General features: G+C 42.0%; 1 long non-coding RNA gene across 2 annotated transcripts; it reads left to right on the forward strand.

Moving 5' to 3' along the window:
* Positions 1–18,311: 18,311 nt before the first annotated feature.
* LOC103885604 lies at positions 18,312–58,461 on the forward strand. 2 transcript variants are annotated; one of them, XR_001904002.3, is made up of 4 exons: positions 18,312–18,823; positions 27,149–27,252; positions 57,588–57,702; positions 58,273–58,461. It is a non-coding gene; the product is annotated as an uncharacterized LOC103885604 (long non-coding RNA). The 2 variants fall into 2 exon arrangements; XR_648764.3 differs by lacking the exons at positions 27,149–27,252; positions 57,588–57,702; positions 58,273–58,461 and adding an exon at positions 18,983–19,345 and having other exon boundaries at positions 18,333–18,823.
* Positions 58,462–72,089: the final 13,628 nt, after the last annotated feature.

The following is a 72,089-nucleotide window of genomic DNA, read 5'->3' on the forward strand; positions in this document are numbered from 1 at the left end:
CTGTAGTGAGCTGGACTTTGGCCTTTAGAGCAGGAATTTGCAACCTCTGATGCTGACGGGGCGTGACCAGGCATCTGAAACCAGGGCACGCTCTGCGTTTGCCTCTCCTGCTTTGTCTTCCTCCAAACCTAGTGCTGGGCTGCACAGAAAGCCCGCAGTCACTGAGGTTCTCCCATGCGCTTAATGTGTAATATCAGCCCACTGAGGTGAATAAAACTCACAAAAGTTTACGGTGTGTAAATCACGGTTATGTTCCACCCTGGGCCTCAGCGCAGAAAGGCCTGATTCCCTCTTAAGAGTTGTAAGTGGAAACAGCTTTTCTTCAGTGTCAGAAGAGTTTTAGGATCGTAGCAAACATGTGAGAGGCAAGGCAGGCACAGCACCCTCTCTCTCTTGGGAATGGACGTGAAAGCTTCGATGGGGGCTTCACAGCGGCCCTAAGCGTTTCTCCAGGGATCCAGGGCCACGGGACAGCCGCAGTGGTCAGCATGGCTGGATGACTGGGCAGTTCTAAAATCATGGATAACAGAGGCCAAACCCAGGTCTTCCCAGGGAAGCAGAGTTTTCTTACCTTCCACTGCCTCCTGCCACACCCTTCCCCACCTATCTCAGTAACATTGTTCCTAAACTGACCTATTTTTTTTTTTTTCTTCCACACCATGTTTTCATATAATCAGGTCCCACTGCCAGGATGTCAGACCTTCCTGCTTCCACCTTCTCTGTTCTGCAAATTCTTACCTATAGTTCTGACAGTAGCTGCAGTGGCCTCCCTCCACACCCCACTGCAGAGTTCCCACGGGCCCTGGCTCCTCCTGTAGTTTTACCCTTATCTATGATACTTACTGGTGACACATTTCTCTCCCCTACAGAGGGTAAGCTCTAGAGATCAGAGATTATGTTTTATTCTGAATGATGACAGCTACGATTTAGGGGCAAGGTCAGGAGTCCCAGATACGTCATTGCGAGCCCTCAACACGGGAACTGCTCCCTTTCCTCCCATGTTACCATAAGGCAACAGAGGTTCAAAAGAGCTCAGTGCTTTGTGCAAGGTTTCATTTGGGAGGAAGCAGGGTCGGGAGTTGGGCCTGGACCTTCTGTCTCTGGAATTGAGGCGTTTCACCTTCACTCTGCATTGTTTGCTGTGAATGGGCATCAACCAGGAGTTTGAAATGATTTTAGTGCCCCAAGGTTGCCCTCTCCTCACCCTGGCAACCCTCGACCAAAGAGCATTGTGAAACCTGAAGGAGTCGAGGAGCCTTTTAAAAGCTCTCAGACAGAGACCAGGTATTAAGTCCCCTTGGGAGGATTTTAAAAAGTTCCCAACCAAAAAGCAAATCTTACAAATCATTTGCTCAGCATTTTCTTAAAAAAACCATTTTTTTTCAATGATTAAGTCCATACTACGATCTAAGTTTCAAATACTCCAACAAAAATCCTCTTTATTTACATCCAGTGGAAAGTATTGTCATGATTCACTGTTCAATTCAAAAGGTACATCCCTTACAAATATTTAGAACAGAAAGATTCCCAAAAGAAGTGTCAATACATAATACTATCACCACCATTACTGTAAATAGAATCACCACACTCTAATGCTTGTACTAGTTTAAAGCTAGGATATAAAAGAAAATAGAATTTAAATGATAAAGAATTCTGATCAAATGTTAGCCTTTGGGCTTCTTTTTCATATCTGAGAGCTTGTTGCCAACACCAGCTATTGGAGTGTGATCACCTAACAAAGAATGAGTTTCACTGGAGTGTAACTTTTCTCTAGGTTCCTTCTCAAAAAATGCACCTGGCTTACTAACAAGAGTTCCACATAAATGTGGGCTTCCCCCAGTTTGCTATTACTTTGTTTCTTCATTTGTTAGCTTCTGTATTGTCTGCCTTTCTGCACCAGAGTTTCAGTTCCATAAGAGTGAAAACCTAGCTTGGTTTATAACAGAATTTATGGCATTTAAGAGGGTATCTGGCCAATGGCAGGAACTCAATACATTTATCTATCTTTATTTTGCAGAAGTAAAGTGTCTTGCCCAGGGTCCCAACCACTTTTAATGACAAAGTAATAATTTGCTAATATAATCAACAAATACTTATTTAACATATGCAGCAGACCCCGGGCTAGGCTCTTGGCATGCAATAAGAAGCAGGAATAAGAAGATGAATAGGGTTTCTGCTTTTAGGGAGCAGGCTGTCTACTTATGGGTAGAGAATTGAACTAGCATAGTTCCTTGTTTCTGTGTTAAACAACGCAGGGACCCAGCAAAAACTAACTCGCTGCATGCTACACAAAATAAGTTTGATTCAAGACCCCTGCCTTCCTCTGCCCACCAATCCAGGACAGTATGTCATCAACTCTGCCCAATTTCAATCAGTTCTTTACCTTGCAAAATCTGTCTTAAAATCATCTGTCTCAGGACCTAAAACCCTACAAATATATATATATATATATGTATTTTGAGATGAAGTTTCACTCTTGTCACCCAGGAGTGCAATGGTGCGATCTCAGCTCACTGCAAACTTCGCCTCCCGGGTTCAAGTGATTCTCCTGCCTCAGCCTCCTGAGTAGCTGGGATTACAGGCCTCTGCCACCATGCCCAGATAATTTTTGTATTTTTAGTAGAGACAGGGTTTCACCATATTGGCCAGGCTGGTCTTGAACTTCTGACCTCTGGTGATCCACCCACCTTGGTCTCCCAAAGGCAGGTAGCATGCGCTACCGTGCCTGGCCACAAATATATATATATATTTTAAATTTCCGTTTTCAGTACACTACTGAGACTCTGTTAAGGTTGTCCTGTCCCTTATTGCAGAACTTCTTGTACACTTAGCTTTGTTGATGAACAGGTTTTTCTGGTAGTCTTTTGGGGCTCCCACAGCCGACAGGGCGATAAACAATATTTAAATACACAAATAAATGAGCAAGATCATGTCAGAAATGACTCAGTTCTATGCAGAAGAAGGAGGAGATGACAGAGAGTGACGAGAATGGGGTGGGGGGCACGGTATAGGAAGTATAGCTCTAGTGGCCAGAGAAGGTGTCTTGTAAGCTGAGACTTAAGGGATGGGAAGGTGGGATTCTGGGATAAACTGAAAATTCCCAATAGAGATGCTAGCTTCTTCAGAAGCCTTGAAATGGTCTAGAAGGGCATAATAATAAATATAAAGCCTGTGTGCCTGGAATGCAGCAGACCAGCGGGAGATGTCATGAAGTCAAGCAAAGGCCAGAATGTACAAGGCCTCACAGGCCACGAGAAGGAGTTTGGATTTTATTCCAGGAGCACTGGGAAGCCACGGACATTTGAAGCAGGGAGTAGCTATCAATGAATAATTTAAAAATAGCTGAAAATACGACTTATTCAAATACATAGTAAGAACATGCTAAAGATTTATTTAACTCATTAACAAGGAAAGCAGCAGGATGATAGAGCTGGTTCAAAGAGCATTTGAGGAACTGAGATATATATGGTCCACTGGGAAAGGCATGCTGAAATAAATTTGCTAAGCTAGAAACATAACTATTTCATGTCCTACAGGGCAATAACATCCCAACTTTTGCAGTTATCTTTTCTATTTCAGATAAAAATTGTTTGCATTTGCATTGTGTAGACACTTACATGTTGCCCAGCATCTGAGCTCAACTTCTTCTGTCCAATTCTTCTTCTTTCTCTTCCTTTACACACATGGTGACCCCAAGAGTACCCTCTAAAGAGACTCATGTAGGTGCATCTCCATTTCAGTCAGGATCACGGAGAACCCAAGCAGCATCATGCATATCCACAACTCAGAAGTTTACAAGTTAATTTGCAACTTCACAGAGCTTGAGCCTTAATAATAGCAAATAGCAAATCAAACAAAGGTACATCCCCTGGATAATTAATGTTTTGTTGTCATTAAGTTAAATAATTGAATGAACTCCTTAGACAGCCAACTTTTTGCATCGTTTTCATGTTTTGGATACTTTTTTTTTTTTTTTTTTTTGAGACGGAGTCTTGCTCTGTCGACCAGGCTGGAGTGCAGTGGTGGAATCTCAGCTCACTGCAAGCTCCACCTCCTGGGTTCAAGCGATTCTCCTGCTTCAGCCTCCCCCAGCAGCTGGATTACAGGTGGGTGCACCACGCCCAGCTTTTTTTTTTATTTTTTTTTTATTTTTAGTAGAGATGCGGTTTCACCATGTTGCCCAGGCTGGTCTCGAACTCCTGACCTCAAATGATCTGCTTACTTCTGCCCCCAAAGTGCTGGGATTACAGGCATGAGCCACTGTGCTCAGCCTCATTTTTCTAAATTGGAAAATGGAAGCTCTGAGAAATGCTGGAGTCACAGTTCTGGGAAGTGGCAACTCCAGAGTTCTGTCTCCTACATAGCCTTATTCCTCTGATGGTAACAGCCCTCAAGGTTCTTTCCTTGCCAGAACTGCCCCTTGTGCCATTGGGGTGGCAAGGAAAGATGCCAGCTAATTCTTCCAGACCCCCAGGTGACTTCTTGACAGAACATGCAATACATATGCATGCAATTCAAATTTAATCAATCCATTCTGTAGGATTACCTCTTCAGGTATGCAAAGATACATGCACAAAGTTGTTAGTTGCAGCATTGTTACTAATAGCAAAAAGTTGTATGCATTCTAAACATCTATTCAGAGGACAGTGGTTATAAAAATGGTAGTTTCTCTATTCTACAGAAACTGAAGTAGTTGTTAAAAACAGAATGTAAAGCATTTGTTATGTGTGCTGATGAGGAAAGGTGCTCACATTAAATGAATCAAGAAGATTCCAGACGGATTATGATTGTCATCCCAGTTTACAAAACCTCAAATCTAATCCTGGTGTGTTTGTATGACAGAAGCCTCTAGAAGGACACACAGCAAAACATGATGATTATTTCTGAGTAATGGAAGAAGACAGGAATGTTCACTTTTAATTTATGTAACTGTATTTTTTCAAAATTTCACAATGAGCACAAACAATGTCTTTAAAAAATTGAGGTGAAATCCACATAACATAAGAGTCATGACTTTAACAATTTTAAAACATACAATTCAGTGGTTTTCAGTGCATTCACAAAGTTGTGCAACTATCATCACTATTTAATTATAGTACATATTTTTCAACCTAAAATGAAACCCCAAACCAATGAGCAGTCACTTCTTATTTCCTTCTTCCCCTGGCCACCACTAATCTCCTTTCTGTCTCTATGGTCTTGTCTATTTTGGACATTTCATATAAATGAAAACATATAAAATGTGGCCTTGGCTGGATGTGGTGGCTGGCGCCTGTAATCCCGACACTTTGGGAGGCCAAGGTGGGAGAATTGCTTGAGCTCAGGAGTTAGAGACCAGCCTGGGCAACACATAGAGACCTTGTCTTTACTAAAAACCAAAAAAATTAGCTGGGCACAGTGGCATGCGTTACTCAGGAGGCTGAGGTGGGAGTATCACTTAAGCCTGGGAGAATGGGACTGTGGTGAGCTATGATTATACCACTGCACTCCAGCCTGGGTGACAGAGCAAGACCCTGCCTGAAAAACCAAACGTGGCCTTTAGTGTCTGGCTTCTCTCACTTAGCATCATGTTTTTGAGGGTCTTCTGTGTTGTAGCATGTGTCAGTACTTCATTCCTTTTTTATGACTGAATAATATTCCTTTGTGTGGATAGACCACATTTTGCCTCTCTGTTCATCAGCTGATGGACATTTGAGTTGTTTCCACATTTTGGCTATTATAAATAAGGCTTCTGTGAACACTTGTATAGAATGTTAAAGACTTGTTTTGTTTGAACACCTGATTTCAATGATCACGGGTATATGGCTGTTTATGAGGAACCACCCTAGCTTTACCACAGCAGCTATGGCAAGTAAAAGTCCCACCAGTTATGAACAAGGGTCTTGATTTCTCCATGTTCTGACCAACTTTTTTTTTTTTTTTTATTTGACAAAATCGGAGGGTGGAGGGTGTGGAGTGATCTCTGGAGGGTATGATGTGATATCTTATTGTCGTTTAGATTTTTGTTTCTTTAATGACCATTGATGTTGTACGTTTTTTCACATGCTTGTTGGCCATTTGTATATCTTCTTTGGAGAAATTTCTATTCACTGCTTTGCCCATTTTTAAATCATCTTGTCTTTTTGTTGTTGAGTTGTGAGAGTTCTTCATATATTCTGCATACCAAACCCCTATCATATGTATTATTTGACAATATTTTCTCCCATTCTGTGGGCCATGCTGTCACTTTGTTGATAGTGTTCTTAATGCATGAAAATTCTTAATTTCAATGAAGTCCAGTTTGCCTATTTTTTTTAATTGTTTGTGCTTTTGGCATTATATCTAATAATTCATTGCCAAATTCAAGGCCAAGAAGATTTACCCTATATTTTCTTCTAGGAGTTTTACAGTTTTAGCTCTTCCATTTAGATCTTTGATTTATTGTGAGTTGATTTTTTCTTTTTCTTTTTTGAGATGGAGTGTCACTCTGTCACCCAAGCTGGAGTACAGTGGCGTGATCTCAGCTCACTGAACCTCTGCCTCCCGGGTTCAAGTGATTCTCCTGCCTCAGCCTGAGTAGCTGGGATTACAGGAGTGTGCTACCACACCCTGCTAATTTTTGTATTTTTAGTAGAGACAGGGTTTCACCATATTGGCCAGGCTGGTCTCAAACTCCTGACCTCGTGATCCGCCTGCCTCGGCCTCCAACGTGCTGGGATTACAGGCGTGAGCCACCACCCCTGGCCATTTTTGTACATGCTATGAGTGGGTATGCAGTTGTCCCAGCACCATCTTTTGAGAAGATAATTCTTTCTCCTTGAATGGGCTTGAGCCCCTTGTCAAAAGCCAATTGACCATAAAACTGAGGTTTCATTTTAGGATTTTCAGTTCTATTCTGTTGACCTGTGTGTGTGTCCTTATGCCAGTACCACATTAATGCTGCCTTATAGTAAGTTCTGATATAAGGAAGTGCGAGTTTTCCTACATTCATCTTGTTCAAGATTGTTTTAGATAACCAAACTCCCTTGCAATTCCATATGAATTTGAGAATTGACTTTTCCATTTTATGGCATAAAGGCCTCTGAAATTTTAAAAGAGGTTGCATTACTTTAGGGAGTATTGCCATCTTAAAAATATTATCTTCCAATACAAGAACATGGGATATCTTTGTATTTATTTAGGTCTTTAATTTCTTTGAGCAGTGTTCTGTAGTTTTAGGTATAGAATTCTTACACCTCCTTGGTTAAATTTGTTTCTAAATATTTTATTCTTTTAGATGCTATTGTAAATAAAATTGCTTTCTTAATTTCATTTTCAAATTGTCATCACTAGTGTACAGAAATACAACCGGTTATTGTGTGTTGATCTTTTATTCTGCAACTTTGCTAAATTCTTTGTTTATGAGATATGAGAATTTCTTTTTATGTGTATTCTTTGGTATTTTCTATATATAAGATTGTAGCTTTAGTAAATAGAGATAGTTTTACTTCTTTTTGTCCAACCTGGATACCTTTTATTTCTTTTTATTGCTAATTGCCGTGGCTCAAATTTCCAGTACTAGGTCGAAGAGAAGTGGCAAGTGTGGACATCTATGTTTTGTTTCTGATCTTATGGGGGAAACTTTCAGTCTTTCACCATAAAGTATGTTTTCTGTGGGTTTTTCATAGATACCCTTTATCAGGTTGAGGAAATTCTCTTCTATTCCTAGTTTATTGACTGTTTTCATGATGAAAGGGTGTCAGATGTTGTTAAATGGTCTTTAATCAACTGAGATGATCCTGTGTAGTTTTTTTCCTTCATTCTATTAATATGGTGTATTTTAATGATTGATCATCCTATGTTGAACTACTACTGAGATAAGTCCCTACCTTGTCATAGTGTATAATCTTTAGTATGCTTCTGGGATTCAGTTTGCTAGAATTTTGTTGAGGATTTTTGCATCTCTCTCTCTCTAGTAACTTCCCTGCTTTCATTGCTGATTTTCATAATTTGAGTGCTCTTTTTTTTCTGTCTTGCTAAAGGTTTGTGAATTTTGTTTTGTGGTCTTTTCAGAGTACCAACTTTTGGGTTCATTATCTCTATTTTTATATTCTCTTTTATTTCTCTCTGCTGTAATCATTACTTTTCTTTTCTGTTTGATTTGCGTTTATTTTCTTTTCTTTTTCTAGTTCTTTAACATGGAAAGTTAGGCTACTAAGTTGAAATCTTTTGGCCAGGTGTGGTGGCTCACGCCTGTAATCTCAGCACTTTGGGAGGCCAAGGCAAGAGAATCACCAGGTCAGGAGTTCAAGACCAGCCTGGCCAACATGGTGAAACCCCAACTCTACTAAAAATACAAAAAATTAGCTGGGTGTGGTGACAGGCACCTGTAATCCCAGTTACTCAGGAGGCTGAGGCAGGAGAATTGCTTGAACCTGGGAGGCAGTGGTTGCAGTGAGCCAAGATCGTACCACTGCACTCCAGCCTGGCAACATTGCCAGACTCCGTCTCAAAAAAAAAAAAAAAAAAGAAACCTTTCCTCTTTTCAAGTGTAGGCATTTATAGCTATAAATTTCTTTCTGTGCATTGTTTTCACTGCATCCCATAATATTTGAAGTGTTTTGTTTTCATTTTTATTATTCTTAAAGGAGTTCCTATTTTCCCTTACGATTTACTTTTGGTCTGTTGGTTGTATAAGAGTGTGTTGTTTAATTGCTACATATTTTTGAATTTACCATCCAGATTTATTTCTAATCTCATTTCATAGTGATCAGATAATATACTTCATATGACTGCAAAATGTTAAATTTATTGAGATTTCTTTTGTGGCCTAACATAATTTATTCTGAAGAATATTCCCTGTGTATTTTAGAAGAATGTGTGCTTAGCATTTGTTGGAGGAAGTGTTTATATATGTCTGTTAGGTCTAGTTGGTTGATAGTGTTTTTCAAGTCTTTTATTTCCTTGTTTATTTTATCTGTTTTTCCATTCATTATTAAAAGTCGGGGTGTTGAAGTGTCCAACTATTATTGTTGAACTGTCTATTTCTCCCATTCAATTCTGTCAGTGTTTACTGGATATATTTTGGAGGTTCTGTTTTTAAGTGTGTACATGTTTATAATTTTTATATATACTTCACAGATTGGCTTTTTTATTATTATAATGTCCTTTTTGTCTCATAACAATTTTTGTCTCTGTCTGATACTAATATAGCCATTCTAGGTCTCTTTTACTTGTTTTCATGGAATGTATTTTTCTGTCCTTTCACTCTAAACCTATTAGTGTCATTAGTATTAAAATGAGTGTTTTATAGGAAGCAAATAGTTGGATCACATTTTTTAAAAAGTCAATTCTTGCTAATCGATGCAATCTATGCAGTCTCTAAGCTTGATGGGAAAATTTAATCCATTTACATTTAGAATAATTACTGATAGGAAGGTAGTTTTTTCACTTTGCTATTTGCTTTCTACATGTCGTATACTTTTTGTTTTTCAATTACTCCACTGCTACCTTCCTTTGTGTTCGATGGCTATTTTCTAGTTTGTGATTTTGATTTCCTTCTTGTTTAGTTCTTGTGTATACTTTTAGTTATTGTCTTAGTGGTTACCCTGGAGATTACAGTTAACACCTTCATTTACTACAATATAGTTTGAATTAATACCAAATTATTTTCAGTAATATGCAAAACTTTGCTTCTGTATAGCTCTGACCCCTCCACCTTATGTTGTTATTGTCACAAATTGCATGTATATACATTATGGTCCCATCAATATAGATTTATCATGAGTGTTTTATGAAGTTTTCTTTTAAAGTTTTCTTTTAAATCTTATAGAAAAATGAGTTACAAATCAAAAATACATTAATATTAAATTTTATATTTATCTCCATAGTTACTTTTACCAGCTGTATTTATGTTTATGCCCTTTCATATCAGCATGAAGGCTAAATTTTATATTTATCTCCATAGTTACTTTTACCAGCTTTATTTATATGTTTATGCCCTTTCATATCAGCATGAAGGACTCTTTTTATCATTACTAGTAGAGTAGGTCTACTAGTGACAATCAATTTTTGTTTATTGGGTTTATATGGAAGTATCTTCACTTCTTTATTTTAATTTTTTTCTTTTTCTTTCCTTTTTCTTTTGAGACAGAATCTCACTCTGTCACCCAGCTGGAGTGCAGTGGTATGATCTCGGCTTACTGCAACCTCTGCTTTTTGGGTTCAAGCAATTTTTATGCCTCAGCCTGCCAAGTAGCTGGGATTACAGGCATGCACCACCACACCCGGCTAATTTTGTTATATTTTTAGTAGAGACAGGGTTTCACCATATTGGCCAGGCTGGTCTTGAACTCCTGACCTCAAGTGATCCATCTGCCTGGGCCTCCCAAAGTGCTGGGATTACAGGCATGAGCCTCCCAAAGTGCTGGGATTATAGGTGTGAGCCACCATGCTTGGCCTGCTTTCATTTTTAATAGAATGATTTTGCCAGTTATAAAATTTTTGTTTCACAAGGCTTTTTTTAGGAGGGAGTTTGTTTGTTTAATTTTTCTTGAAGCACTTTAAATATGTCATTCCACTGTCTTCTGGCTTCCGTGGTTTCTGGTAAAAAAAAAAAAAAAACAAACAAACAAAAAACTCAGCTGCTGGCCGGGCACGGTGGCTCACGCCTGTAATCCCAGCACTTTGGGAGGCCGAGGCTGGTGGATCATGGGGTCAGGAGTTCAAGACCAGACTGGCCAAGATGGTGAAACCTCATCTTGACTAAAAATACAAAAAAAAATTAGCTGGGAACGGTGGCAGGCACCTGTAATCCCAGCTACTCGGGAGGTTGAGGCAGAAGAATTGCTTGAACTTGGAGTGCAGAGGTTGCAGTGAGCCGAGATCATGCCACTGCACTCCAGCCTGGGCAACATCGTGAGATTCTGTCTCAAAAAAAAAAAAAAAAAAAAACAGCTGCTAATCTTACCAAGGCTCCCTGTACTTTATGATGAATCACTTCTCTTTTGTTGCATTCAGAATTTTCTGTTTGTTTTTGGCTTCAAAAGTTTGGTTAGAATGTGTCTCAGCGATATCTTTGAGTTTATACTTCTTGGGATGCTTTGAGCTTCCTGGATGTGTAGATTCATGTCTTTCATAAATTTTGGTGAAGTTTTGATCATTATTTCTTTAACTGTTCTTTCTTTCCCTTTATCTTTCTTCTTTTGTTCTGGGATTCCTGTTGTACATACATTGCTATGCTTGTCCCACAGGTCTCTAAAACACTGTTCATTTTTCTTTATTATTTTTTTCTCTTTGCTCCTCCAGTGGGATAATTTCAATTAACCTATCTTATGGTTTGCTGAGTCTTTCTTCTGACTACTCAAATCTGCTGTTGAATTCCTCAAAGTGAATTTATCATTTGAGTAAGTGTCCTTTTCAACTCAAGAATTTCTATTTGGTTCCTTTTTATAATTTGTATATAATCATTAATATCATCTGTCTGATGAGACACCATCATCATGGTTTCCTGTAGTTCTTTGTACTTAATTTGAGCATATTTAAAATAATCAACTTGAAGTCCTTGTCTAGTTAGGTCCACTATCCGTACTTCCAAGGGGCAGTTTCTATTAATTTCCTTTTTATTTTCCTTTGCCTGGGCCATACATTCTTGTTTCTTCGCATCTTTTATAATTTTTTGTTGAACACTTGACATTTTGACTACTTTAATGTGGCAACTCTGGAAATCAGAGTATCCATTTTCCTGAGGGTTTCTTGTTTCTGCTTGTTGTTGCTGTCTGTTTGTTTAGCAAATTTTCTTATTTAACTTTGTAAAGTCTGTAGTCTTTGTTGTGTGTGGCCACTGAAGTCTCTGTTGCACTAACTTAGTGGTCAGCTAATGATTCAATAGGGATTTCTTTAAATGTCCAGAAGAAAAAATCCAGAATTCTCAGTATTCATTGACAGGGTGTGTGTGTTTGTGCGTGTGTGTGTGTGTGTGTTGGTGCTTGCTTTTTTAACACTCAGCAAGGCAGTTGGCAACTCTACCTTAGCTTTCATTTCTTGTTTGTGAAGAGTCTGAAAGCCGGTCAGTGGTGAGAGCTCAGAGCGTTCTCTGGTCTTTTCTATGCATCCAGCTCTGGGCATACTTGTGGCTGGAAAAAGAAATTATCTGAGGAATAAGGATTTTGAAACACTCCTGCACATTGCTTGTAGGTCCCAACCAGGATATTGACATCAATTCAGTCAAGATGTAGGTCAGTTCCATCAATACAAGGATCCCTTGTGTTGCCCTTGTATAGCTATACCTGTCTCCTCCAAAATCCTTCAGCCCAACCCTAGGTAACCACCAATCTGTTCTCTATTTCTGTAATGTTGTCATTCCAAGAGTGTTATAAAAATGGAATCATATGGTATGTGACCATTTGGGATTGGCTGTCTTCACTTAGCATGATTTCCTGGAGATTCATCTAAGCTGTGTATATCAGCAATTTGTTCCTTTTTATTGATGAGGAGAATTTCAGCATATATAACTTTCATAGTTAAAACATGCAGGAAAACCTTATTTTCTTAAAACCACATAAGTTCACCTTTACAATGTTTTAGAAGCTTGACCACTAGCTAAGGGTTATGGTAACATATAGATAAGGGATAGTGCCTGTCCTTAGATTGCATAATTATGGACTAGAGGTAGAGACAGATACAGGAAAAAATAGCTACAAGGCTACAAGGTGATAAGTTCCTTAGTTCTTAGATAAACAATGTTCTTTGGAAGCCCAGAGGAAGAAGACATAGTTTTACTGGGGTGAGGGAAGTAGACAAAGGCCAAGGGGTAGTAGTATTTTCCAAGTGAACAATGATTTCCAAAATAAAAAAGACCATGTTTGCCAAGGCAGTTTGAAGTGATGACTGAAGGGCCAGGGCTGGAGTACTCTTAGGACATTTAAAAACCTTTGTTCCACTTTATATTAATGTGTAATCTTGGGCAACTTACTAAACAATGTTAAGCCTCAATTCCTTCTGCATGTATAAAATGAGGATGATGGTTTGACATGCATCCCAGGATTAAATGAGATGGGAGGACTAAATATATACGATAGGCCTAGCACATAGTATGCCCTTCATAAAGGTGATCTGCAATTATTATCATTATTACTTTTAGTTTATTGTTGCCCCACCGTCTACTATTCTGGCCTCTTGACTTCTTTATTAGTGATTTTGGACTGCTATAACATAATACCGTAGACTGGGTGGCTTAAACAACAAAAGCTTATTTCTCACACTCTTACAGACTAGAAGTCTAAGATTAAGGCACCAGCAGATCTGGTGTCTCATGACAGCCCTCTTCCTGGTTTGCAGATGGTCAGCTTCTCTTTGTATTCTCACTTGGTGGAGAGCAGAGAAGGAGAGCAAGTTCTCACATCTCTCTCTCTCTTTTTTTTCTTTTTTGAGATGGAGTTTTGCTCTTGTTGTCCAGGCTGGAGTGCAATGGGGGCAATCTCGGCTCACTGCAACCTCCGCCTCCTGGGTTCAAGTGATTCTCTTGTCTCGGACTCCTAAGTAGCTGGGATTACAGGCGTATGCCACCACACCTGGCTAATTTTTGTATTTTTTGTAGAGATGGGGTTTCACCATGTTGGTCAGGCTGGTCTTGAACTCCTGACCTCAGGTGATCTGCCCACCTCAGCCTCCCAAAGTGCTGAGATTACAGGTGTGAGCCACCACACCCAGCCCCTCACATCTCTTCTTATAAGAGCACTGTCTTCGTTCATTTTGTCTTGCTATGACAGATACCACAGACTGGATAATTTATGTGGAACTGAGATTTATTTCTAACAGTTCTGGAGGCTGGAAAGTCCAAGAGTAAGGGGCTGCCTCTGATGGGTGATTTCTTGCGGTGTCATCTCATGGCAGAAGGCAGAAGGGCCAGAGAGTACTCACACATGAGAGAGCAGAAGGGGTCACATTCATCCTTTCATTAGGAACTCACTCCTGAGATAACAGCATTAATACACGTACAAGGACAGAGCCCTCATGATCCAGTCACCTCTAAAAGGTTCCACCTCTTAAAGTTTCCAACACATAAACTTTGGGGGAAGTTTTAAACCATAGCAGGCACGAATCCCATTTATGAGGGTTTCATCCTTGTTAGGGTCTCCTTTCCTAATACTATCACATTGGGGCTGGGATTTCAACATGTGACTTTGCAGGAGGGATGCAAACGTGCTGTCCAAAACAACTTCCTTGTATCAGGAGGCTTGAAGAATTATCAAGACTTCTTGCCTGAAATTTCTCCAAGGTTCAGTGTTTAAGGTCACATTTTTCTGCCGTAACCATCCCACAGTGGCGTTTTTGCTTGGTCTTACAACTCTCGTTTCTCTTGGTGAGTTGCACAAGTGGATGTGGGCATCAGAGGATGACCCTGAAGAAATGCCCGTGATGGAGTGGCTCCTAATAAGGGATGACATCTGTGGTTGAGATGAGAGGACTTGTCATACAACTTTGTGTTGAGTGTTGTCAGGAAGCCTTTCCAGCATCTACACACACTGGGTGTTTCCTGGACCTCTCTGGATCTGCGCTACCTAACTGCTGCACAACTACATCCATAACTCCCCATGACTTGTAATCATGGCTGCCCTCAAAAAAGGTCAAGGGCAGCTGGGCTCGGTGGCTCACGCCTGTAATCCTAGCACTTTGGGAGGCTGAGACGGGTGGATTGCCTGAGCTCAGGAGTTTGAGACCAGCCTGGGAAACACGGTGAAACCCCGTTTCTACTAAAATACAAAAAATTAGCCGGGCGTGGTGGCACGCGTGTGTAGTCCCAGCTCCTCAGGAGGCTGAGGCAGGAGAATTGCTAGAACACAGGAGGCAGAGGCTGCGGTGAACCGAGATTGCGCCACTGCACTCTAGCCTGGGCGACAGAGTGAGACTCCGTCTCAAAAAAAAAAAAAAAAAAAAAAAAAGAAGAAGTCAAGGGCAAAGCCAAGGCAGCACCAACTCTCTGCTGTCATGAAAACAGGAACCTGGATTTCTAGTGTCCATGGTCTTCCTGGCTCTCAGTCATTTCTGTCTGAGTGCATTGGCTAAGAACAGGGCTGGGGAAGCTACTGCCATAGGCCTAACTGGACCCACCACCAGCTTTTGAATGGTCCATGAGCCAAGAACGGGGTTTACATTTTTCAACTGTTGGGAAAAAAATCAAAACAAGAATAATTTTTCATAATACCAAAAATTGATATGAAATTGTGTAATTTAGTTTCCATATAAAGTTTTACTGCTGGGCTCACTCATTTTCACAATATTGATAGCCACTTCTGTGCTACAACAGCAGAGTTGGAGCAGTTGAGACAGAGACTGGCATGCAAAGCCTAAAACATTTACTATTGGGCTCTTTGCAGAAAGAGTCTGCTAAGCTCTGGTTTACAGCATGAGCCCTGGAGCCAGACTAGCCTAGGTTTGAGTGCTGTCTAGCTGCACCTTGAGCGAGTGACTTACCTCACTGAGCCTCACCATCCTCGTCTGTACAGGAGGAATGAGAGAATGGCATGAGTCTCCTAGGGCTGTCATGAGGATTAAGGAAGATAGCACAGTGCTGGAACATAATCAGGACCTGGTAAGTCGTCATTGCTAGTGTAATGACAATGACAATTTTCTTTTTTTTTTTTTTTTTTTGAGACAGAGTCTCGCTGTGTCGCCCAGGTTGGAATGCAGTGGTACAATCTCAGCTCACTGCAACCTCCACTTCCTGGGTTCAAGCAATTCTCCTGCCTCAGCCTCCCGAGCAGCTGGGACTACAGGCACATGCCACCATGCCTGGCCAATTTTTGTATTTTTAGTAGAGATGGGGTTTCACCATATTAGCCAGGCTGGTCTCAAACTCCTGACCTTGTGGTCTGCCCACCTTGGCCTCCCAAAGTGCTGGGATTACAGGCATGAGCCACTGCGTCCAGCCAACAATTATTATTTTAACTGTGTGATAGGTACCACGGACACACACAACAATGAAACACCATCTGTACCCTTGAGTTGCCCACAGTCTTGGTAGGGAGGCAACAAAAATGTAAGACAGTTATAACACAGTGGGTTAAATATCAAGAGAGGAGGAAACCTGGCCAGGCATGGTGGTTCACGCCTGTAATCCTAGCACTTTGGGAGGCCAAGGCAGGTGCATCACTTGAGGTCAGGAGTTCGAGACCAGCCTGGCCAGCATGGTGAAATCCCATCTCTACTAAAAATACAAAAATCAGCTGGGTGTGGTGGTAGGCGCCTGCAATCTCAGCTACTCAGGAGGCTGAGGCAGGAGAATCGTTTGAGCCCAGGAGGCAGAGGTTGCAGTGAGCCAAGATCGCCCCATTGCACTCTAGCCTGGGCAACAGGAGCAAAACTCCATCTCAAAAATTAAAAAAAAAAAAAAAAGAGAGAGAAGAAGAAACCTAACTGTAGGGAGAGATGGATGGATGCATTAAAGGTGACAAAGGGGTGGGAGGGAAGCCTGATGGGTTGGAATAAATGTTGAACATTCTTGAAGAACAATTTCTGTATTCTAGGCACTGGCTAAATGCTTTCCATGAATCTTTCTTATTTAGTCCTTATAATAATTCAGTGATTCTCAACCAGGGGGAGGAGGAAGGAGGTTTGACCCCCAGGGAATATTTGGCAATGTCTGGAAACCTTTTTGGTTGTCACGCTGGAGGTGGGGCTGCTACTGGCATCCAGTGCGTGAAGGCCAGTGACGCTGCTAGCACCCCGCAACGCACAGGACAGCCCCACAACAAACAGCTGTCCTGCCCAAAATGTCCACAGTTCTGGGGTTGAGAAGCTTGGTGATAACCCTGAAGAACTGTTCCTGTCTGCAGTTTACTGAGATGTAGAGTCTAACTTGCTTCCCCCAAGGTCCCAGAGCTTCGCAGCCATGCCACAAACACGATTCTCACAGCGTCCTTTGGCCAGCCAAGGAGGAGATCTGAATGGTTTCAGTGGGGAAGTAACAGGGACAGATTTCTGCTTTACAAAAGATTATTCTGGCATCTCAAGTGGAGGAAGGACTAGAGGCCTGAGCTGGAGGCTGGGACCTGGAAGCAAGTTAGAGTAAGGTGCGGTGGGGTGAGCCCAGGGGCGGGGTCTATTGCCAAAGGGCAGGGTTTTCCACGCTTTCAGATTGAGAAGATCAGGGATGCTTGTTAAAGTAGACACCCCGCCCTCTCCAGCCCTGCAGAAGCAGCATTTCATCTCAGGATGAAACAGCACTTGTATTTCAGTGAGTGGCCCACATTGATTTTTTAAAAAACTTTTATTTAAGGTTCAGGGGTACGTGTGCAGGTTTGTTATATAGGTAAGTTGCATGTCGTGAGAGTTTGATGTACAGATTATTTCATCATGCAGGTAATTAGCATAGTACCAGATAAGTGCCATCAGTTAAAATTGGCAGATACTGTAGTGTCTACTGGGTAGGTTGAGAGAGATCTATACGTTTTGTTCTTTTTTTTTTTTTTTTTTTTTTTGAGACAGAGTCTCGCTCTGTCACCAGGCTGGAGTGCAATGGCATGATCTTGGCTCACTGCAATCTCCACCTTTCAGGTTCAAGCGATTCCCCTGCCTTAGCCTCCCTAGTAGCTGGGACTACAGGCGTGGGTCACTACACCCAGCTAATTTTTAATATGTTAGTAGAGACGGGGTTTCACCTGTTGGCCAGGATGGTCTCGATCTCTTGACCTCGTGATCTGCCCGCCTCGGCCTCCCAAAGTGCTGGGATTACAGGGGTGAGACACCGTGCCTGGCTGAGACCTAGACATTTAAAAAATTATTTATTTATTTAATTTTTATTTTAAGTTCAGGGGTACACGTGCAGATTTGTTATATAGGTAAGCTTGTGTCATGGGGGTTTGTTGTATAGATTATTTAGTCACCAGGTGTTAAGCCTAGTACCCATCGGTTATTTTACTTGATCCTCTCCCCTCTCCTACCCTTCACACTCTGATCTGCCCCAGTGTCTGTTAGGCCCCTGCATGTGTCCATGTGTTCTCATAATTTAGCTCCTACTTATAAGTGAGAACATGTGGCATTTGGTTTTCTGTTCCTGCCTTAGTTTTCTAAGGATAACAACCTCCAGCTTCATACATGTTCCTGCAAAGGACATGATTTTGTTCTTTTTTATGGCTGCATAGTATTCCATCGTGTATATGGTGTATTTTCTTTATCCAGTCTACCACTGATAGGCATTTAGATTGGTTCCATATCTTTGCTCTTGTGACTAGTGCTGCAGTGAACATACACATGCATGTGTCTTTATAACAGAATGATTTATATTCCTTTGGATATATACCCAGTAATAGGATTCCTGGATCAAATGGTATTTCTGTTTTTATGTCTTTGAGGAATCGCCACACTGTCTTCCACAACAGCTGAACTAGTTTACACTCCCACCAACAGTGTATAAGTTCCTTTTTCTCCACAACCTCGCCAGCAGAGAGGTCTATATACTTAAGCTGAGCTGAGGGGGCTGAGACTGAGAGCATTTTACATAGTTTTTCCAGGAGCTGGAGACATAGACATGAAATAACAGACAAGAACTAAGTAAAACATATAGTGTGTAAGGTAATGACAAATGCCTTGGAGAAAAATAAAGCAAGGAAGACAGATAGAAGTGAGGGGGTTTTCATTTCAAATAGGGAGGTAGAAAAGGTCTGTGATATATTCATGTGCAGAAAAAGAGCGTCTTCATGAGAGCTGCTTTAGAGCTGCATCAGAACCCTACTCTGTAGTCAAGGAGAAACTCTTTATGACCTATCAGCCATTCAGCTGACAAACCATTTAAGGAACTGGCCATTCTGTGAACGGGCTTGCAGTGGAGAGTAAGGGAGGAGAAGCAGGTCAACACCAGAGGGAGGTTAGTTCAGCCTTGCACCTGCTGAGTGGGTGGCGTCCCCAGCAATGGGATGAGACCAGGGGAGCGTTCCCAGGCATCTTTGATGGATGAAGGGAGATAGAAGTTCATGCCCATTGTCCTGACCCAGTTATCAAAGCGTCCCTCTCTCACTCTCCACAGTGTCTGAGTTGGGATGTCAGATTGGTGTTGACTCTCAAGATGCCACCTGGAGCATTAGGGCCTGTGAACAGGGGCTTACAAAGGGTAAATAACTCTCTGGAAGGAAATGGACAGGCCTGCAGAATAAACTCTCTTTTCCAAATGAAGACCAGCCCTTGGCCACTGTCCCGGTACCCAGGGACAGCAAAAGAAGACAGCCTGTGAACAGCCCAGTGTCTGGCCTGGAAAACACGTATTTCCACGCCATTTTAAACGGGCAGTTGCTGAATTCATCACTCTGTGTTTCAACAATAGGTACTTAGTTAATTAAGTGGTTAGAGCCAATCCCTGATGGAATTATATTTGTCTTTGCAATGCAGAAAACATGCGATAATGTGTTGAAGTGGGGCGGCGGCTCCTCCTCGCAGAAACCCTCCCCAGTCCCCCACCCCAGGCAGGTTTCCCTTCCCTCCCCTTCCCGCAGGCCCCGGGCTGGTTTGGGGCTCTAGTCTGAGCGCCTCCTCCGGGACGCTCCACATGGCTGGCACCGGCGCGCCCCCGCGCGGCCGCCTGCTAGAAGCTCACTCTCCGCGGAGGCGAAATCTGGTTTTGATTCAATTCGATTAAGTTCAGGGGCTGGGAGGGAGCCTTGGTCCCGGGCCCTGCAGGGACTATAAACAAGAACTTTTAGGCTCGTGGGGTGGGGGACGGGGGCACGTGGAGACAGATAAATACAAACATGGGGTTAAGAGTTAACGATTGGAGCCAGACTGTCTAAGTTACTCCCGTGGCCACTACTAGGGACTTGGATGACTTTGGGCAAGTCATTAAACTTCTAAACAACGGTAGTGTGGACCTCCCCGGGATGCTGCCAGCCTCAGACAGACAGCATTCAAAGTTGTCCCAACAGAGGTTTGGAAGCACAGAACATGCTCAGAAAGTGTTCCTTATTAATATGTATTATTATTATAATCAATCACCAGTGGTCTTTGTATGACATTTAAAAGATTCCAGAACGCACTCTCCCTTCTGTTACTCCATCCCTTACTACTAATATTAAACTTAATGTCTTTGTAAAAGTACGAGGGAGAGAAGAAAAAGCGTATTAACACGTATGTCTACAACTAAATTATCTCCAGCTGCTACCACACTTGTTTCCCCTTTTACCTAACCCAGACCCAGGAGGAATTGAGGGTACATTAGGCCATATAATTGACATTTAAGTTCATCATATATAAAACAAATCCATATTAACTACGCTGTTTCCCTCTGTATTTTGCCGGTGGTGTGGATCGTAAAATAGGCTGGCCTCACGTCCATACCAGCGACTTCACTAAAGCACCTGGGGAAAATACAACTTATTGTAAAGCGGGGCCCGGAAGCATAAATAAGCAAACAAATGGTAATTTGATTTGAGCATAAAGTTCATCCATACGGAGCAGGGTTTCTCCACCTTGGCATTATCGACATTTTGGACTAGATAATTCTCTGTTGTGGTGGGGGTTGTTCTGCCGGCCTCTACCCACCCGATACCAGTCGCGATGCTGCCCCCACCTCTCCCCCGCCCTGCCCCCCGCTGACCCCTTAGTTGTGATCACCCAAAATGTCTCCAGACATCGACAAATGTCTCCTGGGGGACAGCATTGCCCCGAGTGAGAACCTCTAATATAGCGTGTGGTTTTTTGTGTGAGGCCATCTAGTTACAGCCAACAAAACGAAGCGTCCGGCTTGCACAATTCTAAGACCGTGGTTCTGGAATGGTATGTAGGCCCCTCCTCCCACAAAAACAGGCCCGGCTCTGGTGTGGGAAAGGTCCCTAGGCCCCCTACTGAGTTGGAATTTGAAGCAAAGGAAGTGGGAATTGAAAACTGTTCCCAGGACCCACAGTTCTGCTGCCTGTAGAAATCCCCGGACAGTCCTTGGAATCTTACTAGAACGTGGTGAGTTTAGTAAAAGATGCCTAGGTTACTCACCGTAAAGGGGTCATTATAATATTGAATGAAAATTGATTTTGTTTAAGTACCACAAAATCTCACCATCCTTGCAAACTGTAGCTTTTATTTTAGGCAGAGTTCTTGTGGTTCTTATATATCAGGGGTTGGCAAACTACAGCTCATGGGCCCAATCTGATTGGCCGCCTATTTTTGTAAATAAAGCTTTATTGGCACACAGCCACATCCACCCATTTACATTACCACTGTGGCCGCTTTCACTCCGCTGTTGCAGATTTGTGACAGACACTAGAATATTTACTGTCTAGTCCTTTACTGAAAAATGTGCCCACTGCTATTACATACAATGTCCACAAAACTTCAGTGGTCTTATGCTCTTTTGATATGGCATACAGTGAATTTTATATCATTTGGGCGGTAGTTTACAGACTTTCCTGCTGACAAAATTCCTTAGCAGCCATATCCTCACCTGATTATAGAAATGGCTGCAGAAGGGAAGTAGTCATATTTTTCTCAAGGATCAGAAGAGATCACTAAGGCAAAGAAGGGTGGCATGACTGGCCCAAAGTCACGGTCAGTAAAAATCAGAGCTGAGACTCATGATCTCGTCCCTTGTACCATCATCACACTTCATGGATTTCTACCTGTGCTGAGCTGTGAGTTGGTCATGTGTATGCTGTGATATGCAGATTCTCTTACAGCTATTTTTTCCCCTAAACATTCAGCTCTTTAGTAACCCGTGCAGATAAAAAACACACTTTTGGTTTGATTGTTCGTTTGTATTCCTAGGATGGTGGCCTCGTTTAGAAATTTCCCCAAACTAAGGTGACTTGAGTATTCTCTCCTAGTGAATCAAGACAGATATATAATTTGCCCATTGTTTTGTAAATATGAACACCAAGTAAGTCACACCAACCCAGAAGGAATAAACTATGCTAATAGCATCTGAAAGCTAGATGGGATATACAGGCCTTCCACAGCAGATTTATTGGTGAAGTTATTTGTTTTTGCCCTGGGGCAAAATTAACTCAAGACGGGATATTAGATATTTAGACCAGCATTAAAGTGTTGGTTGGGGGGAAAAAGAAGAAAACTTGATTCTGTGTTTACATTTGGGAAACACTGTTTTAATGAAAAATGAAAAGGTTTCTGCTGCGGAACTTTTCAGAGCCTTTAATACATTAATACGCTTGTAACTTTCCACGGGGGCCAAGGTGTGCAGCACTTTGCAACTTCTCTTGATAGTGGGCCCCCTTCTTTCCAGAAATATCCATTAGGGTCATTCCGTGGATATTTTTGAGGGTCTGTGCAGTGCTCCCCACACAGTGCAGCCCTATCTATGTGGGGCATCCCATGTACTCCTTATGGGAACTGTCAAGAAGGGGCCATTATTATCCCCACTTCATAGATGGAGAGTCAGGTTCAGGCTCCTCAGCAACCTGGGGTGGTTCCAGGATTCCGCTGCAGGCCATCTGCCCCAAGCCTGCATTCCCAGCTACTGTGTCACCCCACTGCTTGGCTGGATCTCCCTTGTTAATCAAATTGATTAGCCCATTCAGCTTCATAAAGGAATCTGGAGGTAAAATGGTTTAATTTTCTCATTGAATTTCTCAGCATCTTGACGAAGAAACTGACCTCCTTTGTGAGCTTTGGTGTTCTAATACAGCTTGAATTGACTAGCATATAGCAATTGTCTTTCTGGCCACAGCAATGCCTGATAATGATGTCTACTCAGGCTGGTGGCCCTGGCTCTTTGTTCTAAACCTTGAGTTGACCCTGCATGAACTCACAGGAACGGAGGTGCCGCTGAAGCCTCTCTTATCCTATGCCGCACCCAGTCTTTCAGTGAACTGGATCTGGCCCCCAGGGGAACGCCTTATATATTTATTAGTTAGGACTCTTGGTTGCGAGTGTTAGAAACTCAGCTCAAACTCGGATGAAGCTGGAAACCATCATTCTCAGCAAACTAACAAAGGAACAGAAAACTAAACACTGCATGTTCTCACTCATAAGTGGGAGTTGAACAATGAGAACACATGGACACAGGGAGGGGAACATCACACACCAGGTACTGTCGGGGGGTGAGGGGCAAGGAGAGGGAGAGCATTAGGACAAACACCTAATGCACCCGGGGTTTAAAACCTAGATGACAGGTTGATGGGTGCAGCAAACCACCATGGCACATGTATACCTATGTAACAAACCTGCACATTCTGCACATGTATCCCAGAACTTAAAGAAAAAAAAAATAAAAGAAAGAAACTCAACTCAAACTCTTCAGTAAAAAGAGAACTTTACTGGTACATAAATCCAAGGAAGGGGTGAAGAACTGGGCCTCAGGAAGGATAGCTGCTCAGCTGGACTCAGGAACAACCAGAACCAGGACACGGCATGTTCTGAAACACTGTTTCTGCCTTGTTTCTTGGCTTTTCTCTATAAGCAACTTTATTTTGTCTTACTATAGACTGCCTCTTTTGAGGTAAGATACATGGTGACATGGTCTGAGATTTTTAATGCCACCTTTTCGGCCACCAGAGGGTAACTGATTTGCATGTGGTTTCATCCCAAGACCAAGCCTCAGGGAAGGGACCCATTGGCACAGCGGGGTTGGGTGACCACCATGGGATCCACCAACTATGACCAGAGTGGGAGAATGTAGCTATAGGAGAGAGGAAGTTTCTAGAACGGCAGAGAGTCCCACCTATTCATGGAAGCAAATGACAGCCAAATGGGTCAGTCAATTAAATTCTAACCCTGGTTTTTACTTTACCTATGAAAGTTTACCATTTAGGTTAAACAATTCCTGTTTTACTGAAGTTAAACGCTGTCTTTCTCATTAAACAGAACAGTAAAGGGAAGTGGTTAAGTGGGGTATTTAAGGATATAATAGCATCACCTCCGAGAACTCTTGTGAGGATTAAATGCCGTAATACAGGAAAAGTGCCCAGCACACAGTAAGAACTCAATCCATGCTAGCTGTTGTTATTATAAACAAAGGGAATCCTTCAGAAGGCATTTATGAAAAGCCATTCACATGTGTGTCCTTTCTCCTTAGTTTCCTGGGGGTGGAAGTCTGCAGCGCAGCCAGCCTCAGTGATAGCTGGCAAGAGTTGGGTGTCTGGTTGGGGTACGGGTCTTGTTACTGCGTGTGCTTCTCTGGGGAATGGGCAACAAAAGTGAAGCCTCAGTGGTGTCCACGGCAGGATCGGATTCTCTGCCCATCCTCTAAAACCTCCACCCCATGCTGACATTAAAGTGAATTCGTTTCCTGAGACAACCTAATTTCCTCTGAAAAGGTCTAATTTTCCCAGGAAGTGGTTCATTTCATCCAAACCCAAAATGATTTCAGCTGTCTGATGGAATAGGTGTTCCTTGTTCTTCGCCCCGACGTCTACATCTCTGTCACTTCCTGGAAATGCAGACAGACAACTGTACAGAGCATTGCGATCCTGTCCCAGGATTTTCCAGACCGTAAAGGAAATGTGGATATTAGACCGGCTGTGCCCTTGAGCAACACCCAGTACCTAAAATCACTGGGTTTCCAAGAGGGACTACGTGGAGGAGGCATATGGTTTTTATAACTGACAAGACATTCTGATTCATTAGAACCACTGAAATTGTGTGCGAGGGAAAGCTGCACAAAAGAAGACCCCTTAGCTCATAGCTGTCACCAGGCTAGTGGGTTGGAGCCTTCAACAAATCACCTCGCCTCTCGGGCTTAGTCCTCTCATCTCTAAAATGGAAATGAATGGGTTTTGAGGTGTAAATGAGACAAAGACTGGGAAATGGCGCCCATCGCACATTGCCTGACTCACAGGGAGCACTCCGCCTCCTCTGGGAGCACAGTAGAAGCAGAGAGGGAATCACCCACCCTCTGCCAACTGCTATCAGTCGGCAGTCAAATTGTTCTCTAAGCACCACTTTTCTTTAATCAGGCTATTCTTCACTGGGGCTGTTTTAATTAAGGGTCTGCTGTCAACACAAAACATATGTTCTGAAGTCTTGCTTTGGTTACTAATGATGCCCGGGATGATTAAGTCTGGAAGGAATTTCCAGCCCCGACTTGCTTGGCCTCTTCTCCCTCCCCCCAGTCCCTCAAGCCCCCATTTCGCTCACATCTCAGCTTTCACCCACTTACACAGTCCCTGGCACTGTTACCCTTTTGGAAACTGACCTAGAAAAGCAATCTGTTCCAATCAATATGCATGGTGTAATATCCCAAAACACGCTTCTGACCATCTCTCATTCCTGCTGATAATTGTTCCATTGAGATCCAGGCTAATAATTTGTTATTTTTCAAACTACATTATTCAAAAAAAGTTACATACACACACACACAACGTATACCATATATATGTATAAACACACACACTGACATGTACTTATATGTGTATAAACACACCACATATACTTTATATATGCATACACACACTACACATACTGTATATATGTATACATGCACTATATACACTGTATATATATACACATACCACATATATGTGTGTATATACACATACATACTATGTATGTATACACACACACCACATATATACATGTATACACACACCACATATGTATGTATACACACACACCATATATACTATATATGTATACACACACCACAAATACTATGTATACATACCACTTATATGTGCATACATGCACACCACATATACTATATATGTCTACACACATATATACTCTGTGTACACACACAACACATATAAACATGTATACACACACCACATATGTATGTATACACACACACCACAGGTACTATATATGTATACACATACTATATATGCACACATGCACACCACATATATTATATATGTGTATACACACCATATATACTATGTATGTATACACACACCACATATATACATGTGCACACACATCACATATGTATGCATACACACACCGCATATATTATGTATACACACACCACATATATACATGTGTACACACATCACATATGTATACACACATCACATATACTATATATGTATACACATACTATATACGCATACATGCTCATCACATATACTATGTGTATACACACACACCATATGTACCATATATGTATACACACACCACATATACTATATATGTATAAATATACCCCATATACTATATATGTGTGTATACACATCACATATATATTTGTATACACACACTACATATACTATATATATGTATACACATACAGTGAACTGGAGAAGGGGCAGAGTGGTTGCCTATTGACTTAGCTCAGTTGTTTCTGAATTGTCACAGGTGTGGCAGACGACCTCTTACACTGGTCTCCACCTGTGGGTATTTATACTCTGTAATCCCTTTCCCTTGAGTGTGGGCAGGATCCAGTGACTTGTTTCTAACCAATAGAATGCAGCAAAAATGATGATGTCATTTCCAAGATTAGGTTATAAAAGACCCTGCCTTCTGTCTCACTGGGACTGTCTCCTGGCCTCTTGATAGTGTGCTCTGATAAAGCCAGCTGCATTGTGGAGGGGCCTGCCTGGCCAGGCACTAAGAGGGGCTGCAGCCTAATAGCCACTTGAAACCCTGAAAGTGAGTCCACCCCAGTTAAGCCTTGAGACAACCCCAGTCCTAGCTGACACCTTGATTGCAGCTGAGTAAGACACCCTGAGTTGGAGGACTGAGGAGCTGTCCCCAGATTCCTGACCCGCAGAAACTGGGAGATAGTAAATGTGTGCTGTGTTAGGCTCTAAGTGTGTAGTCATTTGCTGTGCAGGCAGCAACACACAACTAATACCCCTAAGCAATTCAGCCTGGTCCGAAATTTACAAACTCCTGAGATTATGCGCCTGGTAAAGTGGAATAAGAGACTCTTGTGAAGAGGAAGATAGGGCCTAGCTCAGAGTGCTGGTGTATGAGTTGAAATAGCATTTGCTCAGTGACAGCCCGGGCTTGGCTTATAGCAGGTTTCACATAGCATTAGCTATTATCACTGATTCCTCAAGGCCTGTTTTGTCTATTTCCCTCTCTGGAGACTTTTCTCAGTCCCTTTGCCTCCCTCACTAGGGAGAGCTCATCACTCACTGTACCAGGAACTCACACTGAACCTATTGGAACCTTGCCACTCTATGCTATAGTCTTTTTATTTTATGCGAACCCCCTTCCCTCCACTATACTGTGAAAGTCATCATTGTGTCTATAGCACCTATAGACCTATAGTCAAATTTTAAAAATCACCTTTTCTACCTTTCTATTCCAGGCAAATATGGTACCATGTTGAGACGCCTGGGGATGCAAATGAAAGAGCTTTTCTGAAGACTTTGTTGCCTTCAAAGGTAAGGAGAACCGTCTCAACCATCACAGGTGAGTTAAGCGCAAATAAAACTCATTATTGAAGGAAACAGCAGGAGTTCAGAAAAGTCATGTAGAAGAAGTGGGGCTTTGATTGTGAAATTCTTTGGTCCTCAAAGGCCAGAAATGTTAAACTTCCTCTTCATTTTGCTCACGAAGAGATGGGAGTAGGTGTCAGGAGCTCTTGGAGATAGTCTGGCACGGGTAGGTACCAGTGTGTCCATTTTACAGATGAGGAAATGGAGGCAATTAAAGAAAAAAACAGGTCGGCCACATAGCTAAGTATAGGTCCAAAAGTGACTTTATTTTAAATGCTCATTTGCCTGACTAACCCTGAGTCTGGGAATGCCTCCAAAATGTCTAGTTGATGTATCACTTTTTATGTGGGACACCTATTCATTGTAGGTTTCTTCCAAAACAACCCTCGGTGCTGTTGCAGAAATCACAGGCTGTGACGCCTGCAGCATTCTCTCAGCCACCTACACATTCCTTCCAGAGCACGTATACTTTTGCCCCAAGATATAAGCCTTGGGTCTGGGGGGTGGCGGTGCAGAGAGCTACCTGTCCTTCAGCTGCCCAAGACCGTACTTCTGCTTGTAAGTTTCCCTTAATAAATCACCCCAGGCCAACAAACTGGATTAGTCTGCCTCATTCTTTGGTTTCTCCGCACCTTTGGAATTTGGGGGTCATTTTGGATACAAGGCCCTTTCACGGAAAGGCCAGTTAGTATGGGAAAGAGGGGGTAGAGCTGGGACTCAACCTTAAGGCTGCTTGTTGCAGGAGGTCACGCTCCTAGAGTCACCGTATCATTAAAGGTACCCTGCAGTTCTGGGTGGATATATCTGCAAACTAGAGGGCCACTCATTTAAGAGAAATACCAGGTTTCCCTTCTCCTCCCCTGGGCCGAGGAGGAGGAAGAGCAGCATGCACATCTCGTTAAGGCTTCTTCCTTGTTCTTCCCGTCTAAAATTTTATTTGTTTCTTTTCTTTTCTTTTTTTTAATTATAAAAGTCATGAATGCTCATAGAAAAAACCCAGGCATTTTTAACATTTTTATTTTATTTATTATTGAAGCAGGGTCTCACTGTGTCACCCAGGCAGGAGTGCAGTGGTGCAAACACAGCATATTGTAGTTTCGATCTCCAAGGCTTAAGGGATCCTCCTACCTCATTTTAAATTTTTTTATAGAGACAAGGTCTCACTTTGTTGTCCAGGCTTGTCTTGCACTCTTGAGCTCAAGCAATCCTCCCACCTTGGCCTCCCAAAGTGCTGAGTTTACAGGCATGAGCCACCACACCCAGCCAACACATGCATTTTTTAAAAAACAAAACCACAAGAGTTTTACGTGTGCACAGAAAAAAAAAAAAAAGTCTGTTTTGTTGACCAATGTGCCCACAATGCTTAGTTTGGAAGGAATTAGGTAATTAATAAATATTTATTTAACACACAAACGTGTTATTGCCAAGGGGCTAGATTATGGGAGGCATTAATTTTTATTTTATACACTTCTGTATTGTGATTGGTAATTTTATGTGTCAATTTGAGTGGGCTAAGGATGTCCAATGAGCTGGTAAAACATTACTTTTGGGTGTGTCTGTGAAGATGTTTCTGGAAGAAATTAGCACCTGAATCAGTCGACCTGGTAAAGAAGATCTGCCCTCACCAATGTAGGAGGGCATTGCCCACTTCACTGAGGGCCCAAATAGAACAAAAAAGGCAGAGAAAGGGCAAATTCAGTGTCTCTCCTTGAGCTGGGACATCCATCTTCTCCTGCCCGTGGACACTGGAGATGCTGGTTCTCAAGCCTGTGGACTCCAGGACTTACACCAGCCCCCGCTACTCCCTTTCTGTGTTCTCAGGCCTTTGGCATTGGCCTGGGAGTTACACCATTGGCTCTTCTGGTGCCCAGGACTTTAGAGATAGACTAAATTACACCACAAGTTTTCATGGTTCTCCAGCTTACAAATGGCATTTTGTGGGATGATATGGTTTGGTTCTATGTCCCCACCCAAATCTCACCTTGAATTGTAGTTCCCATAATCCCTACGTATAATGGGAGGGACCTGGTGGGAGATAATTTAATCACAGGCGTGCTTCCCTCATGCCATTCTTGTAATAGTGAGTGAGTTCTCATGAAATCTGATTTTTTTTCTTTTCTTTTCTTTTTTTTTTTTTGAGACAAGAATCCTGTTGTCACCAGGCTGGAGTGCAGTGGCGCGATCTTGGCTCACTGCAACCTCTGCCTCCTGGGTTCCAGCGATTTTTTCCGCCTCAGCCTCCCAAGTAGCTGAGACTACAGGCATGTGCTGGCATACCTGGCTAATTTTTGTATTTTTACTAGAGACGGGGTTTCACCATGTTGGCTAGGATGGTCTCCATCTCTTTACCTCATGATCCGCCTGCTTCGGCCTCCCAAAGTGCTGGGATTACAGGCATGAGCAACTGTGCCTGGCCAATCTGATGGTTTTATAAGGGGCTTTTCCCCCTTTGGTTCAGCACTTCTCTATCCTGCAGTCATGAGAAGGACATGTCTGCTTCCCCTTCCACCGGGACTGTAAGTTTCCTGAGGCCTCCCAGCCATGTGGAACTGTGAGTCAGTTAAACCTCTTTCCTTTATAAATTACCCAGTCTTGGGCAGTTTTTTACAGCAATGTGAGAACAGAATAATAGGCGGGATTCCTTGGCCTCTGTAATCACATGAGCTAATTCCCATAATAAATCACCTAATATCTATCATCTAGTTATCAATCCATCCATCCTATTGATTTTGCTGCTCTAGAAAAGCCTGATTAACATATGTATTATTCAAATTTTTAAATAATCATCTGTACGTGTATGTGTATACATATATATATATATATTTTTTTTTTTCTTTTCTTTTCTTTTCTTTTTTTTGAGATGGAGTTTCACTCTTGTTACCCAGGCTGGAGTGCAATGGCATGATCTTGGCCCTCACCACAACCTCTACCTCCCGGGTTCAAGTGATTCTCCTGCCTCAGCCTCCTGAGTAGCTGGGATTACAGGCGCCCACCACCATGCCTGGCTAATTTTTGTATTTGTAGTAGACACAGGTGTTCTCCATGTTGGTCAGGCTGGTCTTGAACTCCCAACCTCAGGTGATATGCCTGCCTCGACCTCCCAAAGTGCTGGGATTACAGGCATGAGCCACTGTGCCCAGCCCCCGATTATACATTTTTATATACAAATAATTCATTGTTATACTTTAGCTGTAAAATTGCAGAAGGTATGGAGTAAATACTTATTTAAAAAATTAAAAAACAAAATTGGCATGTGTATTAGTTTCCTAGAGCACTGTAACAAAGTACAACAAACTGGGCAGCTTAAACAACAGAAACTAATTGTCTCAGAGTTCTGGAAGGCAGAAGTCTGAAATCAAGCTGTTGGTATGGCCACACATCCTCTGGAATCTGTAGGGTAATCTTTACTTGCCTCTTCTAGCTTCTGATGGTTTGTTGGCAATTTTTGGCAATCTTTGGCTGGCAGTTACATAACTCCAATTTCTGCCCTCATGACATCCTCCCTCCTGCATCTGTGTCTTCACATGGCTGTGCTGTCTTCCTATAAAGACACCAATCATACTGGATTAGGGCCCATCCTAAAGACCTCATTTTAACTTGATTACCTGTGTAAAAACCCAGGTTCTGAAGCCCAGAGACAAAAGGACAACACCCAGGTCCATGGTGAGCTTGGATGTAAACCAGGAATTCCTTTCAACTTTCAGGATGTGTCTAGTTGGGAAGAAATAACTGGAGATACAGTAGTTCCCTCTTATCCGCAGTGGATACATTCCAAGACCCCTAATGGATACCTGACACCTTAGATGGTGCCTGTCTTTGTTCATTTTCTGTTACTAGAATAACACAGACTGGAGAATTTATAAAGGACAGAAGTTTATTTGGCTCATGGTTCTGGAGGGTGGGAAGTCCAAAAGCATGGTGCAGGCATTTGGCAAAGATCACCTCATAGCAGGAAGCATCATATGGCAAGTGAGTGCAGGAGACAGAGACAGAGGACTCAAGTCCTTGGATAACTCACCTACTCCCGAGATAATAGCAATCTATTTATGAGGGATCCATTGTCATGATCTAATCACTTCTCAGTTTTTCCCTTTTTGTGGAGAACAAGGTCTCGCTGTGTTGCCCAGACAGGTCTCCAACTTCTTGGCTTAAGTTGTCCTCTCACCTCTGTCTCACTAAGTGTTGGGATTATAGGCATGAGCCGCTATACCTGGCTTCTTTCCAACTGCTTTTTTTTTTTTTTTTTCCTCTCTGAGATAGAGCCTTGCTCTCTTGCCCGGCTGGAGTACAATCGTGCAATCTCACATCACTGCAACTTCCACCTCCCAGGTTCAAGCGATTCTCCTGCCTCAGCCTCCCAAGCAGCCAGGACTACAGGTGTGCATCACCACACCCAGCTAATTTTTGCATTTTTAGTAGAGATGGGTTTCACCATATTGACCAGGATGGTCTTGGTCTCTTGATCTTATGATCTGCCCACCTCAGCCTCCCAAAGTGTTGGGTTTACAGGTGTGAGCCACCATGCCTGGCCCAGCTGTTTTTCTTTCTAATCCCTTCTTTAAGACCCCTCCTCTTAATGCTGTAATGTTGGCAATTTAATTTCTTTTTGAAATTATTTTATTTATTGTTTTCTAATTTAATTTTAATTTTAATCTTTTCCAAAGACAGGGTCTTGCTCTTTTACCCAGGCTGGACTGCAGGGGTGTGATCATAGCTCACTGCAGCCCCAAATTCCTGGGGCTCAAGTGAGCCTCCTGCCTCAGCCTCCTGAGCTACTAGGACTGCAGGGATGTGGCACCATGCCTGGCTAAGTTTTATGTTTTTTTTGTAGAGAGGGGGTCTTACTATATTGCCCAGGTTGGCCAGGAACTCCTGACCTCAAGAAATCCTCCTGCCTCAGCCTCCTAAAGCACTGGGACTGGAGGTATGAGCTACCATGCCCAGCCATGGTAATTACATTTTGATACAAATTTCTTGGACATATTCAAATCATAGTAGTAAGAAACCCTATATATATAGTACTATATATAAATTTCTCTAAATACTTCTATATACATGATATATATGTCTTATTCATATGTACTTATGATAAAGTTTAATTTATAAATCAGGTAGAGTAAGAGATTAACAATAACAATAATTATAACAATGTACTGTCATAAAAGTGTGTGAATGTGGTCTCTTTCCTCTCAAGCTATCTCATCATACTGTACTCATCTATTTTCAGACTGTAATTGACCACTGATAAATATCTGAAACTGCAGAGGGCAAAACTACTGAAAGCAAAACTGTGGTTAAGGGGCGATACCGCCCATTGCCATAGTGGGGTGAATGAATTTTCAGAGTGTGGGGTTAAATCCCATGCTCACTTCTGCTTAGCTGTGTAACACTGGGCCAGCCAGGCCTACCCACGAGTGTCTGTTTTCTTGTGTGTAAAATGGGGAGAATAGCACCCATATTGCAGGGTTATCTTGCAACTCAAGGCAGTTGTAATGTAGCTGGCACATTATAGGCACTGAATAAATGGTAACTATGATTATTGTCATTATTGTGGTTATATTTACTGTCTTAACAGAAGACAATCTTCTTTTTTTTGAGATGGAGTTTCACTCTTGTTGCCCAGGCTAGAGTGCAATGGCGCAATCTCGGCTCACCGCAACCTCTGCCTCCAGGGTTCAAGCGATTCTCTTGCCTCAGCCTCCCTAGTAGCTGGGATTACAGGCATGTGCCATCGTGCTCGGCTAGTTATGTATTTTTAGTAGAGACGGGGTTTCTCCATGTTGGTCAGGCTGGTCTCAAACTCCCGACCTCAGGTGATCCGCCTGCCTCGTCCTCCCAAAGTGCTGAGATTACAGGCATGAGCCACCGCGCCGGGTCGCAAAAGACAAATTTAAATCAATGAAAGAATTTTACTCTAACACTCTTTTTGGGAGTGGCTGAATTCATAATCCGGGACTATATGAAACTAACTTTTCTTGACATTGTTGGAAAAATCAAGCATTCCTGTGAAAGCCAGGGAAACCAGTTTCGTTAACCTATATTAGGCAGGGATATTTGGCTGGTGACAGCCATTCTTGAGTAATGGGCGCTAAATACCACTTCCTTCTAGAGAGCTCTCAGGCAGCTCCCAGGCCTCATGCATTTTGGAAAGCAGTGTCCTTTATGTAATCGGCTGCGAAAAACATATTCCAAAGAGAAACATACGCCCCAGTAGTTACAGGGAGATTTTGCAATGCTGTCTTCTAAGAACAAATAAAGAGACAGATCTGAACCTGAGGGCCAGGCCACTTTGTTTGATGTGTTCAGATTTCATGCGACAAGAGGGAATAACTTCTAACAAAGTTACTTCTAACAAAGCATAAGTAACAGGACCAGGAAACCTCAAATCCCTCTCCTGAGGTGTCCCAGAGGACTCAGAAAAAGTTAAAAGCAAGTTGTGTTCTTCGTATGAAAACACTCATTTAATTGCTTCTGCAATTAATTAGTTCAGTTCTTGCCAAATTGCAGTCAGACACATGCCCACATCAGACTCTCCCCTCCCTGGTCTTGTTAGGTGTTTGGAGAAGGGAGGTTGCCCTGACAGCAAATGCGCCCCTCATTGTTAGTTTCAGTGGCCATGTGAGTGGTTTTTATTGGTTTGTTTTTTTCTGTTTTTAGGAATATGGATGAGGCTGTCAATTTAAAAAGAAAAAGTCAGGCTCTAGCCCTTGATTGGCTGTTGCTGCTCAAGCTGGCTATTTAGTTTTAGAGCTGATTCTCTGCTTCCTTAGATGGTGCATTCACATGAAGCTTAGTTACGTAATACATAAGTTTCTAAAACAGGAGTCATCCCATTTACCAGGTGATGGAGAGGCCCAGGTTGGTCTCAGATGCAATCTCAATAGGCAGTTGCTACTTGGGATGACTTAAGAGGACCAGGGCCTTTATCCACTCCTCTCACCCCACTCATACCACCCGAGCAAGAAAAGTCCTTTTTTTTTTTTTTTTTCTTTTAATTAACTTATCAACATGGTAGCAAAGACCCTTTGGGTTTTCATTCGTTTGGCTTCAGAAATCTTCTCTCTAGGTACAAAATAACTAAGAAGAGATACCGCTATTCCTGTCACCCTCAGACTGTTCACTTCTTTGCTTTTCCACCTCAAGGTCTCCGCACTTGTGGATTTGGTTTCCTGCCCTGCTGGCTTTCAGTCTGGTGCACTCTAAGGAACAGCCTGAGGAGGCACAAGTGGTCCTCTTGCTTCCTTGAGTTGGTCATCCAAGTTTCTGACAGTAACTCTTGCTTCCCTGATTCCCAGAACTGGGTTTCAGCTCCAGGGTCTCCAGATCTGCGCACAGAGTTGGAGTTTTCAAACTAGTCTCTTTGTTTACAGAAGTATGGGCTACAGTATGTCTACCAAAGGGTTTTCCTCAAACGTCACCATCACTGTCTTCATCATTTCTGTCACAATTAATGTTCATCATTATTTGGTGCCAGGTACTATAACACTCGCATTACATAGACAATTACATTCAATACTCATAGCAATCCTGTGCAAGAGGTGCTTTTCCTTTCCTCATTTTGAAGATGAGAAAACAGAGGCTCAGAGAGGTTGCATTACACATCCAAAATCACACAGCAAGTAGGTAGTGAAGCTGATGTGTAAAGCCATGCTCTCTGACTCTAGAACCTTTACCACTCCAATGTACTTTTCATATATTTTTCCACCTTGCCTCCCTGTTCAAAGATCCCTTGATGGGCCTGTCACCTCCAGGATAAAGGGGCAGCTCCCCAGTGTGGCTGTCAATGCCAGTCTGAGCTGATGCAAGCCTTATGTTCCACCCAGGACAGGGATAGGCCTCATGGCCTCCCATGCTTTTCACATTCTGACCATGTCCAAGGCCCAGCGTGCTGGTCATTTCCTCTGAAACACTATTTTCTGAATCTCCCACGACACCCTCTTCCTTCCTGTAACTCTTCCAACCTCAACCTTTATCCCACCCTAGATTTGATAAAAACCATGTTTATTAAACAGGACACATTGTAAAGATTCTAATGGGAGGCACCTCTAGATTTTTTTAAATTAAATTTTAATATTTTTCCAAATAAATATATGCAACTATTATTGCCTTTTAAAAGAGAAATATTGCTAAAAGACAATATTAATCAGCGACTTGGCTCTACATGAATCTTTTTCTCAGAGGCAATTACTTTCATCTTTAAAGCTGTTTCTTCTCCTTTTGAAAACATTTTATAAAACATGTTTATCCAGCTACCTCTTGATTCTCCAATTTTAACCATTTTTTTCTTGACTTTCTATTATGATATGTCAAGATTTTAGCTCTTATATACTCCCATTTCCTTCAACACCCCAAAATAGTTCTATCACAATGTTTGGTTAAATTCACTTTCAATGTTTATATTATTGTGACTATAGTATATATCACATACTGCTAAGACAAATTTGGAATAGAAGTCTATTCCTATCTCTTTATAACTTTTTTAGAGTTATTACTTGCTTTATTATTGCTATTTTTATTTCCTTAATTTTCTTAGGGTCTCTGTATCTTTCAATAGCTCATATTTCCACATGGTCAAACGTGTCTGTTGAACTACCAGTTCTGCATGACACTCCCTGGAGAAAACCCTGTGGACTCTGAGCTCTGCTCTTCAGGATGCAGCAGACCCATCATTGTCATTATCCACAGAATTCCTTTCAGGTATCTCCTTTGCTGGATTAGCCGTTTCCTGGATCTTATATCTTTGTCTCTTTTTAGTTAATTCCCTTGTGTGTTAGTTCGCTCAGGCTGTGAAACAAACACCAACTGTTTGACTTAAACAATATACATTTATTTTTTTTCACAATTCTAGAGGCTGGAAGTCCAAGATCAAGGTGCCAGCAGGTTTGGCTTATGGTGAGACCTCTTTCCTTGGCTTGGAGATGACACCTTCTTTCTGTGTCCTTGCATGGACTCTTCTCTGGGTGAGGGGAGAAAAACACAGAGCTCTGCTGTCTTTTCCTCTTTTTGTAAGGACACCAGTCCTATTAGATTAGGAATCTACCCATATGTCCTCATTTAGCCTTAATTACCTCCTCTAAGGTCCTGTCTCCAAATATAGTCACATTAGGGGTTAAGCTTCAACATGAATTTTAGGAAGACATCAGTCAGTCTATAATACAATTTTTATGGTGTTTACCTGCTAAAGGGTACAAGGAAAGATCACTTTTTGAGATGTTGCTTTATTTTTATCCTATCTTTATACTCAATAGACAATCTGGCTGCCTACAGAATCTCAAGTGAAAAATTACTTTTCTTAAGAAAAAAATAGTTTGGCATTGTGTAGCAAGATTAAAAAGAGCATTTTCTTTTATCCAGCACTTCCACGCCCAAGCATAAACCCTAGAGACAAATTTTTACATATATGTGAGAACACCTGTATAAAAGTATGCATAACTTACTGTGTAAGCAAGGCGGTAAATATGACTCATAGAATGCAAGTATAAAGTACTTTTTATTTTGTCTAACATTGTCTCTTTAAAATTTATTGGCCCTGGATAAAAGCTTGGGCAAGCTTATGGCTTTTCTGGTTATTCTTAGAGACTAGAGAATACTACTGTTACTTTAAATCAGAGAAGAGAGTCATAGTGTAGAAATTACAATGTTTAGTCCAATACATAAGCAATTTTTCAACCTTCACTCAAACATAATACTTTTCCATCCTCCAGGCCAACCCTCCATTTAGTGGTGGTCTGGGGGAGGGAAGGGATTGGGCGTAGGGGGTGCATTTGGTTCCTCCAGCTGCCATATCTTCCAAGGGTCTCCTTGGGCAAAATTCAAAATGATTGCAGACCACCTCTTTGTCTCAAGAGCCACCTTTGGTTCATGAGAACACGAGAAACATTGATACATCCTCTGCCCCTACGCAGAAGAGGCCAGGATGATCCAGTGCAGCGGTCACTCTCCTTACTCATCCATGCATCCATACATGCATCCATCCGTGCATCCATCCATGCATCCATCCATGCATCCATCCATGTATACATCCATGCATCCCCCTGTCCATCCATCCATGCATCCATCCATGCATCCACCCATCTATCCATCCATGCATCCATCCATGTATTCATCCATGCATCCATCCATGCATCCACCCGTCCATCCATCCAACCATCCATCTACCCATCCATCCATCTATCCGTATCTACCATCTATCCATCTAACCATCCATTCCAATGCATCTATCCATCTACTTCCATTCATCCATTATTCATCTATCATCCATCTATCTATCTATCTATCCATTCATCTATCTGTCTATCCATCCGTCTGTCTATCCATCCATTCACACGCCCATCCATCATCTAAATTCATCTATTTCCTACCTATTCCATATCTATCTATCCATCCATCCATCCATCCATCCATCCATCCATCCACCCGTCCATCCATCCAACCATATCCATCTACCCATCCATCCATTCATCCATCCATCCATCCATCCATCCATGCACTCACCGATCTATCCATCCACTCACCTGCCCATGTATTTATTCACCTACCCATTCATCCACCACCCACCCACCCATCCAGCCAGCCAGCCATCCAGTCCCATCCAGGCAACCACCTAACATCCATTCATTCTTCTATGCATCTGTCTTGTCTACCCCAGCATTTCTTGAGCCAGAGGCAGACAGTAGTTCTAAACTGCAGAGATCACAAAGGACTCTTTTGAGATCTCTCATAAAGCTTGAGGTGAGAGACAGGCATCCTCCTTCTGCCACTTAAGGGGATAGTGACGCAGACATCATCACAACATCACTCTTCAAACAAAATCTCCTCCAGAAAGCCTCTTTCTTCCTTCAACTTTTACAAGAAAATGTTTATGTTTTCACATTTGACACAAAGAGGCCACATTTAAATAAACACATTATGTCTTTAGACCACTTTCATTGCAGTTTTGAACCTCAGATATGACAAATTCTCATATCAATGTATCCCTAATTTCTTTTATAATTTATTTTTTTACAAATTATGACATAATAAAACTTGATAAGTGATTACTCATGTAAAATATTTCCTTTAACACTTTATAAGTTAATCAAGTGGATAGCCCAGTAGATTTTAGTTGTTGCTTAAATAGGGAGTTCTCATGATTTTAGTATTATACAAGTTTAGTTGAGCCTACACTCAGAAATAAGTTTAGAAAATAGCACTATAAAAGATGGGGAGTGAGCAGTAAAATAACCCATACAGGATGCTATGCCATAGGAAATTAGATGTTTTCACTGCTTCTGTGGTCTCAAAGTGAGTAAAGGGCTCGAGAGTCATGAAGCTGATTTCTTCCATTGTAAAATCTGTGTATGGCCCTTGCTTTGGTATCTGAAGGTTATCATTCCCTGGTGCCTCAACAGAAACATCCAAGTTGACATCTTATTTATATATGTTTTGATATCAAAAGATTGGAAACAAACTTTATATCCATAAGTAAGAGACTACATAAATAAGTGATGCTATATCCATGGAAACCAACCATCCAATTATGCTAAATCCATGAAGCATCATACAACAATGATAATGAACCAGGGCAACACTGATTAACGTGGATAAACCTTACAAACAAAATTCTAAGGGGACAATTCCATATATTGTACGTATTATAATTTGTATACATTAATATGTGTATCATTCTATATTTTAAAGTGCAAAATAATATTGCTTAGGAATACATGGATATGTAGCGAAGTATAAGGAAATTTGAGGCATCAGATACAGTTAATAATGACAATGATGGCAATATTTGCTTCTAGGAGGTGGGGAGAAGGATAGGACATGGAAAATATATTCAGAGGGTTTCAACTCTCTTGGTAATGTTTTATTTTTTTGAGTTGGAAGATACTTGGTTTTCCATTGTATTATTCTTCACACCTTGTGATTTATCTTTTTTTTTTTTTTTTGAGACAAAGTCTCACTATGTAGCCCAGGCTGGAGTGCAGTGGCGCGATCTCGGCTCACTGCGAGCTCCGCCTCCCAGGTTCACACCGTTCTCCTGCCTCAGCCTCCTGAGTAGCTGGTACGACAGCAGCCTGCCACCACAGTGCCCGGCTACATTTTTTGTATTTTTAGTAGAGATGGAGTTTCACCGTTTTAGCCAGGATGGTCTCGATCTCCTGACGTCGTGATCTGCCCACCTGGGCCTCCCAAAGTGCTGGGATTACAGGCATGAGCCACCGGCACCTTGTGATATATCTTAACTAGTTTAGTTTATGTTTGAAAGAAAATACTTTTTTTCCTTCACAATTTGAAGACTCTCATCCATTCACCAGTTTCCAATGTTGGTGGTAAGTAAGCTAATGCCGTTTTCAGATCTGATTATTTTAGTGAGATCTATTTCCTTCGCCCCGCTTCCCAACTCTGGGAGCTATTAGAAGCATTGCTTTTTGAAACATTCTTTTTTTGGACACTGCTGGGCTCTTTAAGTATGGAACATAGACTCTTATATAGATATTGTTAAAGAGATCACTCAAATTTCCTTTAATCATGGGAAATTTGAGTGATCTCTTTAATAATATCCTCTCTCCTCCATTTTCTCTGCTCATGTTTTCTCTAATTACAGTTATTTGGATGTTGGACTTCCTAGACTAATTCTCTAATTTTTATTTACTTTATTGATTTTTGACCTATTTCTCTTTTCATTCTAAGGGATTTCTTCAAATTTATCCTTCAATCATCTAGTGAATTTTTAAAATTTCTTCTATTACATTTTTAATTTTAAAGGTTAATTTTTCTTAATTTTCTATCTCTACATTGTCATCCCTTCTTATTTCATGGATACACCATCTTTTCATATCTCCTAGAACATTAAATATATCCTTCATAGTTTTAATGTCTTTTCTATTCCTTGCATCGTGTCTGTTTGTTATGAGTTTCTTGTCTCCTCCTTTTTTTCTTCTCCCTCTTCTTGCCCCTTTCCTCCCCTTCTTTTTTCTTTCTTTTCTCCTCCTCCTTCTTCTTTTCCTTCTAGTTTTTGTTTAATTTCCTTCACAGTATAGGTTTTCATCAAATGTCTGCACATGCTTGGCAAACCATTTCTATAGAAGAGAATGTGCTAAAAAGCTGAATGAAGATTTGTGTTTATGAGTTGAATAGGTTTCACTATAGGGCAGCTTTCACTATAGGGCAGGTTTCACTATAGGGCAGCTGTTCTCAAAGTGTGGTCTGTGAACCCCTGAGAGTCACTGGGATCCTTTCAGGGGTCTATGGCGTCAAAACGATCTTGATAATAATATTGAGATGTTATCTTCCCTTTGTGCTGGGTTGAAAATTATAGTGATTATGCAAAAGCAGTGATGGATACGATGGATAATTTCATGTGTCAAATTGGCACAGGGTGCTCAGGAATTTGGTCAAAAATTACTGTGAATGTTTCCATGAGGGTGCTTTAGATTAAGGTTTAAATCTGTGGACTTTAAAAAATTGTAGCAAAATATACATAATATGAAATCTACTCTCAACAAATTTTGAAGTGTACCGTATAATATTGCTAACTGTATGTACATTGCTGTATAGCAGATCTCCAGGACTTTTTCACCTTGAGTGACTGAAACTATGTCTATTAAATAGCAACTCCTATTTCCCCCTCCCCTAACCCCTGGCAACCACTATTTTACTCTCTGCTTCTATGAATTTGACTACATTAAATTACTTCATAAAAGTGGAATCAGGTAGCATTTATCTTACTGTGATGAATGTATTTCATTAAGCATAATCTCCCTAAGTTTCATTCATGTTGTAGCATATGACAGAATTTCTTTCTTTCTTAAGGGTGAATCTTACCCTGCTGTGTGCATGCACACACACACAGACGTACACACACACACATATTCTTTATACATTTATCCATTAATGAACGTTTAGGTTACTTCCACCTCTTGGCTATCGTAAATAATGCTACAAAGAACAGGGGAATACAAACAAGAGGCCCTGTTTTCAGTTATGTTGTATATATGCCCAGAAGTGGGACTGACAGATCATATGGTAGTTCTATTTTTAATTTTTTGAGGACACTCCATACTATTTTCCACAGCGACCGTACCATTTTACATTCCCAACAACAGTGCACAACAATTCTAATTTCTCCATATTTTAACCAACATTTGTCATTTTCTGGTTTGTTTTTGTTTTTGATAATCGGCCATTCTAGCATGTTGCTGTCTAGTATCCTTGAATTTCTTTTTTTTTTAATTTTTTTTTTATTATTATACTTTTAAGTTCTAGGGTACATGTGCACAATGTGCAGGTTTGTTACATATGTATCCATGTGCCATGTTGGTGTGCTGCACTCATTAACTCGTCATTTACATCAGGTATATCTCCTAATGCTATCCCTCCTCCCTCCCCCTATCCCATGACACACCCCAGTGTGTGATGTTCCCCACCCTGTGCCCAGGTGTTCTCATTGTTCAATTCCCACCTATGAGCGAGAACGTGCGGTGTTTGGTTTTCTGTCCTTGCAACAGTTTGCTCAGAATGATGTTTTCCAGCTTCATCCATGTCCCTACAAAGGACATGAACTCATCCTTGTTTATGGCTGCATAGTATTCCATGATGTATATGTGCCACATTTTCTTAATTGAGTCTACCATTGATGGACATTTGGGTTGGTGCCAAGTCTTTGCTATTGTGAATAGTGCCGCAATAAACATACGTATATATGTGTCTTTATAGCAACATGATTTATAATCCTTTGGGTATATACCTAGTAATGGGATAGCTGGGTCAAATGGTATTTCTAGTTCTAGATCCTTGAGGAATTGCCACACTGACTTCCACAATGGGTGAACTAGTTTACACTCTCACCAACAGTGTAAAGTGTTCCTATTTCTCCACATCCTCTCCAGCACCTGTTTTTTCCTGACTTTTTAATGATCGCCATTCTAACTGGGGTGAGATGGTATCTCATTGTGGTTTTGATTTGCATTTCTCTGATGGCCAGTGATGATGAGCATTTTTTCATGTGTCTGTTGGCTGCATAAATGTCTTCTTTTGAGAAGTGTCTGTTCACATCCTCTGCCCACTTTTTGATGGGGTTGTTTGATTTTTTTCTTGTAAATTAGTTTAAGTTCTTTGTAGATTCTGGATATTAGCCCTTTGTCAGATGAGTAGATTGCAAAAATTTTCTCTCATTCTGTAGGTTGCCTGTTCACTCTGATGATAGCTTCTTTTGCTATGCAGAAGCTCTTTAGTTTAATTAGATCCCATTTGGCTTTTGTTGCCATTACTTTTGGTGTTTTAGACATGAAGTCCTTGCCCATGCCTATGTCCTGAATGGTATTGCCTAGGTTTTCTTCTAGAGTTTTTATGGTTTTAGGTCTAACATTTAAGTCTTTAATCCATCTTGAATTGATTTTTGTATAAGGTGTAAGGAAGGGATCCAGTTTCAGCTTTCTACATATGGCCTTGAATTTCAACTTGATGAATATTCTTTACTGTTTCTTGTAAGGCAGGTATAATGGTGAGGCACTCTTTCAGCTTTTGTTTACCTGGAAAAGTATTTCTCCTTCTTTTTTTTTTTTTTTTTTGAGATGGAGTCACGCTCTATCACCCAGGCTGGAGTGCAGTGGGCAATCTTGGCTCACTGCATTCTCTGCCTCCCAGGTTCACACCATTCTCCTGCCTCAGCCTCCCAAGTAGCTGGGACTACAGGCACCCACCACCATGCCCAGCTAATTTTTTTTGTATTTTTAGTAGAGATGGGGTTTCACTGTGTTAGCCAGAATGGTCTCAATCTCCTGACGTCATGATCTGCCCACCTTGGCCTCCCAAAGTGCTGGAATTACAGGCATGAGCCACTGCGCCCAACCCTCCTTCATTTTTGAAGAAAAGTTTTGCTGGATACAATGTTCAAGCTGGACAGGATTTTTTTCCTTTTGGCACTTTCACTATATCATCCCACACACTTCTGAATTACAAGGTCTCTGCTGAGAAATTTGCTGATAGTTTTACACAGACTGTCTTTTACGTGGCATGTCACTTTTCTTTTACTGCTTTCATAATTTTCTCTTTGTCTCTGACTTTTGAACATTTGGTTATAATGTGTTTGGGTGATAGACTTTTTTGGATTCATCATTTGGAATCCGTTGGGTTTCTTAAATCTGATGTTCATTTACTTCCCCAGACTTAGGAAGTTTTCAGCCATTATTTCTTAGAATAAACTTTCTGCCCCTTTCTTTCTCTCTCTATTCTGCTTGTTCTGGAACATTCATAATGTATATATTTTTAATGGTGTTCCATAATTCCCTTAGGCTTTCTTCATTCTTTTTTCTTTTTGTTCTTCTGATTGGATAATTTCAAATCACCTGTCTTTGAGTTTGCTTTTTTCTTTTTTTGCGTGATCAATTCTGACATTGAATCCTTTAGTGAATTTTTTAGTTCAGTTATTTTACTATTTAGTTCCAAAATATATAATTCTTTTTTATATTTTCTGTCTTTCTTGATTTTCTATTTTGTTCATGCATCATTTTCCTGAGCTCACTGAGTATCTTTATGATGGTTATTTTGAATTATTTTTCAGGTAATTCACATACCTCTTTCCTTTTTTCTTTTTTCTTTTTTCTTTTTTTTTGTTTTTTTGAGATGGAGTCTCACTCACTCTGTCATCCAGGCTGGAGTACAGTGGCATGATCTTGGCTCACTGCAACCCTCCGCCTCCTGGGTTCAAGCAATTCTCCTGTCTCAGCCTTCCAAGTAGCTGGGATTACAGGCTCACACCACCACACCCAGCTGATTTTTTGTAGTTTTAGTAGAGATGGGGTATCACCGTGTTGGCCAGGCTGGTCTCAAACTCCTGACTTCAGGTAGTCTACCCACCTTGGCATCCCAAAGTACTGGGATTATAGGTGTGAGCCACCGTGCCTGGCCACATATCTCTTTTCTTTAGGGTCAGTTTCTAAAGATTTACTTTTTTTTTTCTTTTCTTTTGGGCCATGCTTCTTTGTTTCTTTGTATACCTTGTGACGTTGTGTTGGGATTTATGCGTTCGAAAAAACAGACACACCTTCCAGTCTTTAGTAACTGGCTTTGTAAAGAGAGATATCTTTACCAAGCAGCCTGGTGTGACGTTCTGAAGTGTCTCAAACATTTTCTGTGGAGATGTCTTCTCTGGACTTGTGCATGTAAATTACCAATTAGAGAGATTTACTGTTTTCTTTTTTTAGCACTCATAATATCTTGCTTTCCCTGGCGTCTGTTTGTAGTATTGCAGGTTCTCTGGATCTCTTTTCAGCCTCCTGGTTATTTTCCTCAGAACTTCCCAGGCTTCTAGCGCATGTCAGATCTTGTCAGTGCTTTGAGTTGTGCAAGATAAAAACCAGTTTTTTTTTTTTCAGAAGCCTCCACCACCACCCTACCCCCACCAAAACTGTACTAGTAGATGCATGCTAAATTATTCTCCCCTCCCTCCAACTCCCAAGGAAGAGGTCACCAAGGCTGTGTCTGTTATACTGCTGGTCCTCTGGCTATGTCTATTATAGTGCTAGCTCTCTTTTGTTTTTATTGGCCCCCAGACACCTAGAGTATGCCAGGCTCTGTCAGCACTCCCAAACAGGTGAGAAATAGATCCGTCTCAGCCTCCCAAATGGACGGAATGTTGGACACACACTTCAACTCTTTCTCCAGGAAGAAGCCAGGAGCTGGGAGTTTCCCCCAGTCATGGCATGCTGAGCTGGAGAGAAGAGCTTAGGCAGGTGGGTGCTATGAATTTTTCTACAGTTCTGATGCAACTGGTTTTGTGCTTGCTGGAGGTGCAGGAAGCTCTTAACTGTTCTTGAGATTTCTCACAAAGGGAATTGGTTTATGTATTTTTGTTGATTTGGTGTCTATAAAGGAAACAAGGATTTTGGGCTTCCTATCCTGACATTTTGCTGGCCTAAATTAGTGGACTTTGAGTAATGCAGATTGCTCTCCATAACGTGGGTGGGCCTCATCCAATCAGTTGAAGGGCTGAATAGAACAAAAAGACTAACTTCCCCTAAGCAAGAGAGAGAATTTTTTGGCAGACTACCTTTGGGCTTCAACTGCAACAGCAGCTCTTCTTGATTCTACAGCAGACTGCCTTCAGACTGGAACTCACCATTGGCTCCATTTTGGACTTGTTGGTTTCCATAATAAGCCAACTTTTTATAATAAATATCGTGTGTGTGTGTGTCCCATTGGTTCTGTTTCTCTGGAGAACCTGGAGTAATACAATGGCTAAAACTACTGGTACAAATCAAGGCACCATGCTTTACTAATGTTTTTGAATTCTTTATTGCCACATGTTGAAAATAAAAACAAAATGCCAGTTTCACTTGGGAATGTTCTTCATGAAGCAGAAAATATATTGGTTTTATTAAATCTTGACCCTTGAGTAAATATCTTCTTAATATTCTGCAACAATGCAAAATATATATAAAGCACTATTGCTGCAGGTGAACTATGACGGTTAACTCAAGGAAAAACACTCTTGTGCTAAATTGGCAAGTGGAATTAGCTACTTTTTTTCTTGGAACTCCAGTTTTTTTTTTTTTTTTTTTGAAAGAATAACTGGAAGACTATTCAGACTTAGGTATTTGGCAGACATTATCTTGCAAATGAGTGAAGTTAGCTTATCACTTGAAAAAAAATGACTGACAGTATTTTCCACCAATGATAAAATTCAAGCTTTAAAACAGCAATTAAAATTTTGAAAATTGTGTTTGTCAGAGTGAGATTGTTATCTTATGAATACTTAAGCTTTTCTGATGAGATCAGCAGTAATAATAATGACTGACATTTGATATTATAGAATCAAATGTGTTAACATGTTGGAAAATCTGCATGATTCTGTGAGCCAGTACAAAATCACCTATTGGTAAAAAACTTATTCAAAATACCAGAAGGGCCAATGGATTTTAACACAGCAGAAGATAAAAAGTTTAACGATAAGGTTTCACATAACACACAGCAACTAACCTTTAAGAAACTATTACTTGTGCACTTTTGATGTGGTATTAAATAAATATATCTACAGTTGTTTGAAAAAACTATTGAAATATTCCTCTTTTCCAGCTACACAGCTCTGTAGTCCTCACATGTTTCAGCCCAACAATATCTCACAACCTATTGAATGCAGGAGCAAATAGGACAATTTAGGTTTATTATTAAGCCAAACCCTGAAGAGACTTGCAAATTTTAAAACAATGCCACTCTCTTCACTAATGTTTTTCTGTTTTGGATAAAAGTTATTTTTAATAAAAATGTTTTTTATGCACATAATGGGTTTGTTATTGTTATTTTATAGTGAACTAATCAATATTAAAAATGTTTGGTTTTAGTTTCTAAATATTGGTGGATACAACTCACGTAAACAAAATCTCTCTGCAGACTTCAATACATTTTAAATATATTAAGGGGGGACCGGGCGCGGTGGCTCAAGCCTGTAATTCCTGCACTTTGGGAGGCCGAGGTGGGTGGATCACTTGAGGTCAGGAGTTCAAGACCAGCCTGACCAACATGGTGAAACCTTGTCTCATACTAAAAAAGATACAAAAAATTAGTCAGGCATGGTGGCAGATGCCTGTAATCCCGGCTACCTGGGAGACTGAGGCAGGAGAATCACTCGAACCCAAGAGGTGGAGGTTGCGGTGAGCCGAGTTCATGCCACTGCACTCCAGCCTGGGCACCAAGAGTTAAACTCCATCTCAAAAAATAAATAAATAAAATAAAAATAAAAAATAAAAATATTAAGGGGTCTTGAGGCCAGACGTTTTGCTGCAGGGTAATGTGACTGGGCTGTTTCACCGGAGGGGCTCAGTTGCCCGTGTTCATGTGTCTTTTCTCTGGGCTATGTGGTGCGTTGCATTATTTGTCCATATAATTTTATTTTCTCCCTGCCTTTGCCATGAATCTGGGAGAGGTGCACTTCCCTGCCGTTTGGAGCTGTGCTTGGCCACATGACTTGCTTTGGCTTTTGGAATGTAGAGCTGAGCTTTTAAATGTTTTTGTGGGTGTCCTTTAGTGTGCCCTTTTGTCCTTTGTTATCCAGCATAAGAACATGAGACAAGTAGCCACTGGCCCCAAATGGAGAGATTCATGAAGAAGACCTTAACCCAGCCTTCAGTCTGGAGCCTCCATGAGCCTAGATGAGCTAAGCTGAACCCCAGCCAACCTGCAGGCTCACAAGTATGAAAAATAAATGTTTGTGATTGTAAGCCAGTGAGAGTTGGGGCTATTTCCCAGCCTTATTGTAATGGAAGCCTTATTCATACAGAGTTCCAGAGAGGACTTCTGTGATCTCCTGCCTCAGGTGGGTGTGGGTGGGTGTGTAGGGATAAGGCTGGCTGTGGGCCTTTCTCACAGCTGAGTGGGGGAAGAGGATTTAAAGGGGTTGGGGGATGGCATCATCATGGAGCGTGTGGACTTTTCACCTAATCCTCTTGTGTTGAGTATGATCCTTCTACTCACACCTGTGTGCGGTGACCCAGCTCTTAAGTCCCTTTGATTGGACATCTAGAGAAAGGGAACCTCCAGGGTTGATGAAAGTGCAGCTGATAAACTATGCTTAGTTTTATCAACTGTGCTATTAAAAATCTGATGAAGGTGCAGGATCTGCAATTCCTTTCGGACCTGTGGACTCTCACAATCAATACTTCATTCCTTGTTATGGCTGGATGATAGCTTATTTTATGAACATACCGCATATTGTTTGTCTATTCAACAATTGATGGACAAAGTGACCTTTAAAAATGGTAAATCAGATCATGTCACCCCCTTTCACAAAATCCTACAGCATACCAGTAACAAAATTCTCATGGCCAGCCAGGCCTTGCAAAACTGGCTTCTGTCCACCGTTCTTACTTCCTTTATCACGTCTCCCGTCTTGGCTCATTATATTACCAATCACACTGGTCTTTTGTTTGGTTCCTTGAAAATCCTAAGTTTAGGCCGGGCGCGGTGGCTCAAGCCTGTAATCCCAGCACTTTGGGAGGCCGAGGCGGGCAGATCACGAGGTCAGGAGATCGAGACCATCCTGGCTAACATGGTGAAACCCCATCTCTACTAAAAATACAAAAAAACTAGCCGGGCGCGGTGGCAGGCGCCTGTAGTCCCAGCTACTCGGAGGCTGAGGCAGGAGAATGGCCTGAACCTGGGAGGCGGAGCTTGCAGTGAGCCGAGATCGCGCCACTGCACTCCAGCCTGGGTGACACAGCGCGAGACTCCGTCTCAAAAAAAAAAAAAAAAAGAAAATCCTAAGTTTAGTCCTACCTCAGAGCTTTTGCACTTGATTTTTCTTCTGACCAGGGTGTTCTACCTTCAAATAGCTGCTCCTCCTTAAAATAGCTGCTCCTTTCCTATCCCCCCTGTCATTGCCTCTGTGAGGCCTTTCTACATTCTCTACTCAAAGTATTCCACACACCCTGCAACATTTCCTTTCTAACCCTCAGTATTGCCCACTATTGCCTAGTATTTCTACTTGTTCTCCTGTTCATGGCCTTTCTCTCTGTAATGTAAGCTTCAAGAAGGCAGGTGCTAGCTGATACCTTTACTGCTCTATCCCTGGACATGGGGTAGGCCTGGCACAAAGTGAGTGCTAAGTCTGCATTCAATGAATGAATGAATTTAAGGTTATTTTTATATATTCCAATCCTGTAAAAATCTCTTGAGTTACTCCTTTTATCACTTCCTGTGATAAGCAGAATAGTGCCTCCTTCCAAGATGTCTATGCCATAATCCCCAGAACCTGTATGTTACTTTACATGGCACAGCGACTTTGCTTGCAGACACTGACATTGGTAGATTATCCTAGATTATCTGGGAAGACCAAATCTAATCATATGTGTCCTTAAAATTAAAGATGCATTTCCAGCTGAGACTTTTCAGAGAGATTTGTTGCAACGTAAGAAAGGTCAAAGAGATGTGATATTGCTGGCTTTGAAGATGAAGGAAGGGACCATAAGCCAAGGAATGCGGGTGGCCTCTAGAAGCAGAAAAGTCAAGGGAACTGTTTCTCCCCTAGAACTTCCAGACGAAATGCAGCTACCTGCCCCTGGATTTTAGCCCAGTGAGACTTATGTTGTACTTCTGATGTCCAGAACTGCAAGTTAATAAACTGGTACTGTGTTAAGGAACAACAGTGTGGAAATTTATAATGGCAGCAATAAGGAACGAATATGTGACCTTGCCTCTGTTTTCTCTTTTCTTTCCTTCTTAGATATTTGACTGAATTTAAGTCAGAATTTACCTGAATTTTCCCAGTGGTGACTAGTTTAAGCTTTCAGTTGGAATTTTAAGAGAGAGCTCTAGTTCAATTCTAGAAAAGTAAAGAAAATTTGATTTTGCCCATCTGACTTGTGGCCTGGCAAATACATATGCACCATGTATGGTTCTAGGATTCTTAGTATGTCATTGAAACTCTGCTTAGTTTATCAAATGTGCTATTAAGAATCTGATGAAGGTGCAGAGCCGGCGACACCTTTTGAACCTGTGAACTCTCGGAATTGATACCATCATTGATCCTGATTTTAAAACCTATGCATGAGTTTAAGAAGCATGTAAACCACATAAGTTTTTCCTGCCATCATAGGCTTTTGTATCTCATTGCTACCCTCTTGGTGGCAGCCGCCTTCCCTCAGATGAGTGCCCTCCCTGGCTTCTGATGCATTTGTAGTGCCATCAGCTGCTTTAGACATCTGGTTCCAACTTTAAGAGCTCTTCCCTGATGGGTCCCAAAGTAGCAGGCACTTGGTCGCTTCCTCTACCTCACTCTCTGTCCCAGCAGAACAGCGAGACAACATTTATATCTTTCCCTGCGCTATTCACCCAGTCACACATTCAACAGCTATTTAACAAGAGGCACAGAGGTTCTAGGCATTGTTACTGGTATAGGAGGATCAGAAACGAAGAAGTCTGACCACAAACAAATACAGAAGTCAACATGTAGCATGTCAGCTGAGCAAAAGTGTGATGGAGAAAAGAAGAAAGCAGAGTAAGGAGAACATGCACGGGACTCCTGGTTCAGATCGGTGGGTGGGGAAGACCTCATTGAGGAGGTAACATTTGAGCAGAAGCCTGAAGGAGGTGAGGGAGTGAGCCAGGAGGCTATCTGGAGGAAGGGCATTCTAGGAAGAAGGAGAAAGTGCAAAGGCCTTGATGCAGGATTCTACCTGGTGTGTTTGGGAACAGCAAAGGAAGCCAGTCCCTGAAGGGATGAGTGAGGGGAAGTCAAGAGAAGGTACGCACAGAGAGGTAAGAGGTGATCTGATGGGCACAGGCTTTGTGGGCCACAGCAAGGACTTGACGGGCTTTTCCTCTGAGACTGGAGCCCCTGGAGGATTAGAGCAAAGGAGAAGCCTGAGTCTTTGGAAGTGTTGCTCCGGCACTGTGCTGAGCATAAGTACTGCGGGAAGAGTGGAAGCAGGGAGACCCGTTAGGGAAGGGTTGTAGAGAGGATGAGCACCTGGATCAGGATCATAGTGGTAGGACATGCTGGGATACTGTAAATATTTTTAAAAACTATTATGGAAAATTTAAAACATAAAAGCAAAGAGAATAGTAAAATGAAACTGAGTAACCATCACTCGGCTTCCACAATAATCAACTCAGGATCATCTTGTTTCCTTGCTACCCACCCTGCTTCTGTATTATTTTAAAGCAAATTCAAGACATCTAATGATTTCATCTGTAAATATGTTAATAAGTGTCTCTAAAAGAGGCCATCTTATTACCGCCATACCATTATTGTACTCACAAGAAGCAACAAGAATTCCTCAAGATCTCCAAATGTCTAGCCCATGTTTGAAAGTCAAGCCAATGGAACTTTCTGATACATTGGATCTGGGATTGAGAGGAAGAGAGGGGTCCAGGATGTCAACAATTTAGGGCCTGACAACTGGAAAAATTGTTTTACGTTTACTGAGATGAGAGAGACTGTAGGAAGAATAGGTTTTGGGGCTGGGGGTGGATAAGAATTCGCGTTTAGGCATTTTGTGACTTGCAGTACAGGTCTGGCTGTGTTAACAGGAACGACCAGTGGATTAAATCAGAATTTTCTCCCCCTCTCATACAACAATTCTGAGAATAAAGCTATGCAAGGATGGTTCAGTGGCTACTGTGCTGGGGACTCGATCTCCTATTTTGTTGCTCTTCTATCCTTAAAAGAGCTTCCATCATGTCCTCCAATGGAAGGTGGAACTCCACCCTCACTTCTACAGGAAAGAGAGGAGGAGAAATGAAGGGGATATGTCTTTTCTTTAAAGGCAAGACCTGAATGTGACAGATGCCACTTCTCATGTCCCATCGGCCAAAACTCACATGGCCACAAGTAGCAAGGGAGTAAATACAGGCTCTAGCTAAGTAGCCATATTCATAGCTAAAACCCAGAGGGTCTATACTAATGGAAGAAGGGGAGATTGGATGCTTGGAAACAGCTACTAAAAGTTAAGTTTGAGAAGCTAATGGGCATTCACATAGAGCTGTTGAGTTCATCATGGGTCTGGAGGTGGGCTCCAGTTGGGGATGTTTATCAGAGAGTTACCAGCATAAAGATGGCATTTCAATCCAAGGGACTGATAATCCTTCCAAGAAGCATAGCCAGAGAAGAGAAGAGAACCAATGCTGAGCCCTAGGCCCCTCTGGTATCTCAGGGTTGAGGACATGAGGACACATCAGTGCAGGAGACCATGGAAGAGTATCCACTGAGGTAAAAGGAGAACCAAGAGGGTGGCGTTTTGGAAACTGAGTGGCAATTTTGTGGAACTAAGTTGAATAAAACCCTCAGGTTTTAGTAGCTGAGGCAGGTGACCTATTTATGATCTCAAATTGAATTTGGAGCCTTGCCATGTAGCCTATATATTAAATGTACTCTTCAGATTTGAAGAGTATCCGCTTAACCATTTTCAAAAGACACTGCAACCAATAAGAAATAAGGAAAATTTACCTTATTATTAAAGATTATAAAACTTCACAATGCCTTATAGTTATTTATGTGTATTTTCTCCATTCAATCATGAATATACCTCTAATGCAGAGACTGTGTTTTATGTAATTGTGTATTTAATTCTTTTTTTTTCTTTTTCCAACTTTTCTTTCCAGTTCAGGGGTACATGTGCAGGTTTGTTACATGGCTATATTGCCTGATGCTGAGGTTTAGGGTACAAATGATCTCATCACCCAGGTGCTGAGCATGGTGCCCAACAGCTTTTCACCCCTTCTCCCTCTCCCCTCTAATAGTCCCCAGTATTTATTGTTGCCATCTTTATGTCCATGAGTACCCAGTGTTTAGCTCGTACTTATAGGTGAGAAAATGTGGTATTTGGTTTTCTTTTCCTTCATTAATTTACTTAGGATTACAGCCTCCAGCTTCATCCATGTCGCTACAAAGGACATGATTTTTCTTTTCATGGCTGCATAGTATTCCGTGGTATGTTTGTACCACATTTTCTTTATCCAATCCACCACTGATGGCCACCTGGGTTGATTCCACATCTTTGCTCTTGTGAATAGTGCTGTGATGAACATGAGTGCATATGTCTTTTTGGTAGAACAACTTGTTTTATTTTGCATATATACCTAGCAGTGGGATTTCTGGGTCCAATGGTAGTTCTATTTTAAGTTCTTTTATCTCCAAACTGCTTTCCATGGTGGTTAAGCTAAATTGCATTCCTACCAACAGTGGATAAGTGCTCCCTTTTCTCCACAGCCTCACCAACAAATGTTGTTTTTGACTTTTCAATAATAGCCATTCTGATGGGTGTGAGGTGATCTCATTGTGATTTTGATTTATCTTTTTTTGATGATTAGTGATGTGGAACATTTTTTTCATGTGTGTGTTGACAGCTTGTATGTCTTCTTTTGAGAAGTGTCTGTTCATGTCTTTTGCCCATTTTTAAATGGGGTTATTTGTTTTTAGTTGTTCAATTGTTTAAATTCCTTATAGATTCTGGATATCACTGCTTTGTTGGATGCATAATTTGCAAATAGTTTTCCCATTCTGTAGGTTGTCAGTTTACTCTGTTGATAGTTTCTTTTGCTGTGCAGGAGCTCTTTAGTTTAATTAGGTCCTGCTTGTCAATTTTTGTTTTTGTTGCAATTGCTATTGAGGACTTAGCCATAAATTCTTTCCCAAGGCCAAAGTCCGGAATGGTGTTTCCTAGTTTGTCTCCTAATATTGTTATGGTTTGTGGTCTTACATTTAACTATTTAATCCATCTTGAGTTAGTTTTTGCACATGGTGAAAATTTGCATCTGGTGAAAGGTTGTGAGTTTCATTCTTCTCCATATGGCTAGCCAGCTGTCCCAGCACAATTTATTGAATAAGGAGTTTTTTTTCCCCATTGCTTATTTTTGTCAACTTTGTTGAAGATCAGATGGCTATAGGTGTGCAGCTTTATTTCTGGGTTCTCTATGCTGTTCCATTGGTTTATATGTCTGTTTTTGTACCAGTACCATGCTGTTTTGGTCACTGTAGCCTTACAGTATAGCTCAAAGTTGGGTAATGTGATGCCTCCAGCTTTGTTCTTTTAGCTTTGGATTGCTTTGGCTATTTGGGCTCCTTTTTTGGTTCCATATAAATTATAGAAAAGTTTTTTCTAAAATGATGTGAAAGATTACTTTGGTAGTTTGACAGGAATAGCATTGAATCTGTAGATTGCTTTGGGCAGTATGATGATTTTAACAATATTGATTCTTCCAATCATGAACATAAAATGTTTTTCCATTTGTTTGTGTCATCTGTGATTTCTTTTGGCAGTGTTTTGTAGTCCTCCTTATAGAGATCTTTCACTACCTTGGTTAGATGTATTTCTAGATATTTTATTTTATCTTTTTGTGGCTATTGTAAATGGGATTGTGTTCTTGATTTGGTTCTAAGCTTGAACATTATTGGTGTACAGAAATACTACTGATTTTCATACATTTATTTTGTATCCAGAAACTTTACTGAAGTCATTTATGAGTTTCAGGAACCTTTTGGTGAAGTCTTTAAGGTTTTTTAGTTATAGAATCATATCATCCATGAAGATAGATGGCTTGACTTCTTCTTTTTCCTGTTTGGATGCCTTTTATTTCTTTCTCTTGCCTGAATACTCTGGGTAAAACGTCCAGTACTGTGCTGAATAGGAGTGGTTGTATTTAATTCTTTATCTCCCTTACTATGATGCCTGGCATATTACAGGTGCCCAATAAATATTTTTGATTAAAAAAGAAACATATTTTTGGGAATTCAGATTTGACCATAATTGTGTGTTGAGAAAATTGTCTCTTGATATGGAAACTTCCCTGCCTTTCTTCCCTGACTTTCTAAAATATCCTGTATTCAGAGAGCATTTTAGTCAGTCCAGGCTACTATAACATAAATACCAGCGACTGGGTGGATCACACAACATGCATTTATTTCTCACACTTCTAGAGGCTGAGAAGTCCAAAACAAAGTTGCCATGTGATTTGGTTCCTGGTGAGGGCACTCTTTCTGGTTGCCAGATGCTATATCTTCATATGGTGGAGAGAGAGATTATGTTTCTCTTGTCTTTTTAAAATAAGGGCACTAATTCCATGCCTGAGGGCTCCACCCTCCTGACCTATCACCTCCCGAAGGACTCACCTCCAAATACTATCAACTGGGGATTAGGACTTAACAACATAGAAATTTTAGAGGGACACAACATTCAGTTTGTAGCCAAGGGACTACAAATAGAGTCAGAGATGAAAAAGATGGGCTGTCCCTCAGGCTGAGCCTGGGAAATGGGAGGCAGAGTGGCTTTGGGGCAAAGTCAGAAAAATCAATTTAGGCCTGAGAGGGCCTAAATGGGTGAAGGTAATTAACTAAGTGCAGCTTTGGACTGGAGAGTTCAGAGAGAATTGGCTGCAAATATCCAGAAGCAGATCTCAAAAGAGGAATGAGAACTAAGAGCTCTCTTGGTTCCTGACAAATTTTCTGATTCGTGGCCTTTTGGTAAAACTCCCTTATTTTGAAAGTAGCCTGTGTGTTTGTTCTTTATAATCAGTCATTTCTTGGGGATGGTTGTAAATTAAAGATAAAGTTTTTTTTACTATTTATATTTTTCAGATATCCTGCAATTATCATAGCATTGCTTTTCTTTTTATTTATTTACATATTTACAGAGACAGCCTGTTGCCCAGGCTGGAAGCTCACTACAGCCTCAAACTCGCGGGCTCAAGTGATCCTTCCACTTCATCCTCCAAGTAGCTAGGACTACTGGTATGCATCACCACTCCTGGCTAAATTTTAATTTTTGTAGAGACATCATCATCATGTTGCCCAAACTGGTCTTTTATTGGTACACATTTATGAGGTACAAGTATAATTTTTTTATATGCATAGTTAGTTTTAATCAGAAAAAAATAGTATATTTGGGTCTAAACACCAGTTAAGGAGGTGAGGAGAGGCTGGTGGTCCTCTAAGGGCTGGGGTCCAGCTTGGAACTGGAGCCCAAGGAAGACAGCAGTTAGAGGGGGCAGAGCCACGGGGGTCCGCCAAGGGCTGTGGAGTGGGGAGCAGAAGCAGAGATGGCCTGCTGCGCCTGAGTCAGGCCAGAGCCCCTCAGAAGCCCCCCAGAGCCTGTGGGTGGAGGGGAGCGCTATTTTGCCTCTTGCTCTCCTGAAGCCTTGGCAGCCCAGGTGAGGAGATGAGAGGTGCTGTCAGGCTTGCTAAGTAAGGTTAGGGGGCCACTGTGGCCTCTAGTGCTGAAGGAGAGGCCAGATCCATCAGCTCTGCTGGCCCAAGGCCCCACATTTTTGTGTGTGTGTGCACCCCAGCACAGACACTTCTTGGTTTCTCAGTGGAGAGCACCCTCCTTCTCCCCTCTGCCACTAGAAGCTGCAGGAGCTAAGAGATCACTGCTGGGCAGCCCCGCCTGGAGTGTCTTGTCTTTCATCGCCTTGGGGTGGTTGTGTTTGTTACCCTCCTTTCTTGATCTGATTGAAATGAATGGGCCAAGTAGCAAAATATCCATGATTGTCCTCCCAGGCTGGAGTCTCAGGACCTGTGCTTTGGAAAGCCTCTTCTCATCCTAGGAGCAGTGACTGTGGCACTGACTCTACCCACACTCACTGCAGCATCATGGTCCTGGGAGTTTTTGCTGCCTCTCTTGCCCTGAGATGCATGGTATTCTGTAGGGTTTGCCTCATCTGTTCTCCACTGTCTTCCCTACTCTCACATCATAGCCCCAGCTAACACCTAACACCTCTAATTCTCTCTGCCCACAGTGACCTTTCTCACTGCCTGGAAACACCCCCACCTGCGTGCTCCATGGGTGTCTTGAACTCTGTATGTTCAAAACTAACTTTTCTGTCTTCACCCCAAAGCCAATGTGCCTCCTCATGTTCCCAAGCTGAGACACTTAGTGTCCCAAACTGAAAACTGTTCCCATTTGAAACTCCTTTTTGTCCCTCACCCCTCCCTCTCCTATCTAATCAACCACAAAGTCTAACCATTTCCACTCCGACAATAACCTTAAATCCACTTTATCTTACCCATCGCTACCATTCCTGCCTTGGTTAAGGCACTATTACATTTGTCTCTAACCACCTCCTTGTTGGTCTCCCTGCGTCCCTTCGACTCCCCCATAGATCCTCCCACAAACCCTTCCAGAGTGATTTTTCTAAGCACCAGAGCTGTCATGCCCCTGCCTAATGCCCTTGTCTCTTTTTCCCCACCAGCCTGACTCCCCGTCACTGTGCCCTGGGTTGCAGCCACACAGGGCTGCCCCAGTTCCCTGGGCAGCCAAAACCTTCATGCTTTTTCCTCCATGTCCTTTCCCATTCTGTAGACTCAGCGCAGACACCACCTTTCTTGAGAAGTCTTCTGAGCTCCCTGAAGAACACTCTGTCCTTCCTCTTGCTTCCCACACCCCCCTTTTCTCTTTTACCTTGGTACTCATGGTGCCGCGCTGAGATTGTTAATAAGCCTGACTGCCGTTGGATTGCAGGACACCTCAGGGGCAGGGCCCCTTGTCACACTTAGTTTTGCACTCTACCAAGTACCTGGTCCTTAGTAAATGCTCCTACCATATGGAAAGAAAGACAAAAAGAAGGACTCAGTGGAGATTTTCTACTCAACCTTGTTGTGCTGGATTTTTAATGGCTGCCTCCTCACCAGGCATCCCCACTTCATGTAACTATGGCTCCTGCTATCTAGGAGGTACCCTCTCCTTCTGTCTGAGAACGCAATGCTCTGGGGGCAGCTCACGCTCAGGCCTGAGCAGAGCCAATCAGCACATCACATTCCTATGGCTTCGGTGAATCACTCCCTCCCCGCCTGCTTCACTTTTCATCTTTTAAGAAGGTTCTCTTTCCTGCTAGACTTGAACCAGGGGAGATGTAAGTCTGAGGCTGCTGTCACCTTCTTGCCACTATGTGGAGTCTGCAAATGACAGTGATTCCTGGAGGGGAGCAGAGCTGAACAGGTACAGAGGAGGTGAGGCCTGGTTCCTGAGTGGTTTACCCCTGGACTTTTCAGAAAACAGAAATGTAGTGGGTTGAAGAGTGACCTCTTTCAAAAAATTCATGTTCACCTGGAGCCTCAGAATATTATCTTATTTGGAAATAGTTTTGATTTTTTTTTTCCAGACATAATTAAGGTAAGGATCAAGATGAGATCACACTGGAAAAGATGGGCCCTAAATCCAGTGAGAGGATAGGAAGGTCATTATTCTGTCCTAATAAGAGACAGAGACGGGCACACAAAGACAGAGAAGAAGGTCACGTGTTGATGGAGGCAGAGACTGGAGTGATGCCCTTCCAAGCCAGGGAGTGCCTGGGTCCACCAGGTGCTGGAAGAGGCACTGAATGGATGCTTCTTGAGAGCCTTTGGAGGGAGCATGACCCTGCCGACACCTTGATTTTGCACTTCTGGCCTCTGGAAGTGTAAGAGGGTAAATTTTTATGGCAGCCCTAGAACACTAATCCCAGAGCCAATAAAGGTCCCTCCTCCCCTGACCTTTGTAAAAAAATTAAGCCATTTTGAGTTTTTTTCCCCCCTTTGCAGGAATCCTCATTGGTAAACTGGTGGAGTCCAGAGCAATTGTGCTTGACAAATAAAAGCCAATGATCTGGGTGATGAAAGCATAACAGCAAGACCAATCATGAGGAATCCTCAGGGCCCCCGATGAGGAGGGAGGTGAAGCTCCAGCTCCGCTGTACCTGAAGTCTGACAAATAAATGTCCTGAGAATGGAGGAGGTCTGGAGGTAAACGTCTTGTCTCCAGGTCTAACATAAACTACTTTTTGATGAACTTGGGAAGAGTTGACAACCCTCCTTGAGGGATGAGAGGCAGAGTGAGGTCCTGGGTTGTCACCTTTGTTAGTATTTGAGTTTCCACATAAAAAGAAATGCATGAGTTTGACTCCTCTGCATGCCATCCTGAGCACACATGGTATTTCTTATCGAAGTGCTGGGATGGGGAGCTTAGTGGTCCCTGTCTCCTAGACCACTACCAGGCAACAGAAGCACAACATGAAGCACATAGATCAAGTGTTTTTGGCGCCACATTAAAAGGTAAAATGAGGCTGGGTGCGGTGGCTCATGCCTGTAATCCCTGCACTTTGGGAGGCTGAGGCGGGTGGATCACCTGAGGTCAGGAGATCATGACCAGCCTGGCCAACATGGTAAAACCCCATCCCTACTAAAAATACACAAAATTAGCCGGGCGTGGTGGTGGGCACCTGTAATCCCAGCTACTCAGGAGGCTGAGGCAGGAGAATCACTTGAACCCAGGAGGCGGAGGTTACAGTGAGCTAAGGTGGTGCCACTGCACTCCAGCCTGGGTGACAAGAGTGAAACTTCATCTCAAAATAAATAAATAAATTAATTTTTTTAAAAAAGGTAAAATGAAACAGGTAAAATTAATTTTAGTAAATGTATATTTTATTTAACCTAATATATCCAGCAGGTTATCATTTCAATGTGTAATCAATAGAATAGTTATTAACAGAATATTTTTCATTGTTTTATGGACGGGGTGTCTACCAGCAGAGCACGTCCATGTTCTGTGTGCCTTAGCACCAGCTTGTGGTTATCAGCGGAGGGATTTACAAGTTTTACTCAAGGCTCTCACACCCTCCAGTTCCTGCATCCAGTTTCCATGAGGCCTCTTTCATTTTGGATCTGCCTGTCATCCACATTTCTCCATCAAGACTCAGCACCCCACCCTTTAAAAATAACATTTCAAATCATTCTTTCATGCAGCATGAGATTTTTGAGCTATGATTCACTTCAAATTTCTGCAGGGCTTAAATGCTTTAATTTCCTTTAAAATAATGTTGGGAGAAAAGTCAAATAGCCCAGTGGAAAAATGTGCAAAGGATATTAACAAGCAGTTTACATACAAGGAGACACATTTGAGCATCATAAAAAATGCTCAGACTCCCTAGCAGCTGGGAAAGTATAAATCAAGGCAACCCTTTTTCCTACAAATGAGAGTTTGATACTGTTCAGTGTTGGTGAGGGTGTGGGTAAGTGGGTAAACCATGGGTGGGGGTGTTGTTTCCAACAATTTTCTAGAGAACAAATTTGACAGCATCTAGAAAGCTAAAAATGTGCATACCCTATGGCAGTTCTCCTTCCCGTCTTCCTCAGAGAAGTTGTCCCACGTGCACACCAGGAAGCAAACGGGAGAATTTTGTAAACAGTATTGGTGGTAATAGAAAAAATTTGGAATTACCTAAATGTCCTTCAGTAAAGGAACATATAAATACATCATGATAGACTCACATGAATAACGATGATATACCAATTAAAAAGAATGAGATAGATCTATATGTACTCATACAGCAAGAACTCTGAAGTTATACAGCTGAGGGTCAAAAAACAACTTGCAAAATAATACAAAGAATATGCTACTATTTGTATAAAAGGTTACACTAAACAATACTAACATACTTTTATAGGTAATCACGCATATGCTTGTAATGATAGAGGGAAGCTTTGGGAAGGAGACACACTAAATTGATGACAGTGAATACTCATGGGGAGACACAAAGAAAAGTGGGGCCGGGCGTGGTGGCTCACGCCTGTAATCCTAGCACTTTGGGAGGCCGAGGCGGGTGGATCACGAGGTCAGGAGATTGAGACCATCCTGGCTAACATGGTGAAAACCCGTCTCTACTAAACATTAGCTGAGCATTGTGGCACTTGCCTGTAATCCCAGCTACTCGGGAGGCTGAAGCAGGAGAATCACTTGAATCCAGGAGGCGGAGGTTGCAGTGAGCCGAGATCGTGCCACTGTATTCCAGCCTAGGTGACAGAGCTAGACTCTGTCGCAAAAAAAAAAAAAGAAAGAAAGAAAGAAAGAAAGAAAAGTGGGTTTAAGTGTGGTGGCCAGAGGAGACATCAGCTTTATGTGTAGTATAAAAATATTTCTGGGAATATTCACGTATTACTTGTCGACTTTAAAATTAATGGAAAACACGGGTGTGAGAGCACCTCCTCCCCATTTCTGGCAATGAGAAGCAGAGGCAAATCTTTCTATTAATACTTTGTGGGCCATCTGATCTCATTTTATTTTCCCCTGAGTTTCTGAGCCTGTGAAGGGTCTGGTGCTTCCTCAACTCATGGTATGACGTTGGAAGTTTGCTTCTCTTTTCTAGGCATCAGTTTCATCTGTAAAATAAGACATTTCTGCCAGATGATACCTTATATTTTGTGACTGCAAAGTATTGAGTCCAAATGACTAAATCAGATTGCTGTTTCTAGAGGAAAGCTAATCTAACAAAAACTCCAAATCAGATGTGAATCGCTGATTCCAATGGCCCGTTTTTTTTTTTCAAAATGAGCTTGGCTGAATTTTATACAGCCATTGTTTCACCATTAAAGTGTGTCACAGATAATGACACACAAAATAAGATAAAATGTAAGAGGCACAATGCTTCATGAAAATACTATCTGGTATCAAATGTCACATTGTTGATTCGTGACTAAATGCCAAAGTCCTGACTTTCCCAAGAGTACTGAGATGGCTTCCAGAACAGTAGACCGTGAATCTAAATAGGAACAGTTAGAGAAAATTGAAAGACCAGTCCATTTGGGTGCACTGCAAATTTGTTGTATAATAAATAATTTGTCTGGCTTCTGTCACCAGTTCCTGGGAGGTGGCCTCTAAAACACTGGAATTTCCCAAGTGATAGAAGTGTCTTTGTTTTTTGTGGTGGGTTCCTCAGACCACACCTGAGCTTATGTTAATGAGATAACTTAGAATGGAGACTGAGCATGTCAGAAAGACCAGCCATGTGATTAGAGAATGAGGGCCAAATGATATCAGCCCAACCTCTAGCCCAGCCTATAAGAAGGCTTCTAGAGTTTGAGTCTCATGGCCAATGATTTAATCGATCATGCTTACATAATGAAACTCCAATAAAAACTCTGGACATGGCAGCTTGGGTGAGTTTCCTTGGCTGGCAGTACTCTGTGTATTGTCACACACTGATCTAAAGAGTCCTGACTTCACAGGGAGAAGACATGGAAGCTTCATATTTGGGACCCTCCCAGAACTCTGTGTCTCTCTCTCTATGGCTGATTCTGATTTGTATGCTTTATAATAAAACTGTAATCACAAAGATAGTGCTTTCCTGATTTCTGTCAATTATTTTAGTGAATTATCAAACCTGAGGGAATAATAAAAACCTCTTTCAATGTTTTGGAACTGGTTTGAGTTGGCCCAATCTTGTGCAACAATTTATTCATCCAGCAACTATTGAGTGCTTACAAGTCAGATGAGATCTCTGCTCCCATGGAGCTTAAAGTCCACTAGTGGAGACTTTCCAAAGAGCAACAAAATGGCTAACACTCGCTGAGTGATTACATGTGATTCTAGGGGCTGTCCTAAGTGCTTCAGTGACTTATTTCACTGGGTCCTCATAACAATAACATGAAGTATAATTATTAACACAATCAGCAGATGAGGAAATTAAAGCCCAGAGGGATACACCGACTTCCCTAAGATGACATATCTGGTTGGGACTGAATATGGAATTTTCTCCACATGGTTTGATACCAAAGTCTACACTCTCAAGTAAATAAACAAATGAGCATAGAATGGAAAATTGTGTAAGTGACATCTCCTCTTGGATGTCTGAGAGGCATCTCAAACTCAACCATCTAAGCTAAACATCATACTTTTCTCCCCCACTTCTAGCCCCCAAATGCTTCTCACACAAGCTACCCTATCTTAGCTGATAGCAACTTCATCCTCCAAGTTTCTTAATCCCCAATCTTGGAGTCATTCTTCATTCCTCTCTTTCTGTCACATCCTAGTTAAATTCATTGGTTAATCTTGTTAGTTCCACTATGAACATTATTATTATTAATAATTATTATTATTGCAATCTGACCACTTCCAGTGTTCCCAGTCTTGCCCAAGCCACCACTGTTTCTGGTTTGATGGCTTTAGTGGCTTTCTTTGTTTTTTTGAGAGGGAGTCTCACTCTGTCTCCCAGGCTCACTGCAAGCTCCACCTCCCGGGTTCCCGCCATTCTCCTGCCTCAGCCTCCCGAGTAGCTGGGACTACAGGTGCTGCCACCATGCCCGGCTAATTTTTTGTATTTTTAGTAGAGACAGGGTTTCACCATATTAGCCAGGATGGTCTCGATCTCCTGACCTCGTGATCCTCCCACCTCGGCCTCCCAAAGTGCTGGGATTACAGGCGTGAGCCACCACGCCCGGCCTTTAGTGGCTTTCTAACAGGGGTCCTTGACTCTACTCTTGCCCACATAAGACTTTACTCAGTGCAGAAGCTAGAGTGATTCTTTTACAGTATAAATTAGGTCATGCCACTCTCCTCTGCTTAAAACCATGCAATAGCTTTCCTGCATCTCATTAAGAGTAAAAGCCAAAGTCCATGATCTACATTCCACTAGCTAGGATATAAGCTCTATGAAACCAGAGATCATTGTTTTATTCATGGATGATACATAAAGGGTGTTCAGTAATATGGCTGAATAAATTAATGAATAAGCTCATTTTAACTACCCTTCTAGACATCCCAGATCAAGTATGAAGATGAGTATCTTGTTGGGAAGAAGTTTAATAGAGTGGTCAAGAGCATGGGTTTTGGTTGGTTGGGCTCAGTTCTGGCTCCCTTACTTCCTAGATGCATAATCTTGGCCAGGATCCCTAACTTTGAGAACCGTTTCTTTGTCTGTAACATGTGGATGATAATACTTAGCACTTCCCTCATAGCTTTGTATCTGGGATGAGGTGAGAAACTGCATGTGAGGTACTTAGCCCAAAGAAATAACTCATCAATATTAGTGCCTACCCTTGGAACACAATAACTTTTGAGAACTTCTAGCACCAGATACCCATAGTTGAGTCAAACCTCACAAGTTAAGGCTCAGTTCTCCACAGAACTATTCTCACTTTAGACATCAATCACAACTTCAGGGATCCCAAGGCCACCAGAACTTCTGACCAACTGGTTACAAATTTGGGGGTTCTTACTACTCCATCAATTCACTAGAATGATTGACAGAATGCAGGAAAGTGGTCTCTTTGTGATTACAGTTTTATTATAAAGCAAACAAATCAGAATCAGCCATAAGGAGAAAGGAGACATCGGGTGAGTTCTGGGAGGTCCCAAACATGAAGCTTCTGTTTTTTCTCACTGTGGAGTCAGGACGCTTTAACATATCAATGTGTGACAATACACAGAGTATTACCAGCCAAGGAAACTCACCCAAGCTGCAATGTCCAGAGATTTTATTGGAGCTTCATTACGTAAGCAGGATTGATTGAATCATTGCCCATGAGACTCAAACTCTAAGCGCCCTCTATTAGGCTGGGCTAGAGGTTGGGCTGATATCACGTGGCTCAAGGCTCCTGTTCCCTAATAACATGACTGGTTCTTCTGACATGCTCAGTCTCCATTCTAAGTCACCTCATTAGCATATCAGGTGTGGTCTAAGAGATCCACCACAAAACAAAGACACTCTTATCACTTGGGAAATTCCAAAGATTTAAAGGCCACCTCTCAGGAACTGGTGACAGAAGCCAGCCAAATTCTTTATTACACAGTAAAGAGGAAGGAGCATGTTGAGAGTCATTGCCATTTTCATCTCAAATCTCCTCCCTGCTTTTATGAAGCTGACCCTTCTCAGCTCATTATGTCTTGTTATCCCCAACTCCCCACATGATAAACTGACAACCCTTCTCAGTCCTGCTATTTGATTGTCCCCACTGGAGAAAGCACAGGTTTGAATTTTCAGTGCCCAGGCCCCATACATGAGTTTATTTTCTCTCTGCAGTCTTGTCTTTTTCATATGACCCCTTAATTGACGGTGTTCCCCAGGGCTCTTCATCAGGGACCCATCTTCTCACAATGTCTTGTTCATACCCAAAGCTTCAATGTCTGTCTTTCAGCCAACCACTCCCTTGTCTCTCTCTCCAGCCTGAACCTTTCACCTGTGCTGCAGATTCCCATAAGCAACCTCCCACAGGGCACCTGCTCCTGGCTCTCCACAAGCTCCTGTTGGTCAGCATGTCCCTGAAGAAGCTCATTTCCCCACCTGTCAAACAAATTTCTTCTCCATGATTCCTCTGTTAGTATTGTCTTAGTCTGGTTTTTTGTTGCTGTAACAGAATATCACAGACTGGACATTTCATAAAAGAAGAGTTTTGTTTGCCTCATGTTTCTGGAGGCTGAGAAGACCAAGGTCCTGAAGCTGCATCTTGTAAGGACCTTCTTGATGTGTCATAACATGGCAGAAGGCATCATGTGGAGAGAGGGCAAGAGCATGCATATGTGATCAAGTTTCTCTTCCTGTTTTTTTTTTTTTTTTTTTTAAATACATCAATCTCATCATGGATCCCCCATCCTGATGACCTTATCTAATCCTAATTATCTCCGAAAGGCCCCATCTCCAATCAACATATAAATTTGGAGACTGAGTTTCTAACACATGAAATATGGGGGACACATTTAAACCAGAGCACTAATGGAACCTAACGGCCTGAGATTGAAACCTGAGCATCACACTCCTCCCCATAGCCCACCAGGACTTCAAGTCCTACAGCTTCTGTTGTCTACATATGTCTCTGCATGTGACCTCTTCCTTCAGCACTTAGTCCATGTGCCAAGTTTTCTGTATCCCAAAGCCCTTCATCTTAACTCAACAAAGCCTCTTATACTGTATTATGACCTCCTACCTTCCTGACTGTCTCTCCTCCTTGGCAGACTTCTTTAGCACCTGTTATAATGTCCAGAACATACGACTTGCTCATCCTGTGTGTGTTAAATGAATGAATGAATGCACAAATGAATGACTGCAGGGAGAAAAGGTAAGATTGGACAAGGAGTTGGAGATTCAATTCTAGAGGCAGTAGCCTTTGGACCAGACTTGCTGGACAGGGGTAGTTAGTGAAGGTGTTAGATTGGTAGGGGAGGTGACATGATTTAAGGGATACTTCCCAAAGATCAGACAACAAGGGGACACAAAGTTAGATTACAGACACTTTCAGTAACCTTTCAAGGCTCAGCAGAGGCATTAGTGGTTATTTGGTAACAGTTTCTTTCAGTTGGTTCAAGGGCCCCATGGTCTGATTCCAGGGCAGTACTAGAACATGTGAGAAGAAACACTGCAAAGACTTGTCAGGTATGGAGAGAGGGGATCAAGCAGGATTATCATGGCAAATAAACCTCTCCCTGGAGCCTGGGGAGATGATGAGCTCAACAATGGCATGAGTGCCTTTTGAAAACCCCTCAAAAATAGCTGGGATCTTTGGGGTTTAGCTTTCTCAACAACAATGAAAAAATGTCATAATTGCCCATTTTAAAAAGCTTCATCCTTCTTTCAACAGGATAAAATGATCCTGGTAATTTGGAGCTCAGAGAAGAAGGCTCATTATGTCTTGTTATCCCCAGCTCCCCAGCTCCCCACATGAAAGACTGACAATGCACTTCCCCGCCTCCTGTTTTCAGTCTCTCCCTGTTAAATCTTGTAGCAATTAGCAGGCATTTCACGGCCCATTTCTGTCAAATAATGTGACTTGGCAAAAACCAGTACCCTTGTAACCATCCGAGGACTGCAAATCATTTTCTGTGTTCCAGATGAAGAGAGATTTTGAAATTTGTGGTGGGTGAGTTGCTGGAAACCAAATACAACCTCCCTGAATCCTGATCTCCTCTTAAGCTTAGACTTGGGGTTAGAGAATAGCATGGACACATCTGTCCCCAAGTGTCCTGACCCCCCTAGTCATTTGCTCCTCAGTTCCTCCTTGTGGAAACTCTATTTTCTTGGTTCTACAGCACCTTACATCTTGGCTGGCTGTTCCTTGGTGTCCTGTGTAAGTGCCTGCTCCCTTGTTGACTTGCTCTGTCCTGCCCAGCTCTCATCTTGGTTTTCTTGGAGGCATCTTACACAATCTTAGCTTGTATTTATGTTCTGTAATTCCCAAGTCTATATGACCAACCTCACCTCTTTTCTGCCTTCTGGACCACACATCTAGTAACTTGCCTGATCTACCCTCTTGAGCATCTCGTTAGTTTCTCCAACTCAGCACGTGCTGGTGTGGTCCCTTCGGCTGTTCTTTTGACTGTTAGTTGGACGGGAAACAACATGGATTATTATTTCAGATAGCCTCTCCAATGCATCTTCATAAAATCAAGTCTGATAGCATTCCCTTATTCCATATCCTTCAATGACTCTGCAACGATATTCATATTAAGGTTAAATTTCTTACAAAACTCAAGGATCCCCTGACCACCTCCCTTACCACCCGTCTTGGCTCTGTCCATAGCCCAGAGGTTAAAACCCTGGCTCTGCTGCCAATGAGAATTTAATTCAAATGTTGGCTTCACCACAAAAAAAGCCATATGTCCCTGGGAAGGTTATTTAACCCCGACAATCTTGAAGCTTCTAGCTTATGAGATGAGAGATCATATGAGATGAGAGATCATAATTGTACCCTCTTATAGTAAGGGAGGTTATATCCACAATAGTACCCACAATAGGAGGGTCGTGAGGATTAAATAGCCCAATCCACATGATATCCTGCCTGGCAAATATACTCAAGAAGTACTACTTCTAAGTAATGTCAGCTTACCGACTGCCTTAGGGCATTACTTACCTTGTTCCCTCCTCCCTGCCTCACCAGTTCTGATTTAGAAGCCCTACTTCGACTGTGCAGTGATCAGGGTCTCATCCCAAGGCAGCACCTCACATCTATATGAGTTTACAGTTTGTCTGTCTCTTGCCTGGTACTATTAGAGCCTTAAGACCAGAAACTGGGTTTTTACCAAAGCTTGTTTCTCTAATATTGTTTGGCTCTGTGTCCCCACCTAACTCTCACTTTGAATTATGATAATCCTGATGTATCAAGGGCAAGACAAGGCAGAGGTAATTTAACCATGGGGATGGTTTCCACCATGTTGTTCTTGTGATAGTGAGTTAGTTCCCATTAGATCTGATGGTTTTATAAGGAGCTTCCCCCTTCACTCAGTACTTATTCTCTCTTCTTCTGCCCTGTGAAGAGATGCCTTCCACCGTGACTGTAAGTTTCACAAGGCCTCCCCAGCCGTGCAGAACTGTGAGTCAATTAAACCTCTTTTCTTTTATTTGAGATGGATTTTTGCTCTTGTTTTCCAGGCTGGAGTGCAATGCACAATCTCAGCTCACTGCAACCTCCGCCTCCCGTGTTCAAGTGATTCTCCTTTCTCAGACTCCTGAGTAGCTGGGATTACAGGTGCCCACCACCACACCAGGCTAATTTTTTTTTTTTTTTTTTTTGGTATTTTTAGTAGATATGAGGTTTTGCCATGTTGGCCAGGCTGGTCTTGAATGTCTCGTCTCAAGTGATCCGCCCATCTTAGCCTCCCAAAGTGCTAGGATTACAGGTGTGAGCCACCATGCCCAGCCTAAACCTCTTTTCTTTATAAATTACCCATTGTGGGTATTTCTTCAAAGCAGTATAAGAATGAACTAATATAGCAAATTGGTACCACAGAGAGTAGGGTGGTACTATAAAGATACCCAAAAATGTGGAAATGACTTTGGAACTGGGTAACAGGCAGAGGTTGGAACAGTTTGGAGGTCTCAGAACAAGACAGGAAGATGTGGGAGAAAACTCATTTTATCAGGAGAAAGTCAACCCAGCTACAGAAATTTGCATAAGTAAAAGGAGCCAAATATTAATTGCCCAGACAATGGGGAAAATGTCTCCAGAGCATGTCAAAAGTCTTCATGGCAGCCCCTCTCATCACAAGCCTGGAGGTCTAGGGGGAAAAAAACAATTTTGTGGGCAGGGCCCAGGGTCTTGCTACTTTGTGGTCTCAGGACTTGCTGCCATGCATCCCAACCATGGCTAAAAGAGGCCAACATAGAACTCAGGCTGTTGCCTTAGAAGGGACAAGCCACAAGATTGGCAGCTTACACATGATGTTGGGCCTGTGGGTGCAAAGAAGTCAAAAATTAAGGTTTGGGAATCTTCACCTAGATTTCAGAGGATGTATGGAAACATCTGGATGTCCAGGCAGAAGTTTGCTGCAGGGGTTGAGCTCTCACAGAGAACCTGGGTTAGGGCAATGCAGAAGGGAAATGTGAGGTTGGAGCCCCCATGCAGAGTCCCCACTGGGGCACTGCGTAGTGGAGCTGTGAGAAGAGGACCACAATCCTCCAGACTCCAGAATGGCAGATCCACTGAAAGCTTGCACCACGTGCCTGGAAAAGCCACAGATACTCAATGCCGGACTATGAAAGCAGCTGGGAGGGGTCTGTAGCCTACAAAGCCACAGGGGTGGAGCTGCTGAAGGCCATGGGAACCTACCTCTTACATCACTGTGATCTGGATGTGAGATATGGAGTCAAAGGAGATCATTTTGGAACTTGAAGGTTTAATGATGGTCCTGCTGGATTTCAGACTTGCATGGGGTCTGTACCTCCTTTGTTTTGGCCAATTTCTGCTATTTAGAATGGTGTAGTTACCCAATGCCTATACTCCCATTGTATGTAGGAAGTAACTAACTTGCTTTTGATTTTACAGGCTCATAGGCAGAAGGGATTTGCCTTGTCTCAGGTGAAACTTTAAACTTGGACTTTTGGGTTAATGTTGGAGTGAGTTAAGACTTTGGGGGACTACTGGAAGGGTATGATTGTGTTTTGAAACGTGAGGACATGAGATTTGGGAGAGACCAGGGGTGGAATCATATGGTTTGGCTCTGTGTCCCCACCCAAATCTCACCTTGAATTGTAATAGTCCCCATGTGTCAAGGGCGGGACCAAGTGGAGGTAACTGAATCATGGGAGGTGGTTTCTGCCATGCCATTCTCATGATAGTGAATTAGTTCTCATGAGATCTGATGGTTTTATAAGAGGTTTCCCCCTTTGCTTGGCACTCATTCTCTCTCCTTCTGCCCTGTGAAGAGGTGCCTTCCACCATGATTGTAAGTTTCCTGAGGCCTCCTCAGCCATGTGGAACTGTGAGTCAATTAAACCTCTCTTCTTTATAAATTACCCAGTCTCAGGAATTTCTTCAAAGCAGCATGAAAAAGAACTGAAAAAGCAGCATGAAAAAGAATTGTGTTAGGGCACCTAGTGCCCTAACACAATCCATGGAATTTTGCAAATGTAAAACAGATATGTATTGAAAAAGTGAATGGATGGATGGATAAATGGGAGGATGGATGATAGATACATAAGCGGGTGGTTGTGAGGAATTGATGGAATGAGTAGTGTATGTGGAATTGTCTATACCAGTGCTGTGCCTGGCCAGGCTCGGTATATGTTGTTTCCCTTCCCTTTGCCTTAACAATCATCCTAGAATGCTTGGTAAGAACAATCTAGCAAGGCAGCTGGGGTTGAGTAATTTTGCCATCATTTTTCTCATTGTGCAACCTTGAGAGTGTTGTTTTAACCTCCTTGCCCTCTGTTTTCTTGGGGATGAGTCAACCACCTATAGAAAGAGCTAAGAAATCTGTGGAATATGGTGGCCCTTACATAAGATTAACAGAGGGCCTCATGCCACTGGAGAATGTTGTGGGGGGTCTTTAGCAGTGTGACCATCTGACAGAAGTATGGAGCAACATTTGGGGAATGACAGCTTGGTGAAAATCACTGGCACCATCCAAAGAGGACTGTGGGGTCTGGTTGAGAAATCATTAACTGTAAAGGCAGTGAGACAGTGTCATCATTTTATGAGACATGCCAGGAGCCAGCTGCAAAATAGGAAGGAAAGAAAGACTTCTGAATTCCAGCCAATTTTGGGTAATCAGAGATTAGTGTGGCCGATTGGCCACTAGAGAGCACCACTAGCACCAAAATGTTGCAGGAAGAGTGGGCATAGGGTGGGTGAAGACCCCTTAGAGGAAGGAAGAATGTTTGCCGGCAAATTTTCTTACAGGAATTTAGCATTCTATGAGGCCATCTGTATGATTTGACAGAGCAGAAACAACATCCAAATATGTTTGTGGAAATGAATTGAAGTAAATCAGAACAAAATTCACACGTATCTTTCTGATAGCTTCCTTGCACCGTGTTCCCAATGTGTTCCTATGCATTCTAAATGTGGAACGTTACACAAAAGTTTTAGTATATTTTCATAGTTTACATTTGACAAATTGAAATTTTTAATACACATACATTCTAAGGCTCTATGTGTGAACTCCTCAGGTGGTAATTGCAAAAGTCTAAATTTGAAATCTCAACTTGGGCCAAATAGCACGCACGTCTGCCTTTCCCACTGGTGGGCTCTGAATATTGGGGATGCTTTCATCCAAATAAATTATTTCATTGCAAAAAAAAAAAAGGGAAAGGAGATAAACAAACATGAAGGAAGAAAGGAAGAGGAGAAAGAAAGAAGAGAAGAGGAAGAAACCAAGGAAGAAAGGAAGACAAGCTTAAAATGTCCCTAGTCTAGATTACTCTTTAATAAGTTGAAATTCTCAAACTCATGGTTTCTTCCGAAAGGAAACAGGCAGGATTTGGTTTGGTTTTGCCAGTATCACTCTTAACAAGAGGCAGCTCTTTGAAAAATCAAACTGTCATTAATTTCTTGAATCCTGCTCTAAAACTCTATTTTTCAAGCATCAGTCATTCAATCATTTTAGCTCCTCTACAGAAGAACCCTGAAATTTCAGTGTCTTGGCACCAGCAAAGTTTATTCTTGAATCATATAAAGTTTAACTGCTATTGGGGTAGAAAGGGAGGGTCTCTGGTCACATGCTCACTCAGACTCAGGCAAACAAATGTGCTGCTAGTTTCCAAAGGGTCCCCAGGGCTGCTCTGGGTATAGCCATTTGATGAGATCCTGGGGGTCAAATGGGGGTATTCATGAGTCTCACGGACTAAATGTTGGTGTCCCCCAAAATTCATATGTTGGAACCCAATACCCAGTGAGACAGTATTCAGAGTTGGTGTTTTTGGGAAGCAATTAAGCCATGGGGGCTCCATCCTCATGAATGGGATTAGTGCCCCTATAAGCCAGACACCCTTGCTACTTCTGCCATGTGAGGATGCAGCAACAAGGTGCCAGCTATGAAGCCCTCGCCAGACACTAAATCTGCTAGTGTCTTGACCTTGGGCTGCCCAGCCTCCAGAACTGTGAGAATATATTTCTGTGTTTATAAATTAACTAGTCTGTGGTATTTTGCTATAGCAGCTTGAAGGAACTAAGAGAATGGGCCAGGTTAGGAAGTGATGTATGTCACCCGTGTCCTTATTCTATGCACATAGCTCCTTCTATCTGCGAAGAGGTGGGGAAATGTAGTCCCTGGCTGGGAAGTTGCCTTCCAGCAACAATTCTATATTAGAAGAAGTGAGAACAAATTGTTGGCCAGCTAGCCCTCTCCATCATATCACTTCTCAGTTCTTACCATGTCT

The sequence above is a fragment of the Papio anubis genome, chromosome 5, assembly GCF_008728515.1.
Source record: "Papio anubis isolate 15944 chromosome 5, Panubis1.0, whole genome shotgun sequence".
NCBI lineage: Eukaryota > Metazoa > Chordata > Mammalia > Primates > Cercopithecidae > Papio > Papio anubis.